At 43.2% G+C, this 72,089-nt stretch overlaps 2 protein-coding genes across 3 annotated transcripts; both read right to left on the bottom strand.

Moving 5' to 3' along the window:
* Positions 1 to 6,713: 6,713 nt before the first annotated feature.
* Positions 6,714 to 11,416, bottom strand: LOC142495608 (gastrokine-1-like). Its single transcript, XM_075601301.1, has 6 exons — positions 11,308 to 11,416; positions 9,962 to 10,015; positions 9,270 to 9,407; positions 8,113 to 8,223; positions 7,820 to 7,949; positions 6,714 to 6,939 (listed from the first exon to the last, which is right to left on the bottom strand). Exons 1-6 carry the CDS (start codon positions 11,371 to 11,373, stop codon positions 6,866 to 6,868), a joined length of 573 nt encoding a protein of 190 aa, XP_075457416.1. The 5' UTR covers positions 11,374 to 11,416; the 3' UTR covers positions 6,714 to 6,865.
* A 43,136-nt stretch (positions 11,417 to 54,552) lies between these two features.
* LOC142495607 (gastrokine-1-like) lies at positions 54,553 to 61,569 on the bottom strand. 2 transcript variants are annotated; one of them, XM_075601300.1, is made up of 6 exons: positions 61,462 to 61,569; positions 60,132 to 60,173; positions 59,714 to 59,851; positions 59,195 to 59,305; positions 57,871 to 58,006; positions 54,553 to 54,783 (listed from the first exon to the last, which is right to left on the bottom strand). In XM_075601300.1, exons 1-6 carry the CDS (start codon positions 61,471 to 61,473, stop codon positions 54,695 to 54,697), a joined length of 528 nt encoding a protein of 175 aa, XP_075457415.1. In that variant the 5' UTR covers positions 61,474 to 61,569; the 3' UTR covers positions 54,553 to 54,694. The 2 variants fall into 2 exon arrangements, with proteins under 2 accessions (XP_075457415.1, XP_075457414.1); XM_075601299.1 differs by lacking the exon at positions 54,553 to 54,783 and adding an exon at positions 56,274 to 56,552.
* Between the last annotated feature and the right edge of the window lie 10,520 nt (positions 61,570 to 72,089).

The raw sequence follows: 72,089 nt of genomic DNA, 5'->3' as shown, positions 1-72,089 counted from the left end.
CAATGCTCTGCCTGACCTCCTAGGAGAATCTAGACAGGGGGCACAATAGAGCAGGTTGAGATACGGTCACTGCTTAGTGCACAGAAGAGAGTGCAGGCAAAGGCTATGTTAGAGCAGCATAGGGTCCTGTTCACGGATAAGCCGGGCAGGAAACATATCACTGACCATCCAGTGTACACTGGTGATCAGACACCTCTGCATAAGCATGCCTATCGGGTATCAGCAGAGGTGAAGGGCAGTATAGAGAGGGAAGTGGAAGAGATGCTGGCCTTAGGGGTAATAGTGCCGTCTCAGAGCCCTTTGGGTTTGTCCGGTAGTCCTCATGCCCAAGAAGGACTGAACCACTCGGTTCTGTGTGGACTACCAGAAGTTCAATGCTCAGACGGTGTCAGATGCTTATCTCATGCCCCACATGGATGAGCTCTTAGATGAGCTTGTGGGTGCAAAGTATCTGATCACTATGGATTTGTCCAAAGAGTATTGGCAAATCCCTCTGAACCAGGAGGCTATGGAGAAGTCAGCTTTCATCAATCCAAGTGGCCGATATGACTTTTTAATTATGCCATTTGGGATGAAGAATGCCCCGCCTACCTTCCAACACCTGGTCAATAGGTTGCTGGAAGGGATGCAAAGCTTTGCAAGGTCCTATCTGGATTACATAGCTGTGTTTAGTAATTCCTGGGAAAGTCTTTTAGTGCATGTAGCAACAGTGCTGAAAAGGATCAGGGAAGCAGGACTGACAATGAAACCTACAAAGTGTCAAGTGGGTATGGCAGAAGAATGGGTCGAGGGCATTTCAAGTCAGAACCAGCTCAAGTAGAAGCTATAGTTCAGTGGCCAATTCCTAGAACAAGAAACAGGGTATGGCTTTTTTAGGCACCGCTGGCTTCTACAACCAATCAGATTGGGGATATACAGTAGTTCCCACAATCTGATTGGCTGAAGTACCATGTGACGGCAGCCATGTTGCTTTTGATGATGTCATGTTAAAGGGAAAGGAAGCACAGCCATTCTGATTCTGAGCTTGCGGTGTACCCAGGAATCGGAGGGTGAAGACATCTAAAGGTATGTAAAAAAATTGAATGTGTGTTATTTTTCTTTTACGGGTTAATGAATTTGATTTTTTACTGTGATTGAATTTTTGTTGGATGCCCATTCTTTGCCACTGTATTTATGTATGTATATCTATGGACATACATACAGGGGACAAGCAATGGTTGTTTTTGCAAATGCTTGATTTTATGTACAGTATTTTAAATGTATTTTGCTTCTTTGTTTAGAAATTTTTAGGCAATTAAAATGTTATTTTTATTTAGTAAGATGTCATTTTTATTTCATTTGGGGTGCTTGCTTTTTTATAGTGGCTTCATTTTGGTAGTTAGATTTTGTCAGATGGTGTTTACTTTGAGCTTTCAATAGTTTCATAATGGTTTTGGTGTTTTCATTGTGAATTGTGGTCTTTATTTAGGATTGGATTAATTAATTGGTGGTAATTTAGTTTTGTTTACTTCTTGATTTGTTTTTATTCTCTGATTGTTTGGATGGCATTGGATCGTGTTTGTGATTGTGATTGTTTATTTTAGTTTGACCATTGACTGGCATAGTGTTAAAAGACTAGTGCAAACAGATGGTTAAAGAGTGACGCTTAAATCTAATTTCCAGTGACTTAATAAGTGCACATCGGTGATAGTATAAAATATACAAAAGTGAATTAAGTGAAAAATCAGTGATGTAAGAAATAAATGCTGCTTCAACCCTTCGTGTAGATTTGTTTTTCTTCAATCCAAACAGATTACTGGTGGCCTGATACTGGGGAGCGCAGATATATATAGGAGAGAACAAACACAAGCAAAATAGTGCAAGTACTGTATGTCTATTCAAGAGGTGGATGATTCAGGTTAATATTTCCCAATGAGATTTGTACTTACAAATTTCTCAGAGGGTGCGTGTACATAAAGGTTTCTTTGTTATCTTGTGATCCAATTCACACATAAATGTGTATAGTGGGACCTTAGCAGGGAGAGACAAGAACACTGGACATAGCGCAGACTGTTCAAAAATGTATGTATAAAACCAATAAAAAGGCACTCACAATTTACAAGTGTAATCAAGCAGTTTGGGATAGTATCCCCGCCAGGTGTATCTCTGCCTCAGCGACTAGGACGGTGTCAGACAACCGTCTTGGAGTGGTAGCGAATGGGTCTTTCTGTGTGGTAGGAAAAGGTGCAGTCGGTCAGCTGATGACGCTCCGTGCGTTCTCCCCACGTCACTCTGGGCCCTTGTGCTTCGCGTTGCTCATCACTCGTCTATACCGGCTCTGTCGCAGCTCATAGAGGCAGGAAATCGGGTGGGCTGGAATCTTCCAGAGTTTCCCTCTGCTGGCTGAATAGTGGTTACTGGAAGAGGATGGGTTAACCCCTTAATTATTTTCACGGTTATTAACCGCTGTCAAGATAATGTCATGAGATATTGGGTATTTTTAATCCCTCTGGTGTTTAAGGGGTTAATGAGCTACACTTTTAACAAGAATACAAAATGCTGAGTCTGAAACAGGTCAGAACTGTTTCTTTTAACTGCTCTGAATTTCAAAGGGATTTACTTGAGGAGGGGTGTCCACGTGGATGGCCCACTCAAGGTGTCAATTGAATTAATCAAGGTCTACAGACAGGGTTGGGGGAGAACAGTTTCAAGGTATGTTGTAGAAGGGGTGGGCTCATAAAGGTGCCCTAAGAGAGAATTGTACTTAAGTCTGGGCCAGGTTGTAAAACAGCAGATCTGACCAGGGGCATGCTTGGATAGTGTGAAAATGTGAAAAAATAAAGTGCGCTACTACAATCAATAAAAGTGAGGTGATATAGTGATGTACAAAAAAGGGGTGACCTTTAAACACGTAGAGTATATGGAGCGTCTGCAGCTGTGGCACCAGGGATGGCTCAAATACCCCCTAATAGCAAACAGAAATACAAAAAACACAGCGCACAACGCTCATAGTGCATTAAAAATTATATTAGTAACCACAAAATAAAGGTGAGTATTAAGCGTACATTTAGATAGAAAAAACAATCATTTCAGGGTTAATGCTACCCAAGCACCAACGGACGCCAAATGAGATGTCGTGGCTCTCTTCTTCTCAAGGCTGAGGGATTGAGAAGGAGAGAGCCACGACATCTCATTTGGCGTCCGTTAGTGCTTGGGTAACATTAACCCTGAAATGATTGTTTTTTCTATCTAAATGTACGCTTAATACTCACCTTTATTTTGTGGTTACTAATATAATTTTTAATGCACTATGAGCGTTGTGCGCTGTGTTTTTTGTATTTCTGCATGCTTGGATAGCATGGCAGACCTCATCTTCTGAACCAGTGCCTCTCTGGGAAAATCCATAGCATGTGGTAATGTACTGTATAGGATTTTCTGTTTTACCCCTTTTATTTTAAGAAGCTGTTCTGCCTTATATTGTAATTGTATGTTTATTTTGTAATACCTTTTCTGTAATTCAAGCATTGTATTTTTATATATATTAAACCTTTTAATAAGTAATGCTTTGGGCTCTGAATGAACTTTGTGCACGCTGGAGAGAATAACTTGCTAAATTCAGGCACATGTTACTACAACTGATTTTGTGTTAAAGTGCATAGTTTTTCCTATAATAAACAGGGACCTGAGGCCCTGGCGGATATTTTAATCTAAGATCTTTTATCATATCTGCATAACCTGATGCGCAATTGAGTAGGGGTTAATACTAACTCGCTGGTTCCTTGCAGAGGAGAAAGGGGGGTTGGCTAGAGTAGTCATGTGTATTAACCCTGGTTGCATATCTAAAGTTACGTGCTCACTTGTGTGCTGTTCGTGGCGGTGGTATATGGGGACGGCTTGAGGAGAGATACAACTCATTTGAGGGACCCCTGAGTGGGTGGAGAGTGGGGCAGTTTGCGGGCTGTGTATAGATCCTTGATCCTGTAAGAGGGGATATTGTCCATTTGACGGACCTTTGCGGAGGTGAAGAGTGGGTGCGCTCGCGAGCGTCGGTATTAACCCTTGTCCCGTATGCATGTCGCGTGCTAGCAGGGGGTCGTACGTGACAACCACTAAGGGGATTAAGGGGTTAGGGGACATTAGATTGTATTTTGCTATTTATTCTTTCTGGCAACGGAGGGCATGGCCCAGTAGTAAGCTGACGAGGATGCCCTTCACATTGCCAGGGGTAAGTAGAACGGTTTTTATTTACTTTATTTATGCTTCATGGCTAATTTTGTGTTTAATAATGGGCAAATAATCTATTATCCAATTGTCCCCAATAAACATGCTATTGTGCCTTAACCCCTTCATTGCCTTAGCGGATAGCCGGTAAGGTAATTAAGTTGCTTTAATGTCTTTTTTTTTAATAGTGTGCGGGATCAGCGGGTCTCCAGAGCTAAACCGCTTTGATTTCTGGCTCAGGGACCCCCTGCTTCCCGAGTTACACGCCCCGGTATGGGGCATCGGATTCCAGTGTCGCCGCCATTTTTAAAGCGTCCATGTCGCGTGACGTGTGACATGTAAATAATGGAGGAGATACCGGCACCCCATATCTGGACCTGTAACTCGGGAAGCAGTGGGTCCCCGAGGCTGAAATCAATGCGGTTCAGCTCAGGAGACCCCCTGCTCCCGCACAATATTACTAAAAATTATATTAAAGCAGCTTCATTACCTTAGCGGATAAACGCTACGGTAATTAATTATTTTTTCTTGTGGTGTGTTTTTATACTAGTGTAGATGAGCAGGGGGTCTCCTGAGCTGAACTGCATTGGTTTCAGCCTCGGGGACGCCCTACTTCATGAGATACAGGCCCCGTTTTGTAACGGCCGAGCAAAAATGTTCCAATCGGGCACAAAAACGCGCTGCTTAGTGCATAGCCCCCAAACTCTGCTAGCCTTGGGACATTGTCCCTTACATTAACCTCTTTCCAACATTCCATATTTTCAAACATTAAGGTTAAGGGCTCTTTAATTGTAGTTACCCCAATAACTTCTTGTATATACTGCAGCACTTTTCCCCCCAAATCAGAAATTACCAGACAATCCCACAAACAGTGTTTTAAATCCGCTCTTTCCTGAGAACACTTATTTTTAGAGTTCTCTATCCCCTTATAATTGATATCAAACGCATAGTAGGCTCTATGCAGTATCTTATATTGCATCTCTCTCACTCCTCAAAAATGATAATTTTCCTAACCCGAGTTAACCCTTCGAGTAACAGACCAATTCCTTCAATTCCTGGGAAATCTTTTTCCCATCTACACTAGTGAACATTTTTCTTAGAACCTTCCAATAGCCCTTGTCCCTAATCCAATTATATACATCTGATAGAATAGTTGGGGGTAGTTGTATTTTAATGTTTATTGGGGGTAGAGGGGGTGGGTGAATGGGGGGTACTTGGCCCAGGGTGGGTGGTTAGGCCTATCGAGTGTGTAGCGGGAAGGGTTAACCCCTTCATTACCATAGTGGTTAGTGGGTAACTCCTCCCACAACCTTCAAGGGAAATGGGAATACCACAGAGGTCCTCAGGAAAGAGGGCTCCCGGGTGTGGGCAGATTGGCTCTAACCGGGGATTCGTATTAATATTCCTCTCACTGTATGAAATTGGCAGTTCCCAAACAGGCCAAAAGTATTGTGGTCACTTGCAAAGGACCAACCAGGATTCCCGAATGGGACTAGTGTAACCAGGGTAATACCGATAATGATCCTGAAGCAACAAAGGGGGGCTAGGTTAAGAGTGGGCACTAATGGAAGCCCCGTATTTATGTACGTCTCTTATAAAACCAGTACAGCCTTGTCAGGTGCGTGGGAACAGCCTCTGTGCCTGGGGACACGAATAAAAGACTGTTGTACTACAAAAGTTCCTGGCGACCATTACTTTCTATCCTTGCTGCCTCATCGCCCAGCCATCTGAATCCAGCACCCTGAGTCAAGGTAACCCATACGGGGAGCCAAACACTGTACACCGATGTAATCTCCTTTGAAGCCGGGAGGGTTACATTTAATACATTTAAAGATGAATGAATACTGCTGAGTATACTTATGGAAGCGAGAGATATCACAGCAGATGTGTTCAGTTTATTAAGAAAAGCTGCTGGTTAATTATAAATATGAGAGCTAATTTAAATAAGACATTAAAATGCATTTTTCATTTGCAAAACATTCAATAATTGCAAAGCAGTATATAATCCATTTGAGGCTTTTTGTTTTCCACGCTGGGAAATGGGAAAAAGTGTGAATGTAAATCAGTAGTTGGAAGTAGGTTTTTCTACAGTAAAAATAAGCAGTTACTAAATACGCCCTGTATTACATATTACCAAACTCTTCATACCCAGCTTTGCATGTCATTGCAGGCCCCTGCGAGTGCTAAGGGGTTAATATTTTGGTTGATATGAGTGATCCTTAAGGATAAGTGTAATGCTTTGGCGTGAACACAATTTGACTTTTTACTGTACCTGCCAATCTACACCAGATCTACGTGTGAGTGTGAATTTGAGGATGGACTTTTTTAAGTCACAGTTGCAAATGGGACTGGATATCTCACACACACCAGATTCTGGAGTAAGCTGGTAGGCACGGTTGACACTCCTTGCAAATATCAGCAGCCAATCCATGCCAGCGCATCCTCGTAGAACACAGGGTGTCTCGTCACAATTAGTTTTCACATTTGCCAATAAGAATGAGATACAACAGAGATTTTACAGAAATGTTTTATTTGCAATGTCACACAACAGGAAATTAGGTGAGAGTAAGTGATCTTCAGTGATATACTTTGAAACTCTTGTCGCTGCAGGGGTTTAACTGAGTACTGCAGAAGAAGATTTAGCGGGGGCAGCTGAAACGCAGGTTTAATAGCAGAAGCTGATGCCGCCGATGGTGATGATGCTCCCAGTGTGACAGATATCTGGGAAAAAATCTGTATCTGTAGGGGGGGAGGGGCTAAGATTAGTCAGCGTTCATGACAACAAGCAAGCTAAATATGGCAGTGCACACTGTACAATAAGGGCTGGAATGCTGCATAATAGTAAATAAAAAAATTGCAAACCTCCTGGTGAGGGAAAAAGATACTCCAACGCGGTTCGCGCCTCTCCTGGCGCTTTGCAAAGAGTTCATGATACGCTGCATTTCACATCATTTAAAACTATCCTACATTTTCTCACGTGCTCTTACACCAGTTTTATCAAACTCAGTCACAGATTAAGGCACCCGAGTGGGCATTAACCCATAATGGAGCTTGATGAATCTGGGGGATAATAGTCTTTTGACACTATCTGATTTTGATTGATTGAACTTGTATAGTATAGATGTGCTACAAGCTATGATACCTTTTAGGCTCCTATTGAATATGCAGTGAACTTGCTTTCCAGTGCTGGAGAATAAATCAGCTTTGTTCATATTAATAGGACTTCAATCTTCTCCAGCATGGGGAAAGCAGCGTAACAGCATACTTAATAAGTGTCTTCATGGACTAATGTTAGAGAATAATGTACAGAGCTTTTCAACCCTCACAGTTCTCTTCTTCATGTGTACAGAGGTTTCCAAACCTCATTATGTCAATTTACAAACTACCACCTCTGTTCATACATGGCTACATTGACCATCTGGCTCCATACTACAAAGGATAGGGTTGTCCTGGCTTTGCTGCACTCATTTGCTATACATTTCCCCATTGGACATTCAACTAGAATGTTAATCTGGGCCCAGCAGGTAACCAAATGTTCATTTGAATAATAATGCTCCTTAAATAGCATGGGTTGGGTAACCTGATAACAGACCTGAGATGCGTTGGCTTTACAACTCACCTTGCACCTCCTCAACGGTATAGGACGGGATGCCTTTGCACAGAGCCTCGATATGTACACCGTACACTCCAATATTGGCGATGGGAACCTGGTTCGGGGAATACTTGAACAAGCGCGGAGTGGTAGAAGGCTAAAGAAAAGCAAAATGAATAGAGTATGTGTGTTGCACCAACAGCCGCCATTCCAGATGAGTATCTGGAGTGTTCCCCATGAAGATAAATTGTGGGAGCTATTTACCAACGCATGCCATGGTGATGCATTGTAGTGTGTCACACATTATGATGACCCCTCACCTGCTCCTGCTGTGTCACTTTGCTGAGTTCCGCCAGGCTAGGGAACACAGCTTTGTTCATCTTTGACACCACACAGATCTTCTTCCCAAACAGTCTGGTTGCAAAAAGGCCCTCAAGTAGGAAAGATTTTTTTTTAAATAGTTTAATTTGACATTTAAAAACAAAACGACAAAAACTTTGCTCCCGTACAGTACATTTTTACTGATTCCAAAACGTAGCAGATTTGCCCTGCACACATTTCATTATTTCTGTAGGAGTGCTGTGCGGATTTGACATTATCTGCAAATCAGACTAAATCACAGTACCATTTAATCCCCTTTTTTTCTTTAATGTTACATAAAAGGCTGCATGCTTTTATAGAAACATAGACGTTGACGGCAGATAAGAATCACTTAGCCCACGCAGTCTGCCCATTATCCTGTCCGTTGTGAAACCTCAGACAGTTATATCCTTTGGTTTCTTTCATATTTCAGAATTATGCCGCATTAAATACATTAAAAAGATCTAGTTAGTTAAAGACTGTGCTTTACTAGAAAACAAACGTTACGTTTTTTTTCTTCACTTTTTTGCATTGTAATAGCATTGTGTAGGCTCTCTCCCGTACCGTGCCAAATCTCTCAATATACACAGCGCTGTACACTCTTTTATACTGTAGGCATAATAGGAGTTCATTTTTAAAACCTCAGTTGCAAAACATGGATCAAAACCAGCGCAAAATCGTTGCATGAAACTAATCAAAGGAAAAAAATCCATTGTATTAGTAAACAGACCCCAGTGCCTGACCCCAAGAGCTTACGGTCTAAATGCAGTGCCTGACTGGAAGATGACGTGACTTTTCCATGGTCAAATTATTCTATGGCTTAGATTGCAAATAGAAATATCACTTGCGAGCACATTCACATCTCAGACAGGTCAGCAACTCCCCATTATCTCTCAGCAAACAGCTTCCACTGCAGCAAGGGATTATGGGAAATGACATGCAAATGAGCACATAGTGTAACATTTTAATTAATGTCCATTTTAACATGGACATTGGCTTGGATTCAAACCAGGTTATTGTAAATCTAGTTTGGCACAAGACTGAGCCATTGGCACAGTATCACTGCGTCTCTTGTGCTGTATTACATCAGAGCGGAATAATTCTTCCCAACACTCACTCTGCCATAGTCGCAGACGGAATCCCAGGAGTCCCAACCATTGAGGTTATTTACGTTGGCCACATTATTTTGGTTGTTGATGTTCACAGTCTGGTGGACGTTGCTCCCTATGTTTCCCTTATTGCCAATATTGACATTCTGTGGAGGAACATGGCAAGGTTAGAAGTGATTTAGTGCAGTGTAGAAGCTGTATTGAGGCAGAAGTGTTATTATTTTTTTCCGTTTGTCATAGGTTTGAATGGGCTGATAGATATAATAATGTGTACAGAGCATCAGAACCTCACAGGTCTCTTCTTCAAGGGCACTGAAGGGTCATATGAGTTTTGAAAGCTCAGAATACTGGAAAATATTCTCTTTCGTTTATTAAAGGTGTGACATCCTACAGTGAAGGCTCTAACAGGGAATGCTTTCTGTGGATTACACAGACGGACAACTGCACATTTTAAATAATGGAATAGGAGATTCAGTGTTATTCCATTACCCATAGATGTTAGGAAACATCACGTTCTCTGAGCAGCATCTCTCACTAAGGCAGGTATTTTCCATTACTTTGATTATATATCACTATTGTTCATTTCACTCGTGTGACACATATATATGCACTTTATTTGAATCAAACAACTATTTGCACTGATATTTTATTACTTATTCACATTTTAAATTATAATAGCATAAATAAACTTGACTCTTACGTCATCAGCGAGAGATTGAGTCAGCAGAACTCCGAGGAGAGAAGCGATGATAATCTGAAATGGAAAGAGACGCAAACCGAACAATCATCAGATAATCTGGTAAATAGAATAGAAAGGGTCCCGAGGGAAAAGCAGGAGCACAGCTACTCAAACACTGGCGTAGGCAGGGTACAAAATAATTAAAGTTTATTGGCTAAAAAACAAATAGATGGGTAGTCCTGGCAGATACTCTGACGCGTTTCACGCACAGGGCGCTTTGTCAAAGAGCACCCTGTGCGTGAAACGCGTCAGAGTATCTGCCAGGACTACCCATGTACTTGGTTTTTAGCTAATAAACTTTTTTTATTTTGTATCCTGCCTACGCCAGTGTTTGAGTAGCTGTGCTCCTGCTTTTCCCTCGGGACCCTTTCTATTCTATTGCGCATGTGCATGGAAGCACGCTGTGTTGAAGAGCTATACACAGTATTCATGGGCTGCGCCGCTTAGATGGCGCGGTGTTATTACATCAGTGAAGCCGGGCAGTGTCAGCTGTTTGTGGGTGTTCCAGTCGCCATCGCATCGCACACATAGTGCTAGAGTGACGCAGACGGAGCCCAGATCGGAGGGACTAACAGCCATCAGCGGAGTTCATAGGAGACATCTATATGCTATACCACCTCCTCCTCTCCTCAAACGCTGCACTTACTGTTTGGAGCTGCGGATTCTCCAGGACTTCACCTTCCTTCTCCTACTCTCTCAGGACTCCAAAGGTCAACTGTGAGTACCTTACAGGCTAACTACTGGTGCTATTCGTGATAGCCAGTTGCCTTTTGCTCTTTTTAATTTAATAGTAGAGAGAGAAGGAAGTGCGTATATATATATACCTTTGATCATATGGTTATACACAATTGACATTACTATAAGCTCTTCAATGCTCAAAGTTTACAACTACATGTTGTCATCGAGCTCCGATATATTTCTCCAGGACGGACATCAGTCCTGGATATATACTCTAATCAGGTAAATAGAAATGTAGAGCTCATGAGGAGATGTTTGCAAATTTGGGGGGGGGGGTACTCAAAAAAATGAGATACTGCCGTTCAGGACATTATCATACGGAAAAACTCCCATTGACTTCAAACCCCTCTTCCGAAATCTTTTTATATCTTTTCTGAATTCCTTTATTGCATTCACATCTATAAAATCTACTGGGAGGCTGTACCATGCAATCACTGCCCTTTTACAGTAACAAATGGAACCTCATGTTGGAGAACACTTACCAAGCAATGGGGTTACCTAGGCCCAGTATATAGAAAATGACATATACTCACATTTTATTCATGTGGCAGCAGTAATACAGTACTTACCAGAGTTTTCATTTTGTATGCCTCTCCACGGAAAAAGCAAAGAATTAAATGGCAGGTACAGACCATTTTACCGCCTGCTTTATATACACGGGAGACATGTGGTTGAATAAACATGCAAACTTTCACATTTTATTTTGGAACTAATCCATATCTTGAAGAAAGAGACATATTGTGGCTTTTATCTTTGTTGGCCAACAGATATGGCATTTCCTGTGCTGGAAGTGCATTCATTGTGGCACATTTAGTGTAAAACAGGTGTGCATTGTTCAGCCAAACAAATCATTGGGCCTACGTAGAAAGGCAATTTTGATTTTAAATTCACGTTAAAAGAGGCATTTTTTTTATGGGGCATGTAGTAGTAGCTGCAAATTGGGCATATACGTGTGCGGAAAGAGCCCTTTCTGATTGGATATGTACTGTAGGTTTTAATATTCTGTAAACCATTCTCGCATGTCCAAACCACGCTGGAAATGCTTTTATGGAAGCATTTTCATTCCGGCTGTACAAATTTGTGTGGGTTGACCAAAAAAGGCTCAAACGCACATTTTTTACCAACTAGCTGAATTCCAAGTAGCTTTGTTAACTGTAAAAGGCAAAAAAGCGTCTATTAACTTGCATCTTTTTCTGACTCCCCCTCCCTCAAGGGCAGTGAGATAGCCTCAATAGATGCGGATTTGCATCCTTTAAAGCTACACAAACTATTTCAGCACTGCAGAACATGACTTGACTTACTTTATATGTGTTATTAAGTATTCTCTTTGATTTTTTTGCCATTCTACACTACAGTGGAACTGATGATGTACAGTATATTGTAGAAATCATTTGGACCTGTATAGAAATATCAATACACAACAAAACATTACATAGAAATAGGGGAGTAGCAAGACATTGCCGGGTCCCTGAGCAAAATTGTCTTATTGCGGTGGCCACGCATGCGCAAATGGCACTTGCCAACTGCACAAGTAGAGCTTACAATGTTTTTGAGGGGGAGTTTGGGGGAGGGGGCTGATAAAGTTACTGTCCAAGGTCACAAGGAGGTGCAACCAGGATCTGAACCAGGCTTACCTTTGGTGTAATTGTTTTTAGAGTTAGGGTTACTCATTGAGCCACTCCAATGTGCCATAGAATGATGATATCCCCCGTGGACTCATTAAAGGGTTCATTGCGTAAACTAAACCCTGCATGTATGTGCCAACATGGAACACTAATGTACAACTGACATGAGACTTTTGACCTTCTGTAGATGTTCATTAACACCCAACCAAAGCGGAAAAATATTATGGTTAAATATCTGTGCATACATGAATATTGATGTTTGCTATACTGCATGTTGCAGGAAGAAGATTTTTCAGACCACATCCTTCTACATACATTGGACGCTCTAATTATATGTAAGGGCAAAAAATGTTGCTTGTTCATTTTTTAGGTTTTAAAAGGAAAATGTGTACATTTTGCTTAATGCTACTCATTTAGGACAATATACAGACAGATTTCTCCACAATGGTAGGGGACAAATTCATCTTAAACATGTCATGGTGATGGTTGTCATCTACAGTACATGTTACTCACATATTTTTGTACACATTGTGGGAGTGACTTGTTATGTTGAGGAACTAAGAATAATGTATGTGGATAAACATTCAAACACCAAATGTTGCCTTAAACGTTTATTATGATCTGCTTACTGAGCCTGCTGTTTTTGCTGCTACAACTGGAGGTTCAAAACTTAGAACTTTTTTTTTTTGAGGAGAGGAAAAAGTCAAGAGTCAGGCTTGATTAGGCTGGCTCCAGAGGGCTCGCGGTACTCATGCGGGCCCAGAAAGTTAGGCTGCTTCCCCCTCTCGAGCGGTTCAGGCTTCTTCTGTTGGGCTCTCATGGAGCCCGCGATCTCCCAGGTCGGGCGCGTACATCTGGGTGGGGTCACTTCCTCCGCTGTGGCTCCTGGTTCCAGACCTAGGCCCTCCAGGAACACAGCCCCCCCCCCCGCTGGGTCTCTCAGCATGTGAGCTATGCCTCTCTTGATCACCAGGAGGTGAAAAGGGAAGGCCCATCTATATCTGAGCCCCCGATCCCTCAGCACCGCCGTCACGGTCTCAGGGCTTTTCTCCTTGCGAGGGTGGTCGGGGACAGGTCCTGATTGTCACACTGTGCAGCCCGCAGACCAGACCAGTCCCCTGTACTGAGGTGGGATGTAGAGTATACGCACCGACAGCAGAGGGGGCATGTCCGGGATGTGGCGTAGTAGCGTGGCCAGGCCTAGAAGTAGATAAAGAATGGTCAAGTACTTGCAGAGTCCGAGAAGATAGAAAGTTCCGTAGTCAAAATCCGTAGCAGAGTCCGAGGGTCTTAGAGGTTAGAGTAGTCAGTAGGAAAGCTGAGTTCAGGAGCCAGAGGATGTATTCAGACGAGCCAGGTCAATAGCTGTAGGGAATAAACACAAAGAGAGCACGACACAGGTTCCAGGCAACACAGGTAGCAAGGAGCTATGCAGAGCAAGGAAGTGAAGGCAAAGCAGGATATTTAAAGCGACAGTGACCAATCCGGACGAGGGGCATGGCGGAGGCGTGTCGAGGAGCTGCTCGTGAGTGGATGAGAGACCAGGAAGTAGTAGAGCACAGCTGAGAGTCTGTAACACCAGTGCCAGAATCGAAGATGGCGGCGGCAGAGTTCAAGTTATGCGCTGGGCGGCAGCATGGGTAGCGACGGGGGGCAGCAGCAGCTGCAGTACTGGTAGTGGGTAAGGAGGGGTCATGCCACAAGGGACATGGTCCCCGATTCCTTTCACTGATAGACCCAAGTTGGATTCCCTCAAAGGTAAGGTTCCCGGTTCCTCTCACCGCTGAGTGGAAGGCTTTTTTACTTTGAAGAAGTGGAATCAAATGATGACATCTCGCGGAGGCTCTGATGGACCCGGGCGGGGACTGAGGGCCCGATGGCAGTGGTCGAGCAGTAGATCGGCTTCACTCCTCTCCGGCAGCATGGTCGTCAGTCATCTTGAGATGAATGCCTCTGGCTCCAGTTGCGACTTTTGTAGGCTCCTCACTCTTAGATTGTTCCGCAGCTCTCGGTTTTCCATGTCCTCGTGCTGGTATAACAGGTCATCCCCACGGTCTCTTAATTCTTCGGTCACTTTGACCCAGTCTTCTTGACTCCTGATCGTTTCGTCATGTTTCCTTTCTATCGTGTCAGTTCTCTCCCTCAGTGACGACACTTCCTTTTTCACTCAGGTTCCCGTAGAGTTCAAGGAAGTCTTGCTTGGGGATTTGGCTGTACAGTAGTTTGGGGGTTCCGGCATTCCCTGGACCACCTGTTCCTTGTTCGAGCTGCCGTCGGGGGTTAGCCCTGTGGCCCTCGCTGAGTGCGTGTCCCCCTGCTTCTTCAAGTAGGAGCCCTGGGCACTCGGGCAATTTTTTTTTTGAGGAGGCTGTTTTGGAGACACCCTAGGTGCTAAAGGTAAAGTTCAGAGTAGTTTGGTACAGCTTTGGTTGTGTGAATCTTGCTTAAAATCCACAAGTGATATTCTTTATTGGCTATATGCTAAAACGGTGGAGGTTTTTTGTCACCTTTTCCACCCACCGTAACTTAAAATGTGTGTATGTACTGAATGTATGTATATATATATATATATATATAAAATGTACACATCTTCCTTTTAAAACTTAAAAAGGGGAACAAGAAGTGGTGCCTACCTATATCTAACTCGCATGAGTGAGGTCAATTGATATGTAGTGGTATGGATGACTATGCTGTTCAGGACTAAAAGATAAATGTAATAAAAAATGAATAAAATAAACACACAAAAAATGTCCAGATATAAAAAGAAATACAATACAAATCAATGTCCAGTTCCACAACACTGTCCAACTGAGACTTGCAGCCTGAGAAAAGGGGAACACCACTCCCTCCAGGATATCTACAAGAAAAAAAAGGCGCACTCATTGCGTAGTATGATTACAAAATGTATGTGGAACTGGATAAGTAAAAATGCACATTCACAAACATAACAGGAAATAAAGCATGTATGAGTAATACTCAATCGCCAGCCGATGTACAGGATACCAGCATATCCTTATGATGACCGTCTGAAGTAGACTGGAAGCGGCAGCTCCTGCAGTGCACTCCATATACCGGATATGGTGGTGTGTGAAGAGCGTCTCTGCACTCCCAACCCTCCGTCGCTGTAATGAGTCTCTAGTGATGGTATCACGAGACACTGGTGATGACACTGGGTTCTCCGGATAAGCTATAGGCAGCCCCTACAGGGACTTACTGCTTACGGCTGCACTCAATGAATAATATATGGCTGGCTATCGTGCCCGTAAGTGGGATAGCGTGTATAAATAATAAAACTGGACAAGTACAAGTCCACGAAACACACCCTACACATTTCGTCTTCAAAAGACTTATTTTGAAGACGAAACATATATATATGTGTGTAGCCCCTGCTGTAAATATATGTACACTGTGTAGAATACAGAATTCATCTGCTCCACCTATCACATGGTAAGATTAGGAATAAGCAACACTGACCCTAATCTACTTGGCAATACATTGATAGAAATGTCCCAGAACTGCTCCAAGAAATAACTGATGCTACCAAAATTGCGCACATATAAAGCCTACAGTAAATTCAAAAAATGTCAATGGATAAATGATTCCATAAATGCACTCCTGTTCAGCGTCCCACTGCTAGAAACATAAAGTGGTGTGAAAGCACTAGTACTGTGTGCTTGTGACTATCCCACGGGACGGGGCTAGAATGTGGTAGGGAGGATATAGAACCTCGGTGCAGCCGTGTCCCCTGTAAGGAAACTATAAGCGGCTTTTAAATCACCGCAATCCTCCGCCACTGCCCTCACATACCCGGTGTCACACACAGCAATATACCCCAATGAGGGTCCAGACTCCACGCCGAGTCCAGACTCCAACGCTGATGTCAGGCTCCCCTGATCCGGAAGTGCAGTGACGCGTGCTCCAGCCAAGGTAAGGTAAACAAGAATAGGGTAATCAGGCACTGCTGCCGTCGGGGAATAAAAATGGAAATCCCACGCAATCAGTTAAAAAGGCTGTTTACACCAAAAAATGTACTGCTACAGAGAAAACTCTGACGTGTTTCGTCCGCAGGTAGGGACTTTGTTGCCTTGTTCTAGTTCTGCTTACCCATGTACCGACTCTGCCTGCCTTTTGAACCCTCGCTCTCTGAAACCCCGACCTTGGCTTGAACTTTGACCATCCGTATCTCTCCTGCCCTGACTCTTGGCTCTGGACTCCGACCATCTGCTCTTCTCCAGTTCTGACCTTGGCAATAGTACCTCACATACTCTGGACCACCCTCGCATCGGACCCGGCAAGTATACGTTTATTCTGATTTCTCCTGTCCTAGACTGGGCCAGCAAGACTACTCTACATTCCGAACGGGGTCCCTGTTTCTGTGACTGGTTGCTATCTATCCCCATCTCAGCACAGGGGTCTCGTCTAGTTTGTGGCGAGCACAGTGTAACATTATGATCAGCCAAACATTATGCTCAGCTCCACAAATATAGACCCCGCTGGGGTGGGTGATATGGTGGCATCTCATGCCGCTATGTTCTCCAAGCTTGAGAAGTATTTAGAACAGTCTGACCTTCATATGGACGCACCACAGAAAGACCTCTAGACCCTCTCTGTCCAAGTACAGCAGGCTAATCCTCACACCTTTCTTCCACCTTCGCTTACTCCTCCGGTTAAACCCTGCTCTTCTTACCCGCGACTTCCTGCACCCAATCGGTACTCCGGAGATCCTTTAGAATGTCGTGGGTTCCTCAATCAGTGCTTCATACAATTTGAGTTGACGCCTTCCCGGTTCCCTTCATCCAGGACCAAGGTAGCCTACATTGTCTCGCTGCTTACAAGTGACGCGTTGGCCTGGGCATCTCCCATCTAGGAGCAGAGAAGCGACCTCACACAAGACATTGGGCGATTCACAAAGTAGTTCCGGCGCGTCTTCAATACCCCGGGTCGGAAGATCACCGCAGCTTCGTCTCTTCTCTACATCTCGCAAGGAGACCGTCCAGTGGCTAGGTATGCCCTGGAGTTTCGAACAGTTGCTGCTGAGACAGTGTGGAACGACGAGGCCCTCTCTTCTGTTTACTGGCAGGGTCTTTCCGAACAGCTGAAGGACGAACTCGCTGCACATGAACGCCCAAGTGACCTAGAGGGACTCATTGCGATCTGTATTCGAGTGGACCAACGACTACAAGAGAAGAAGTCCGAGCGTTCTCTTCACTGTCAGGTAAAGCCCAGGACATCTCTTATTAATTCCTCCTTTCCAGAGGTTCCTGCGACTGACGCTCAGGAGCCTATGCAACTTGGTGGTAACAGGCTGTCCCCTTCTGAAAAACAGCGTTGCCGATCTTCTGGACTCTGCTTATACTGTGGTAATCCGGGTCATTTCGTTCCACAATGCCCCCTCAAGCCTGCACCCAAGTCGGGAAACGCCAGCTCCCATTGAGATCCAGAGGATTCTCCATGGGAACGCTCGCTAAATCCTCTACCATCAAGGAACAACTACCTAGCAGAATTTTGATCCCAGTCTCACTTTCGGTCCCTGGCCTCTCAGTCGCTGCATCTGCCTTCATCTATTCCGGTTCCGGAGGGAACTTTATTGATTACGAGTTCGCTAGGAAGAATAATATTCCGCTTGAGAGGAAGAGGATTCCGGTAGGACTTGAGGCCAAAGACGGACGCCCCCTGCAGCCGGTATTCATCGTCCTACAGACCGTCGAACTGTCTCTCCTGGTCGAGCAGATCCACAGTGAGAAGATATCCCTAGATGTTATCCATTCTCCATCGGCCGAGATCATTTTGGGTCTTCCATGGCTTCAACGCCATAATCCACACATTGACTGGGTCAAACCCAAATCCATATCCTGGGATCAGCAGTGCTCCACGACCTGCGGCACCCCATGGCAGTCTATTTGTAGTGTGAAGAATTCCGAGGAAGTAAAGTGTTCCTTACCCAACTGTTATTCATCCTTCAGAGACGTCTTTGACCCAGTCAAATCTGAGGTCCTTCCCCCCCACCAACACTTTGACTGTCCTATAGACCTCTTGCCTGGGTCCGTCCTTCCTAGAGGGCGATCATACCCCCTCTCCCTCCCAGAGACTAAAGCTATGTCGGATTACATCCGAGAGAATCTCCAGAAGGGGTTTATCAGAAAATCTTCCTCCCCCGCTGGGGTGGGCTTCTTCTTTGTCAAGAAAAAGGACGGTACCCTTCGTCCATGCATTGATTACTGTGGGTTAAACAAGATTACCATCAAAAACCGGTATCCCCTGCCTTTGATTTCCGAATTGTTCGATCGTCTCCAAGGGGCAACTATCTTCTCCAAATTGGAACTATGCGGTGCATACAACCTGGTAAGGATTCGACAAGGCGACGAATGGAAGACGCCTTTAATACCAGAGATGGGCACTACGAGTACCTAGTTATGCCGTTCTGCTTATGCAATGCCCCTGCGGTCTTCCAAGATTTCGTAAATGAAATATTCATGGATCTTCTCAATGTTTTTCTCATAGTGTATCTCGACGATATTCTGATCTTCTCAAAGAGTCTTCCCGAACACATTGCACAAGTCAAACAGGTACTACTACGCCTTCGTCAGAACCACCTCTACGCCAAGTTGGAGATGTGTCACTTTCACCAATCTTCTAGCACCTTCCTGGGGTACATCATCTCGGATTCCGGATTCGTGATGGATCCTTCAAAACTGAGATCCGTCTTGGACTGGCCGCTGCCCACCTCTCTCAAAGGCATTCAAAGGTTTCTCGGTTTTGCGAACTATTACAGATGATTTATTCGTAATTTCTCGTCCATTGTCACGCCCATCTCTGCCCTCACTAGGAAAGGAGCCGATGTCTCTTATTGGCCTCCCGCTGCTGTTCAAGCCTTTGACTTTCTGAAGAAATCTTTCGTCTCAGCACCGGTCCTGATCCATCCCAGTCCAAAACTTCCATTTACGCTGGAAGTGGACCCATCGGATGTTGGAGCCTGCACCATCCTTTCTCAAAGAAAGTCACCTTCTTCCGATTTATATCCCTGTGCATTTTTTTTTCAAAAAAAAATTCTCCAGCACAACAGAATTACACTGGCGACACACTTTATTCGAGCTCGGCTAGTCCCACGAATTCGGGTATACCCGGGTGTATTGAGGTTTGTGACTGTTTTCTGCCCGAGTGCATTGGGTTATTTTCCAAGCAGGTATTGAAGCATTTTATTCCCGCTGGCTGCAATACTGCACAGTATATATATATATACTGCATTACAATTCATGAATTTATGCCATCTGGTAGACACGCGAAGCATTGCAGCCTATTAAATCCTAATCATTATCATTTAACAGATCAGCCGCCCGTCAGCCAGGCATGAACCCAGGCTGGGAAGGCAAACACAACGGGGCTTGTCAGAGGTGAGGAGCGGCGCATTCCAGGTATCTGCCAGGTACATACTGGGTATTTGCTCGAATAAAGTGTGTCGGTGCAGTAGGACGTGGGCAACAGGGAGTTATTAGCCATTAAACTCGCATTGGAGGAATGGAGGCATCTCTTGGAGGGCACGGAGAGTCCAATAACCATTCTAATGGACCACAAAAACCTCATGTATTTGGAGAGCGCTCACCGGCTGGGAGCTTGTCAGGCCCGTTGGTCTATTTTCTTTTCCCGTTTTAATTATATCATTTCTTTCATTCCTGGGTCCAAAAATCAAAAGGCAGACACACTCTCTCGTCAATTCCTAAGCGAGGACAAAGCTGAGGCCAGAGCAGAGACCATACTTCCGTTCAAGTACATCATATCTGCCAACACTTTTGACGTATTGGATAAAATTCTCGTGGATCAGTCCAAGGTTCCGGAGGGTCTGGAGGTCCCAGACGGTTGTCTCTTCGCATCCCCCAAATAATGTAGGAAGATTCTGGAATGAGGCCACTCGTCGAAAACTGCGGGACATCCTGGCACCAAAAGAACTACGGACCTTATAGAACGGACCTTGTGGTGGCCCAACATGTGGAGGGACATCTGCGACTTCGTTAAGGCTTGCACCATTTGCGCTCGGAACAAGGTTCCCCGCTGTAGACCCCAAGGACTCTTACATTCACTACCCATCCCTGACCGCCCCTTGAACCATTTATCGATGGACTTTATTGTAGAGCTTCCTGTTTCCAAGGGCATGAATACTATATTGGTCATTATTGACTGCTTCTCCAAGCAGGCACATTTTGTTCCGCTCAGTGGTCTCCCAGATTCTCCTACCCTCGCGGACATCTTCACCAGGGAGATCTTCCGTCTTTAAGGAGTCCCATTGACCATCATCTCCGACAGAGGCTCCCAGTTCGTCTCCAGATTCTGGCGGGCCTTCTCAAGGAGACTGGGCATATCCTTGCACTTCTCTTCTCGATACCACCCCCAGACGAATGGGCAAACGGAGAGGACCAACCAGTCCCTAGAGCAGTATCTGTGCTGCTTTGTTTCAGAGACGATTGGGTGGATCTTCTCCCCTGGGCAGAATTCGCTCACAATTCTCTGCGGAATGAGTCTACGCAACTCTCTCCTTTCTTCGCAAACTACGGGTTCCATCTGGCATGTCTGCCCATCACTCGCTCTTGTTCGGGGGTTCTGGCAGCAGATAACCGGGTCCAGACCTTGCAGTCCTCTTGGACCAAAATTCAGGACAATTTAAAGAGAGCTGCAGCCAGGCTGAAGGCTCAAGCAGATCGCCACCGCCGGGAGATTTCGGAGTTCAATCCAGGAGACAAGGTGTGGCTCTCCTCCAAAAACATTCGCTTGAAAACTCCTACTCCCAAGCTTGCACCAAGATTTTTGGGTCCCTTCCAAATCCTGGAGAGAATAAACCCGGTGGCATATTGTCTAAAACTCCCAGCATCTATGAGAATACCGTCTGTATTTCACGTTTTCTTGTTGAAACCTGCCTACCACAGCTCCCGGTTTCCGGATCGTGTTCCCACACCACCTCCTCATCATCGTCTTGTACAGGGACAACAGGAGTACGAGATCCAGGCCATCATTGATTCCCGAATTTCCAGAAGGACCACTCAGTACCTCATCCATAGGAAGGGATATGCCCAGAGGAGCGTTCTTGGGTCTCGCACTACCAGATCCATGCTCCTGAACTCATCAAGAAGTTCCACCAGAGATACCCTCTGAAACCTCACTGGAATTGCCCGGAGGTCTCTCTTGAAGAGGGGGGTACTGTCAGGACTCGCGGATCCTCGCGCACGCACTTACCTCCGTTCCATCCTGACACCTGCTGGCAACCATCCGTGCTGTCCTCCTTCCTCACGCGCCTCTCCCCGCACGCGCAGAGCGCTCCCCACGGGAGCATCAGTCCCCGTTGACGCACTGCGCAGGCGCAGACCCCGCATCGCGAGATTGGAGGGAAAGGGTGAGACGCGTCACCGGCGTGTGACGCACACGCGCGATGCACGCGCAACACCCCCGAGCGATGAGTCAAGAGGAACTCCTTAGTTCCAGTACTGCCAGCTGTCTCTTACCTTCCAGCCTATCCCTGGTCTCCGCAAGGGTTACGTCTCCGCTCCACCCCCTGGGGTGATTGGTCATTGCCTGCTACTTATGCTCAGCTGTGCCACTGGCACTTCGGCTGAGCATAGACTCACGTTACCCTGTGTTTGCCTCTGCATCTCTTGCCTTGTTGCCTTGTTCTAGCTCTGCTTACCCGTGTACCGACTCTGCCTGCCTTTGGACCCCTCGCTCTCTGGAACCCCGACCTTGGTTTGAACTTTGACCCTCCGTATCTCTCCTGCCCTGACCCTTGGCTCTGGACTCCGACCATCCGCTCTTCTCCAGTTCTGACCTTGTCAATAGTACCTCACACACTCTGGACCCGGCAAGTATAGTTTGTGGCGAGCACAGCGTAACAGATTGGAGTTTTATTTTAAAATACCATATGTTGGGTTTGTAACAGCTCAGGACTTTTTCAGGGTTTGCGCTTGTCTACAAAGAGAGCTTAATTGGGGGGTTCTATCCGGTATGGCCCACATAAAAGGGCCAGAGGGTTTGTATATTACTGATAGAGTCTCGAGATAAGGGCAGTTGTCTTGCCAGACATGGGAATACAATATGGCCCTTGTGACAAGTTTCTAAACATCAGTCTTTTAGAGCTAGCTTCAAAGGCATTCTCTGACGGGGTTTATGGATGGCCAGGGGGCGTGGCTAAGAAAGTATTCAACCTAAGAGTGTGTTTATTAAAAATGAGAATATCATGTGACGTCATCTCCTCTACATAAAAGGAGTTACAAATCTGTAATCGTGTCATAGAGTGGGATGTTGTGACATAACACACCACAAGTTTAACAGATCCTGGGTGACTGATATTCCTTTGTCGCTCAGGTTTAGTGGTTAGATGGTAATCTTTAGTCTCGTAGCATCCGCCATGAGCGCCTGAATGTGACTCACGTGTGTGTAAGTATTAGTTAAGGAAAGTTATGAGTACATTTAGATATTGAAGAGGAGTTAAACGTCGTTTGTAAAAGGTTTTTTGTTTTACACTGTCATAAAACTGTTAATCTAACAGAAGATTTACTACGGGAGTGGGTTTATGCTGTTTCCATGAGGAAAGAATGTATTTAAGTAATAGCAATTTTAGAAAAATCAGAATTCACCAGAGGTGTATTTAGGACCAAATACGTGATATCTCATCTTCCTGCGCATTGACCTCTCTGGGAAAAAAACCTATGACATTTGGGTAATGTACTGTATAGGGATTTCTATTTAATGTTGTATCCTGGTTATTTTGAGAAACTGTTCTGCATTTATTGTAACTGTATGTTCTTGTTATCCTTTTTTCTGTGACCTAAGCACTGTTTTTGTATATATTAAAACAATTCATAAGTAATGCTTTGGACTCTGAATGAACTTTTGCACACTCTGGAGAGAGTATTTATGTTTTCGGACACATTTTGCTAGAATGGATTTTTTTGTGTGTTAAAGTGCATAGTTTTTTCTATAATACACAGGGACCTGGGACCCTGGCAAATATAAATTTCACATCTTATCCTTGATTTGCATAACTATCCCAGGTGGTGGTAGTGTATAGATATGATTGCAATTGACTAAGGGGTTAATATTAACTCATTAGAGGTACCTTTGTGATGGAGAAAGGTGAGTTGGCTAGAGTAGCCATGTGTATTAACCCTAATTGCTAATATCTAAGTCACATGCTATCTTGTGTGCTGTTCGTGACAGGTGCTATATTGGAACTGATTTAGGGGAGATGTTAACTCATTTGAGGGATCATTGTGAAGGTGAAGAGTGGGGAAGCTTGTGAGCTGTGTATTAACCCTTGTCCTGTAGAGGAGAAATTGTCCATTTAAAGAACCATTTTCGGAGGTGAAAAAGGTGACAAAGACACAGAGAAAGTCCAACTGTCGGTCTGAGACCAGACCTGAGAGAGTGAGTGCCAGTCTGAGATGCACACAGAGGGCCTCATTCAGAATGCCTCGATAAGGCCCTTATCGAGCACTTATCGACCAAAATGGCTACTTGTTTTCAGTAAGCCTCGATAAGTGCTCGATAACGGCCTGTGTCGATGCAAAATCTTATGATCAAAAGAAAATCGCCAATTGAGCGGCGATCAGCCGCTTATCGACCATTTTCGGAAGGATCATAAACTCGCGCAATTCTAGTACCCGCGAGTCAGCTGTCACCGCCTATCGCAGCCCTAAAATTCGATCTTCTCCCCAAATCCAATTCACCTCCAAATTTAGGTAAATTGGTGAGGAGATGCCTCGATGAGCTGCGATGTGTCGGGACTTAGAAAAAATCAGGCACTTTTCCTGCCTCGGATTGATGCCGGGGGTCTCCGGAGCTGATAGCCATTAATACCAGCACCGGAGCCCCCCGGCATGCATCCGATACAGGAAAAATGCATTTACAGCAACTTCATTACCTTAGCGGCTAACCGCTAAGGCAGTGAAGGGGTTAAACACCCATGCCAGGCTTACTGTGGCTAGCGAGGGTGGGTGAAGGGGGAATTTGGCCCTTAGTGGCTGTTTAGGCCTTGCGGGGGGGTTGCGGGGGGACTTAACCCCTTCATTACCTTAGCGGTTAATACCGCTAAGGTAATAAAGGGGTTAACCCAACCGCTACCTACCTGCAAGGTCTAGACACCCATCCTTAGGGCTAATACCCCCTTCACCCATCCGTGAGGCCTAAGCACCCACCCCGAACTGACTATACCCACCCTGTACCCATTGAGTAGTACAGTGGTACATCATACCCATATAATAATAATATGGGCATGATAAGCCTCTATAGCACTCAATGGGCACCCTAATTACAATACATTAATACACAAGACACACAATAATAAAACATAACTAAACTACAAAAAACCTCACTTCACTAAATAAAAACAGTAGCCAGCTAATCCAATCAATACAAGCAATAACAACATCAACAATTAATTAATTAAACCATTAACCAATCAAAACAATTAATTCCTAAACCAACTCAAAATGAATAGTAACACTAACCAATCAAACCAATTAATTACTACAACATTAATGAATTTAAACATTAAAATACAAAGAAATAAATTCAAACAATATCTGAAATAACCATAAAACGCATTAGCTAACATAATACAACATTAACTAAAAACGAACACCAATCGCAAACATTTTATTAGCATTAAGCAGGAAAAAAACAAACAATGATATCCACATAAGAAACTGAAATTACAAAAACCAATAGCAATACCAAGCCAGAAATGCCCCCCAAATATTGTCATAATAATGTATTAATCTGTACTCTAAAGTGGTACAGATTAATATATTATCAGTCAATGTGCCTCCCCCAAAAATTCAAAAAACACATCCAATGAATAAACCTGTAAAAAGAGACATTTACAAACATTCAATATATTACTTACCATTAGAAGCGGTGGCCCTCCGACTTCCGTGGAAACAGGAAGCTCACGTACCTTGAAGGCCTCCAACTGCATCCGATGCCATCAGCCATGAAGATCCGGATCAGGTATCCAAATCTTCTTTTTTCTTTCTTTAATCACCTTCTTCTATCTTCATCTGTCACTATTTCTTGATCTTCTTTATCTTCTATCTTCATCTGTCAATCCAAAAAGCCACATGGTAAATCCCAACCGTTGTTGTCTCGTCGTCTTCTTGGGCTGAAATGAGGCGTCACGGCCTTAAATGGGTCTTGTGACGTCACATTTAGCCTCAAAATGGTTAACAGCCACCTGATTGGCTGTTAAAACCATGTTCCGACTTTAATTTTTTTTTTAAATGACCTCACTTAAAGGGAATGATGGCAGCCAATCATAATGGCTGTGCTTCATTTGCCTTTAAGATGACGTCACTAAATCCAAGATGGCCGGCGTCACATGGTATTTCAGCCAGAGTGTGGAATTGGTTGCCACGATCTGATTGGCTGAAATACCATGTGACGCCGGCTTCGTCACGTCATCTTAAAGGCAAATGAAGCACAGCCATTCTGATTGGCTGGCATCATTCCCTTTAAGTGACGTCATTTAAAAAAAAATTACAGTCGGAACATGGTTTGAACAGCCAATCAGCCTTTTCCTGCAACCTAATTATCCTTTAAAAGTTACACACGCACTTCACAAATGTTTAACACTTAACAGGCCTGCAAAGCAACTGCACACCAATATGTGGGATAAGAGCTCCCATGTAGTGCTGGCAATAATATTAACCAAGTGGCATCCACATCAGACACTAGGACTAATATAATTGGAAAAATATAATTGGACATTTGCGCACTGTCCTTGTTTATATTGTGTATTGTACCTGTATATATGTGTTATGGGATATTATTTTCATAGAAAGTGAGGTTGTCCACGGGGCTTAAAGTGCCAGTAAATACAGTGTATACACGTCTCATCTGGTTTAATTCAAGCGGTCTAATATGGTGTACAGTACAAAGGGAGGAAGGACTCAGGCCCTGCCACAGCACATAGAGACTGTGGAAATAGAGGGGATATATATATATATATGTATATATACTGTATATATATATATGCACCTTAACCCTGGCTGTGCTCAAAGCTGTGACCATGCAGCAAGCTTAAGCCTATAGGGAACCATGTTAAAAATGGTTTTTGAAGCAAAAAGTGGCACAGAGTGCTCATTTGCATGTCATTTCCCAGAATCCCTTGCTGCAGTGGAAGTGCTGTATGCTGGGTGATAATGGGGAAAGGCGGGGTTGCAGACCTGCCTAAGACATGCAGATGAGCATACAGTTGTATTTGTATATATATATATATATACATATATATATATATATATATATATATATATATATATATATATATATATATATATATATATATATATATATACAGTTAGGTCTATATAGGCATGTAATAATTGGACACTGACACAATTTTCATAATTTTGGCTCTGTGCGCCACCACAATGGATTTGAAATGAAACAAACAAGATGCAATAGAAGTGAAAACTTTCAGCTTTAATTCAAGGGGTTGAACAAAAATATCGTATGAAACGTTTAGGAATTGCAACCATTTTCATACACAGTGCCCTTATTTCAGGGGCTCAAATGTAATTGGACAAATGAACACAATCATAAATAAAATGTTAATTTTTAATACTTTGTCGAGAATCCTTTGCAGGCAATGACTGCTTGAAGTCTGGAACGCATGGACATCACCAAACGCTGGGTTTCCTCCTTTGAGATGCTTTGCCAGGCCTTTACTGCAGCTGAAACAAACAGATATTGCGCTCATTAGTGGAATATAAGGATTAAGTGATATTGTGATCAAGATAAATACAACCTTGGTATAGGCAGGTTTTGTGCTGCTGCTCTTAGGGGATGGCTCAGCTATCCAGCTAATACAGAAAAAAGAAAAAGAAAACAGCGCAAAAAAACCTCATAGTGTAGTATTAAAGTATATTTTATAAAGTAAAAGGGTGATTATTGCACGTACATCAATAAAAGCATATATCAGCAAGACGTTTTGGACATGTTACCACTCGCGGGAACAGCTATGTGCAGGCTGGTGTGTATCTGGATCGTCCTCCGATCCTCAGTATACAGCTCAGCAAGGGGTTGCACGTCTCTTTGGAAATCCTCCCCGTATGATGTTCTCCGGTCTCCGGCGGGCCGCTTGGCAGGAAGTTCAAACCTCCTTTAGGGATCTCCCTGCAGCAGCCGTCAGCTCAGACGCTGCGTTCTCTCAGGCAGTTCCGGATAGATCGCAATAGCTCTGACGTCATCAGACGGCGCCCGTCTGTCACTCGCGTCTCTCCGCATATAGTGTTAGATAGAGTGGAAGTCCCATAGACCGTATTCAGGATATATGCAATATGATAAGGCCGCAATGGGGTTCAGATAAGGAAGGTATTGGAACGCGCCCTCTCCTACGCGTTTCGTAATGAAGAAGTATTCATTACGAAACGCGTAGCAGAGGGCGCGTTCCAATACCTTCCTTATCTGAACCCCATTGCGGCCTTATCATATTGCATATATCCTGAATACGGTCTATGGGACTTCCACTCTATCTAACACTATATGCGGAGAGACGCGAGTGACAGACGGGCGCCGTCTGATGACGTCAGAGCTATTGCGATCTATCTGGAACTGCCTGAGAGAACGCTGCGTCTGAGCTGACGGCTGCTGCAGGGAGATCCCTAAAGGAGGTTTGAACTTCCCGCCAAGCAGCCCGCCGGAGACCGGAGAACATCAAACGGGGAGGATTTCCAAAGAGACGTGCAACCCCTTGCTGAGCTGTATACTGAGGACCGGAGGACGATCCAGATACACACCAGCCTGCACATAGGTGTTCCCGTGAGTGGTAACATGTCCAAAACATGTCTTGCTGATATATGCTTTTATTGATGTACGTGCAATAATCACCCTTTTACTTTATAAAATATACTTTAATACTACACTATGAGGTTTTTTTGCGCTGTTTTCTTTTTCTTTTTTCTTTACTGCAGCTGTCTTCAGTTGTTGTTTGTTCGTGGGTCTTTCTGCCTTAAGTTTTGTCATCAACAAGTGAAATGCATGCTCGATCGGGTTGAGATCAGGTGATTGACTCGGTCATTGCAGAATATTCCACTTCTTTGCCTTAAAAAACTCCTAGGTTGCTTTCGCAGTATGTTTTGGGTCATTGTCCATCTGTAAAGTGAAGCGCCATCCAATCAACTTCGCTGAATTTGGCTGAATCTGAGCAGACAATATATCCCTATACACTTCAGAATTCATCCGGCTGCTTCTGTCTTCTGTCACATCATCAATAAACACTAGTGACCCAGTGCCATTGTAAGCCATGCATGCCATGCCGTCACACTGCTCCACTGTGTTTTACAGATGATGTGGTATGCTTCTGATCATGAGCCGTTCCAAGCCTTCTCCAGACTTTTTCTTCCCATCATTCTGGTACAGGTTGATCTTAGTTTCATCTGTCCAAAGAATGCTGTTCCAGAACTGGGCTGGCTTTTTTAGATATTGTTTGGCAAAGTCTAATCTGGCCTTTCTATTCTTGAGGCTTATGAATGGTTTACACCTTGTGGTGAACCCTCTGTATTTGCTCAAATGAAGTCTTCTCTTTATGGTAGACTTGGGTAATGATATGCCTACCTCCTGGAGAGTGTTCTTCACTTTGCTGGATGTTGTGAAGGGGTTTTTCTTTACCATGGAAAGGATCCTACGATCATCCACCCTTTTTCAGTTGTATTGAGAGCTCCTTTGACCGCATGTTGTGGCTTCACAGCAACAGCTTCCAAATGCGCATGCCACACCTGGAATCAACTCCATACCTTTTACCTGTAACGGATCAGGGGACACGTGCTTCTCAGCGGGTCCCCGTCACCTCTAGCCTCACGGCAGCCTCCTGCCCTGCTTCTCCGCTCCCTCAGCAGCTTACCTCCTCCACGCCGAGCCGTTTCTCCGTGGCGCACACCGCATCTGCATGCACGCAATCGGGGCGTGCGCACGGCAGCCTTACAGAAGGCGCGCGCACCCGATCCTCTTACCTGCCCTCCCGTGCTGCTCGCGCTGCCCCTCATCTGCTGCAGGCCATTACTAGCTATCACACCCCTGCCTCCCTCCTGGACCTATCCCTGCGTTCACTCAGACAGTCCTCTGCTCTTCCCCTTGCCACCATTGGTTCTCCCTCCTTTATTACCTCAGTCTGTCCTCTCCGTCGTCGCTCAGCATAGCTTCTCTGTGGCTCCTGTGTGCAGTAACTTGTGCTTAGCTCTCTGTTCCAGCTTCTTGTTCCTGACCCTGCCTCTGTTTGGATTTCCCTGGTTTGATCTCGGCTTGGCTTACCTCTCTACCCCTGGACTCTGCTTTGGCCATCACTACGCTGCTCTCTCCTGCCCCTGCCCCTGCCCCTTGGCTCTTGGACATTAACCTTCCGACTTCTGGCATCCCAGACTCTGCAAGTACAGTATATGGTTAACCTTTTTCTCACCAGGCCCGGCAACGCAACTTACCACACTCCGGGCATGCCCTCACTGCTGTGGGTGCGTGTTATACCCTTACCCACCTCAGTACTGGGGACTGGCTAGGTCTGCGGGTATACAGGCGTTACATTACCTGCTTAATTGATGATGAAATAACGAAGAAATAGCCCACACCTATCCATGAAACAGCTTTTGAGTCAATTGTCCAATTACTTTTGGTCACTTGAAAAAGAGGGGGCTACATTTTAAAGAGATGTAATTCCTAAACCCTTCCTCCAATTTGGATGTGAATACCCTCAAATTAAAGCTGATAGGATGCACTTTAAGCCCATATTCATTATTTAACTTTAACTTGAATTTATTTTGGCACACAGCCAAAATAACAAAACTTGTATCAGTGTCCAATTATTTCCTGACCTGTATATGTATATATAGGGAAAAGGTATAAGGTGCGCATATGGTATAAACAAACAATGTAACTGATATGCAATGGATGCTGCCACAATGTGTAGGATGCACACAACACCAATTAGTATGAAAGAAAAGAAAAAACAAAGGGCACAGACCAATGCAAACAAATGTTTAAACTAAAAACACCTGTAGGGACTAGGTACAATGAAAGTTCAATAAGTGAAATCCGGGACTGGAGATGACCTAGAAACGAGAGAGATAGCCAATATGGTGAAGTAAGTATATTAAGTTCCACACAGCACAAGCACAGATATTAGTTACGATGTGGCTGATAAAAATGTGCATTTAAGGATAAAATCCTAGTCTTTAGCTTCAAAAATGGAAACGATAGCCACCAGGATCTGTCGCACGGTCACAAAGACACCGTCTGCTCTCCAACACTTGTGCTCAAGACCCCCTCCTCCTCGATCTCCAAGTCTCGCAATAATTGCGCGATGACGCTAGATCGCAACGTCTATACCCGTAAGTGTCTCCGTTAGTTCGGTCAGCAAGAGGAATTCGGTTTAAAGTCCCAATTGCCTTGAATAAGGCATGCAGCAAGAAATGGCTAATACGCGCCTACGCGTTTCGTCTTAAAAGACTTTGTCAAGGGATATGTAGTCACACATATGTAGTCACACCTGCATGAACCTCTTAAGTATGTGGAACTCTAATGTGATTGGTCACGATCTGAACCACCTATACCAACCACATAAGAGCTTAATGTAAGTGACAGGTTCAGACAACATAACATTAAGAACCCATGTATTACATATAATAATGATACAAAATAACAATTTAATAAATAAATCAATAAACTTCTAAAAATGAATTAATAACATTAAAAAATACTAGAACAACATAATAGAATACAGGAAGAAATTAGATATGTAATCTATATACGAATTTAAAGGAGTGTAAATTAATGAGAGGATCAAAACAGAAATTTTATGAACAGATATGTTGTAGACACTAAGAAAGAAATGCACACAAATCTATGTCCATATTAATACCTAGTGGTACAAGCATTTTTACAGTATGTATCCACTTGGTCTCTAATTTGGAAATAGCATTTAAAGTGTCCCCTCCTCTCCAGTTATTAGGTAATTTATCTATTCCTATACATAGAATACCTGTGGGATTGCAATTGTTAAATTCAGAAAAATTACAAATTATGTTGTAGAAATCCTTTCTGTATATTTGTAATATGTTCTACAAAACGTAGTTTTAATTTCCTTGTAGTGCGTCCTATATACTGCTTATTGCAGGGGCACTGAAAAAGGTACATGATATTTGTTGAATCACAATTAATGAAATGATCAAATTTATGATTGGTTACGATATGAGGAGATGTAAAACACTTTACATTTCTTGACCCATGTAAATCTAATTTGCCATTGTACATTAAAGGCATTTATAAAAACCTTTGGTGTCTAAAATTATATTAGTGGAGGCTTTTTGGTATGTCGGCTTTAGACAACTGGGTGATAATTTAGGAAGATGTGGTTGAAGAATTGTATCCTTTAACACCAAATGCCAATGCTTGTTAATGACTTTTTAAATTTTTGTAGTTAAGGTATTAAATTTGTGAATAAAAGGGAATGCTTATTTTGTTATCAATATCACTGGTGGTTGTGACTTTATTAGAATTGTATTTCAGAAGGTCTTTTCTATCTGTGTTTTGAATTTTTGAATAGGCTTGTTCCAATGTGGCTTTTTTTAAATAATTATTTGATTCAAATTTTGTCAACATAGTTTTTACTTGTTATTCATAGATTGTCTTATTTGAGCAGGTTCTTTTTACTCTTCTTAGCTCACCCTGTGGAATGTTTTCAAGCTAGGGTTTATGGGGATTACTATCAGCCTCTATGTAGTTAAGGTAACTAACTGGTTTATAATGAGTTTTGGTACAAATTTGACCTTCATCAATATATATATTAATAAGTCAAGAAACTGAAGACCAGTAGTGCTATAATTATAACTGAATTTAGGATTATAACTATTGTGATTTAAATAATAAAAAAATAATAAAGTGTTGTGATCACCATTCCAAATAAAAAATATGTCGTCTACATACCTGGTCCACAGCACCAGGTTTCCATCGAATTCATGCTGGGACCAGATGGTTTGGTCTTCCCACATCCCCATAAAGGGATTAGCATAACTCAGTGCAAACCTGGTGCCCATCGCCATGCCTTTAATCTGTAAAAACAATTCTTCATTGAACAAAGAAAAGTTATGTGTTAAAGTGAATTTAATTAGTGTGATAATAAACTCAATATGTGTTTTGGTATATGTGCCTTATAATTCGAAAAAATAATGTGCAGCTGTGCAACCGTGGTCATGCTCAATAACAGTGTAAAGTGAAGTTACGTCAAACGTGACTAAATAATAATGATTGGTCCAAACTATATCATTAAGTACATTTAGAGTGTGTGTTGTGTCTTGTAAATATGATCTGATGTTTTGACCGATTTCTGTAAGAAAAAATCAATAAATGCTAAAAGATTTGATGTGATAGAATCAACACCAGAAATAATAGGTCTGACGGGAGGATGTATGGGGTCTTTATTTAATTTTGGTAAATAATAAAAAATTGGCAAATTTGGGTTCTTAATCAAAATAAATTCAAATTCTTCTTTACACACAAATTGTTTTTTTAAACCTATTGTTAAAATGTTTTCCAACTCATACAGTGAATCCTCTGTAGGATTCTTTGATAGTCTAGAATAGGTTACTGTAGCAGTCTAAGGGACTCAGCAATGTAGCTTTCCTTATCCAGGATCACGACACCCCCTCCCTTATCCACTGATTTAATTACGATTTAACTATCATCTATCAACTCATTAATTGCGTCATATTGTTTTTGTTCAAGTTTTGCTTAATATATTTATTTTGTTTTGCTAATTCGTCCAAATCATCTTGTACATAATTACATAGTTACATAGTAGATGAGGTTGAAAAAAGACATTCGTCCATCAAGTTCAACCTATGCAAAATTTAGACAACAGATACTTTATCCTTGTAAGGAATCCACTCCTGGCTTTGATTATAGCTTTTGCAGACTTCTGCAGTTGCAAAAGCTTCCTCTGGCAATCATTGGCACATGTGCTGCTTCTCATTGCAGCTTCTGCCCTGTGCTCCATCATTGGTGGAATGCTAACACACCCTCCTCCTGTGATTGGATCCCCGTCCTTTATACCCTGGGCGTTGGCACTGAAACAGTGCCGAGCATAATTTCCTACCCTGGACGTTACTGTGTCTGCCACTAGCCACCCTGGCTTGTATCCTGTGTATTATCCTTTCTGGTTCTTGTCCCTGTTTCCTGAGGCCGCCTGCTAGTACCATGCAGGGGCCCGTTCCTGACTTCTCTGCTGAAGCGTTGTTTCCTGAGGTCGCCTGCTAGTTCCATGCAGGGGTCCATTCCTGAATTCACTGCTGAAGCGTTGTTTCCTGTGGCCGCCTGCTAGTTCCATGCGGGGGCCCGTTCCTGATTTCTGTGCTGAAGCGTTGGTTTCCCGACGCTGCCCTGTGGTGTACTTCGGCCAGCCTGCTGTCTCTTCCTGCTGAGACCAGCGTCATGGGCCGAGGCCGCTCCTCACGAAGAGGCCACTCCCGCGCTCACGCTCCTAAGCTGAAGCGGGGATCTCCTGACTACCTGTTGCCGAACTCCTGCTTGAATAACGACGATGCTGCCTTCTCCAATACTGACCCTGCTACGTACGACTACGAAATGCGCACTCCGGATCAGTCTGCGCGGACTAAGGTCGGTGATTCTATAACCCCACCTCAGCCCCGCGGTCCGGTCCCGGTTTGTGGCGAGCACAATCGTAACAATCCTATATCTATACTTCCTCATTGATCCAGAGGAAGGCAAACAAAAAAACCCAGTGACATATCCTCCAATTATATCTCATAAGGGGAAAATTAAATTCCTTCCTGACTCCAAGAATTGGCAATCGGATTATTCCCTGAATCAACATTCTTCCCATATTTACAAATTTGGTATATACCTGTATACCTTTCCTTTCTAAAAAGATGTCCAATCTTTTTTTTGAACAAATCTATTGTATCTGCCATCACAGTCACCATGGGTAATTAATTCCACATTTTAACTACCCTTAATGTAAAGAACCCTTTCCTTTTTTGTTGGTGAAATTTCCTTTTCTCCAACCTTAAGGGATGCCCCCCCAGTCCTTTGTACTGCCCGTGGGATGAATAGTTCTTTTGAAAGCTCCCTGTACTGTCCACGAATATATTTGTATATAGTTATCATATCCCCTCTTAGACGCCTCTTTTCTAATGTAAATAAATCTGATTTAGCTAGCCTCTCCTCATAAGTTAGATTGTCCACCCCCTTTATTAATTTGGTGGCTCTTCTCTGCACTCTCCCTAGTTCCATAATGTATTTTCTAAGGAGTTGTGCCCAAAATTGTACGCCATATTCATGGTGTGGTCTTTCTAATGCTTTGTAAAGGGGCATAATTATGTTTACTTACCTTCCATCCATTGCCTGTTTAATGCAAAATAAGATCATGTTTGCCTTTGCAGCTACTGCATGACTTTGGGCACTATTGCTAAGCCTGCTGTCTACAAGCACTTCTACATCCTTCTCCATCAAGGATTCCCCCAATTTATCCCCATTTAATTTATGTCGCCTGCTTATTCTTGCTTCCCAAATGCATAACCTTACATTTATCTGTATTTAACCACATCTGCCATTTACCTGCCCAAGTTTCCAGTCTCTCCAAGTCCTTTTGGACAACCGCCCTTCAAATAACTTGGATAGAACTGTGATTTATTTTTGAACGGAGCGTGGTGCATGTCACTAGTTATAGTGAGGGGTGTGGCATTTATGTCCACTGAAGTATGTAATTTTTGTTTAATAAATTATTTTCAATGAAAGATTGCATACAAATGTGCCAACGTCAATATAAGTGTTAAAAACACTCATTTTGTTTGACGGGGCAAATGAGAGACCTTTATTTAAAACTTGTACTTGCTCATCAGTTAAGACTTATTTTACTCAAGTTAAAGATCCCTTCTTATTTAGTAACTATAGTTATCTTTCTTGATTTTAGTTTTTTTGTCCCCCTCTTCTTCCTCGTTTAGTGATTTTTTTCTTTTCCTCGCTAGCGACTCCTTTGTGTTCTCCTTCTCTTTTATGTATTCTTTCCCTTTGGGTATCTTTTTGGTAACCTCTAAAAAAGGAGATGAACACTCCAGTGGCGTAAATTTGTTGGTCGAATTAAATCCGGACCACTCATTACGCTCTGGTGATTTATCTTCTTTTTTTTACCTCCTCTATCATTAGTTGATTCTTTACCTTTAATTCCATCTCCATATGTTTTAACATCTTAATTGTCATAATCATTTTTATGTTGTACCTTAAAATCTTTTGGTTTATATATATATATATATATATATATATATATATATATATATATATATATATATATATATATATATATATATTACAGTATATATAAAATTCTAAGGCAAGTATGAGATCCTAAGCCTGTGTGTGCATTTTTTCTCCTTTTGGTTTTCAAAAACTCTGCCAGCTCACCCTCCCTATGTGACAATCTTTACTTTAGATAGTTGGTAAAGGCAGCCCATTGAAAGAAAACTAAATATCTTAATCAGTTAAGAGTTTCTTGAAGCAGAAGATATGCAGAGCACACACAAAGTATTTTGGAATATATCCATGTCAGAGTTTGACGTCTGAGTCGAGAGATAATTTTTATCGTGTTCTGTTCAGCAAACATATTGACAGATTGCGTTTGAATCGGAGATACGATCTGATTCATTGAAAACTATTTGGTAATGAACGTGACTAAATCTGGACTGTTAACCCCCACCTGAATCCACTTAAAAACTATTTAGTAATGAAAGTGGACTGTATTAGACACAGCTACTGACAATTGAAGTTTCCTATAGTAAAAATTAATGTTACCTCTTTCAAGATCCTTATCTGATCTCTTTTCCCAATGTTGCTTTGCTCCTATTTTGATATAAGCCTGCTAACACCTCTAAGGCCGCGCTTATGGTGACGGTGACAGCGATGGCGACGCTGACATCACGCTGCGGTCGCTGGAAAAATCAAATTGAAGTAACTTCCAGCGATCGCGACCAATACATTTGTTTTGCCGCAACGTCGTGTCGCTCCCGCAATCGCCGGCACTATAAGCGCGGCCTTAGGCCAAGTCCATAGTGCAAGCGACGGCGCGTGCACGCAAACCAAATGCAGTACCTCTATCAGACCGGCCGTAGTGCGCGCGACGAAGCACGATGGCGCGGCAGAATTTTGAAGAGACAAAAATGTTGTCTTTTCGCACGATGGCCGCTTCATGTGAAGGGTTGAGCTAATCAGCGCGAACCAGCCTGGTGAAGTCACGGCCATGCCTCCGCCACGCCTCCCCGTCACGAGCGAATCTGAGTGCACAGATCGCTCAGACGATAGGCACACGCGACTCCATGCGCTCCATTGCGCTCCATCGCGCGCGCCGTCACTATATCCAAGGCCTTAATTGCTTGTAAGCTATTTGTTACCGTAAATTTTACTGACCAAACTAGCACTGATTAATAGCATGTTATATGCTGTCTAAGTAGTATACATTCAAGCATACATTGGGGCAAAGCTGTGCTAAAGGGAAGCCGTGTGTTAATAGGAATATTACATAAGTGCATAGTTTACGTGTAATATAGTATGTGTTAAGCAGGAGATTGTAAGGTGATTGGTCCTTATATTCTTGATTCAACAATTTATCATCAACAGAGCAACACTACTGGCAGCCTTGTAACCCTGTATTTCAACACTTTCAACTCTACTAGAGTAAGGTACGCAGCCTTGTCTTTTTTAACTACCTTTCTGATAATGAACCTGTGACTTACATCTATCTGTGTATCAAATGTAAATATTACTCTCTCTAAACACTAAAAACCTCTCCCTCTTGGCCCACTCCCAATGTAATCATACACCCCGGACTACTCAAAAGTCTTGGTTATTTCCAAACAGAGTTATTACAACTCTGTGTTATCCATGCCCATGATCATAGAAAATAAACATATACAGTAAAGCTTCTGGATTATCTTCCTCAGACAGACTTTCTTGTTTCTTTTTCTGTCCGGCTTGCCATTCAAAATATACATGTTTCTTAGATATCCGTATTGATCCTTTCTCTTTCCAGTATAAAATGAAATATTATGCAGACAGATTTCTTATGTTTCCAATATTTATTTGAGGCAAAATAACAATAAGTGTCTTCGTCTGCAGGTACTAAATATAGGCATACTAATGGAGAATGTATAGCATGCAGGGCCGGTGCAACCACTATGCGGCTTAGGCTGTGGCGGGAACAGAGGAGGACAACAACGGGCAGTGGAGGAGGACAATGGTGGGAACGGAGCAGGGTGGCGGAAATAGAGGAGGAGCACGGCCGAGGAGGACATGTCATATGGTGACTCCAGTGCACGTCCTTCCCTGCTCCACCTCAAGACCACAGCCTCACAGGTAGATATTTTTAATTGAGTGGGGGAGTGAGAGGATGAGGAGGGGAAGGTGTGTGAGGATGAGCAGGGGGAAGTGGGAGGATGAGGAGCGGTCAGTGAGAGGATCATGAGGGGGGAGTTAGAGAATGAGGAGGGGAGAGAGAGAGGATGAAGAGGGGGGAGTGAGAGGATGAAGAGGGGGAGGAGTGCCAGGAGTGAGCAAGGGGGGTAAAAGGATGAGGAGAGGCTAGTAAGAGGATGGGGTGTTGTGAGAGGGGGAGGAGGAGGAAGTGAGAGGATGAGGAGGGGAGAGAGAATGAGGAGGGGATGAGAATGAGATGGAGGAGGGGGTGTGAGACAATGAGAAGAGGGGAGGAGGAGGGGGGTGAGAGAATGAGGAGGAGAGGGGAGTGATGAATGAGGAGGGGGAGTGAGAGGATGGGAGGAAGGGATAGAGAGAATGGGTGGGAGTGAGAGGACTGTGATAGAGAGAAAGGGGAGAAGACAGAGAATGGGGAAGAGTGGTGGGAGAGAGAATTGGGTGAGGGTGGAGAGAGAGAATGGCGGGGTGGAAAATAGAGTGGGGTATAACGGTTTAAAATAATCAGAAAATGCAGTGGGGAGGGGACACAAGGCTCAGGATTTATCGAGGGAACCGAATACCCTTGAACCAGCCCTGATAGCACATCTCGCATTGTAATGGATGAATCTCGTTCTGACAAAATAGTTCTTGGCAAAAACTAATAAAGACATTTCCTGATTAGCAGCCAAACTCTACGTAGTTTATAAATGTTAGAAATTAAGCAATAATGAAAGATAATAATATAAACACATTTCTTGAAAGGTACTTATTAGAAGTCTGGGCGCACAGGCTATATCTTGGCATGTAAATTTAAGTTATTTGTAGGTATAACTAGAGATGGGCGAATTGTTTGGGCGGATTTGGATCGGCCACGGATCGGTCAGTTCCTTTATTCCACAGATTACCGTGGATTTATGTCAAAAAGGGTGATTCGCCTTTCCGAATATTTTTTTCTCATTTCCAAGCCGCAGATTCCAAAATCTGCGGGTGGATTTTAAGAATCCAATTATAAGATTGTGGAATCCGCCGATTGGATTGGTAAAATTCACCAGAGGCTTGTATCCAATGGTGGTTGTTAATTAATCTGCACAGATTGAAACTGGAACAATCGGCGAATGGATTTTACACCGCGGAACGGGTTTTGAATGGAAATCTCGGGATATTCCGTGAAATGGATTTTGACTGTTTCGCCCATCTCTAGGTTTAACCAAAAGTCTATGTCCCCAAAAAATCTTCTATTTTAACTCTGCTAAAGCATGCCTTAGGTACTGAGAGGGGATTTGTAGATAGATTTCTGTAATCCAGAATCCATTTTGACTTGTCAGACGTGATTCCGAATCCATTTTGTAAGTAAATTGTGCAATCTGTTGACTGTTGACAAGGCCAATATATACTGTAGGTTTTGTGTCCAGACTTCTGAAAAGTAATTTTCATGGTTGGAAACATGTTTTCATCTTATTTCCTTTAATTATTGCTTAATTTCCAACACTAACAAACTACATAGAGTTTGGCTGCTAACCAGGAGATTTCTCTATTACAATAGGTTTTACCTAGAAACATTTTGTCAATACAATTTACATCAATTTATATCGTGCACCAAGGAAGTTCAGTTTTTCATTTGTATGCCTTTTTAGTCTGTATACCTGTACCTGAAGCTTGTTATTTTGCTTTAAATAAATATATGAACTGCCAAGAGATCTGTCTTCGAATATTTCCTTTGATATTAGACAGAAAAAGGGTTGAAAAGAATATAAGAAACACACGTTTATTTTCAGTCATATTATCTTGTTAAACAAACTTTAGTGCTCTGGAATAGGGGAACATGCTTTATACTGGTTTCACTCATACTTATAAGGTAGATCCCAATTTCTGCCTATCTCGGACTCTAACTCCAACCCTGTGGATGTCACCTGTGGGGTCCTGCAAGGCTCTGTTCTCAGTCTTCGTTAATGATCTACCTTGTAGAGGCAGCTTCAATGCACATTTAGGCGGATGACACAATCTGATGTAACCCCTGTGTCTGCCCAACAGCAGCAGAACACTGATCCTAGTAGGTTTAACTCCAGGGAAGTGTCACTATTCTAAGCCAGTAACAGGGCTGGTGAAGGAGGAGGGTCTATGAGAGGGAGTAAACCTTAAGGACTGGGGGGAAGTCATTACAGATCAGAGCTGCATGGAGCTTAGACAGTGAGGTTGTATGTCGAACCCCTTCACATAGAGACCTGCATGTGCCTCAAAGAGAGCTGGAGAGCTGATGAGTGAGGTGAGCCCAGCTGTAGAGAAACAGAGCAGGTGAGCTGAGGAATGGTGAGCCCAGCTGCAAAGACGGGAGGAGCAGTTGACAGACAGCTAAAGGAGGGGATCCTCAACAGAGAAAGTAAAGTGGTATCACATTATAATTATCTTTATGAAGTACAGGCCTGCAAATGACATCACACTTCATGAGCTCCAACTAGACACTACTGTAGTGTTTAACAGCAAGGCCTGATCTCCCAGGAGATTGAAGGCCTTATACTGTGACTCTAATTCACACACATACATGTGCAGCGCTGAGTTATGCTGGGATGTTAGCAATTGCGTTGGGTATTGTATGTAGTGATCCTACTTAGAAGGGATCACGTGGTTACTGAAACTCTGTGTATGCTACCCATTTCTTTTGTTCATAAAACTGTTAGATATATCCTGCTGTGGTGTCCCCTTATTACTGGCCACCCTGCACAAGCAAGGGTTCATATCGTTGCATGGGCTCAGGCCCCCACCTCCTAGACTGAGGTAAAAGAAAGACTGGTTACGCTTATATACACATAGCCCTAGCCTCCTGATCTTGGACACATACTTCAATTTAAATTTTCAAGACTTGAATACTGGATTTCTCAAAACTGTTTTAAACACTGACAAAACTGTAATGATCATATTTGGGACTAAGACTACATTTCTAAAGCTACCAACAAAAGAGCTACAGATCAGAATGATCTTTAACTGTAAGGAATCGGGGAACACGCCTTTGCGACATGTTTCCTCCTTTCCTGTCTCATCTCAGACCTCCGCTCTGGCACCAGCGCGTGCACGCACCCACGCTCTGCTTACAGAGCGCGCGCATGTGCAGCTCTTCTTGTGTGCCACTGAGCTTAGCTCCACCCCCTCAGACGCGCCGCGCTTCTCTCAAGCGCGACGCGCACACGTGACGACGTGCACCACTCCCCAGCTGTGTGGCAAGTATTCATTAGCCTACTTGTCTCCTGCAGCCAATCTTTGCCTCCGCAGAGGCCACGCCTCTGCTCTGCCTCCCTTGCTACTGGTTCCTGTTTCCCATAAGTATCCTGCTCTCACTCCCAGTCATTGCTGAGCATAACCTCTTGTAGCCTAGAGCTCCTACATCCATTGTGCCCTGCTCCTTGTCTTGTGTTTACTTTACAGTTTAACCCTTCGTGTTAATCCCGGCATGACCTTGGAATCTCTCTGGATACTGACCCCGGCTTACCCTCGATCTTGTGGATATCTCCAACCCAGACCACGGCTATACAGACCTCACAATTCTAACCTCTCCAACCCCAGACCACAGCTATACGGACTTCCACGATTCTGATCTCTCCACTCCAAGACCTCAGCAAGTATCGATTAACCCACTCTCTCCAACCCCGACCCGGCTACGTTTGACAATCCGCCTGCCAGGCACGCTCCCGCTGCTGTGGGTACGTGGTTTTCTACTTCCCCACCTCAGTACCAGGGTCCTGTCTTGCTCATGGGCAGCGCAAGCGTTACACTAACACCATTCTAGCCCGTCACTAGTTTTAAATATCTGAGCATACAACTTGACTCCCATTTAACATTTGGGTTGCATATTCACACAATGACATCCAAAACTATGCCAATTTAGGTTCACTTTAATGGAACAAATCCTCCCTAAGCTGTCTAGTCGGAAAGCGTATTGCACAACAGATGCTAATACCAATAATAGACTATAGGGACATATATGGTACAGCAACCTAAACTCACCTTAGCAAACTAGACATCCTCTACAACTCAATATGCCACTTTGTCCTACAATGTAACTACAACACACATCACTGCAAAATGCTCCAAGAACTAGATTGTCTATCCCTTGTCCAGACTCAAAGTACATTTTTCCTGTCTTGCCTTCAAATACTTTTTGGGCAAGCTACCCACCTATCTGAACAAACTCCTCACCCCTACCACACGCAACACTTACCTGAGATATGACTCCAAAAGACTTTGCTCCTCCTTCTCTTACCGTGCACCTCGCAACTGGAACAAACTAACAGATACTCCCAAAATTGCCTCCAGTTTATGTAATTTCAAGACTTCAGCTGTCTCGCATTTTAATTTTGTCTGTACGAGAAAAAACATAACCCATAAGTTCCCAAGTCAGTGCTCTAGAGTGCACAAAGTAATAGTCTATAATAATTTATATATGTATATGAAATAAGTATTCATCATAGATTGACATATGTCATAAATAGGTGAGTGGAACCTCTGATGTGTTTCGCGCATGCGTGCGCTTTGTCAAAGAGCACGCATGCTGAAAACCTGAAACCTCTGCCTTGGAACGCCGGTCCTAATCTTCTCTAACTGTTACATACGCTCAAAATAATATATTATCTCTAAATGTCCTTAAATGTCTGTAAATTTAATGTATAACCTCTGTTCAGTTAATGTAACCAGGTATGGTCTTCATAACACTGTGCCTCGGACATACTTGAAAATGAGAGTTAACTTTCAATGCATTATTTCCTGGAAAAAACATTTAATAAATAAATTAATTATTGTGTTTCCACATACACTCAAATTGTTCAATGGGCTAGAAAAGTTAATCCGATGTCCACAGCAAACTGAAGTAGCTAGGTAGAAATAAATGCAGGAAATAGCTGGTGGTGGCTTTCTTTTAACCCTTTGGCTGCAAGAGAGGTTTATCACTAGTGTAAAATGTATTCTGGATCCAGGGTCATGTCTGGGGTATGAATGAACCGAGCTAGCTGCAACTCAGCCCTCTTTCCAAAGCACAAGTCCTGTATATTTTCTTCATTTTATTTAGGAAGGCAGCAATAAAAAAAGGCACTTATGGATAAGATGTTTGTGTGGGAAAGGTGTATCTCTGTGGGTGCTTTTTAGTAAGGGCAGGTGAAAAGAATTGGCCTTGCCATAGGTGTGTAACATGAATGTACTCACTCTGCCAATGTCAGGAAGTAAAAGACAGTGGGTACTGCTTGTGACACAGGGATAAGGGTCAGGCCATACTAACTGTCACCAGAGACAGGGGGAATGGGAAAGCCCATTAACTTGGAGGACTGGAGATGTTGCCAGGGCAACCAGGGGTGTGACAGACTGGAAGGAAAAAAGGCAACATAATGTATCCATTCCATTTGCACTGGGAGTGAAACTGCAAGGAAAGTAACATCCAAATACAGCTAGCAGGCAGAACTGCCAAGGAAAGGGGGGGGGGTGAAACAGAGAAGGCAGACATGGGTATTTCTGTTCCATGACAAAATGTGTATCACCTACAGAAGCCCAAATATTCATTATTAGAGATGTGTAAATTTCATTCAAAATGCAATTTTGCATTTAAAAACATTACGGTTTGCCCCACAAACATTTCCAATGTCAAATGACTAAAATGTGCGAGGTCACATGGCCAATGTGAAGGTCCTATGGTCCTTTATATGCTGCCATTTAATCAAGATTCATCGACAAGTGCTAAATGTTGGCATATTTTTAAGCAATTCAAGCTACTGTGACAATTTTACAAACATGCAAAATTTGAAAAACACTTGCAAAAAAAATAAGAAATTACATTTGCAAACATTTGCACATCTATGTTTAATTCTTTTTTTCTAGAACAAACCTATACTGTATATATATACAGTATGATCCAATTGCTGAGTTTCTTTATTGATTAATTTCATAAAGGTCTTAACAAACTGGTTAGAGATTAAAGTCTCTCTAGCCAATAAGAATTCCACACGAAACAAACCCAAAGAATCACCCTTAAGTTCTGTATGCAAGATGGACAAAGCCCCCAGCTCTAACACAAATGCACCCATAAGCTTATTAACCATTCTTCGTGATCTCTCAATTTCCCTATGGCCCCTAGCCCACCAACAAATAAATCTAGGGCATGTAGGAAGATAAGGAGTGAAAGAGGTAACATTTCCTCACTGTTCCAGGTCCAGGAGACCACAACCTAGTTTCCAGAACTGCTAGAGGGCAAGGATGGTTCCAATCAACTCCTGATTGGGACTGGAAGTTAAAAGGAAGGAAGCGGACTCCCTGAACTCAGTCTTTTAACAACTTGTTGTGACGGTAACTTTGTGACAGGCTAGTAATAATACACACCAAAAATATAACTGGGTTGAACTGAACGAGGCTTAGATATGATAAAATATAATTTATTCCTTGAAAAAGGTGAACACACGAGATTATACAAATAACAGACAAAATATATAGGCACTTACTTAAAGGTTAGGACAAGAAAGCCATCAGGATACAGGATGGGCCATTTCTTCCATAATTCAGGTTCAGATGTGGACATCACGACAATACATGAAGACCATGAAGACACTTGAGTAAGGGGTGACTCTGACTTATATACCATTTCAACCCTTTACTCTTAACCCTAGGTGCCGAGTTGGCTTGAAAAATCTCTTTGAAGTAGATTTTGGCTTCCCCTGTAAGTGTGAAGTACCACACTTAAAAACACTCCGCTCCTTTGTTCCTGACCCTAGTATAAACAATCAGGGCAGTTAACGTTTGATCACTGGACTATGCTAAATCCTCAGGATGCTCTTCCTTCCCTATTAGCATAGCAGATGGAGTCTGCATTTTCAGGGCAGATCCAAAATCCCATATATACTTTAATATCTTCACATATTAATAAGTTCCGTTCTGGTGGGTTCAGTGGGTCGAAATCTGACAGTTATTAAAGCCTACAGTGACCCTACATATTGGCCAAATTTCAACTCTCTGCGACCTCCAGAACCAGAGATACAGAAATGCACTTTAATAAAACTTTTAAAATACAGGATTCGTCCCTTTAAAAATGAATCTCTGCTTTTCACTCTTTCCCCATTGAAATCAACGGGGTCCGCCACCATAGCATTGAATGGCGGGCTCCGCCGTTGCCATCAATGGGGTTTCCCGCCATAGGCTTTCAATGGAGAAACGCCACCATTGAAGTCTATGGGAAAAACCAACAAACTTTTCATTCGCCCACACTCCGTCTGGTTGGTCAGAGAGGGCTGAGAAGGGTCATGCATAAAAGCGGGAACCTTGGCTACATGCCACCAAAATCCCATCCCTCTGGTCATTTCAGAACCGGAGATATGGACTTACATTTTTCATCATTTCACACTTAGTCGTTTTTACGCCACGCGGCTTTTCCCCATTGGAATCAATGGCCGGCGCCGCCATAGACAATGCATGGAGCACGCCACCATTAGATTCAATGGGACCTCCGCTCCGCCATTGAAGTCAATGGCACGACCCTCCTTCTCCACTCGACCCCTTACAGGTGTCTCTCATTCCTAGACCCGGTGTGGATCGTGTGTGGGGGTTCCTAGGAGCTAGGGGCAAGAAGAACTTTATTCCCAGGGGCCCTAGAACCTAAGATTCCCACGCCAATTGTTTTTGAACTTGACCGAAGTGATAAAACTCTTTTCAAAGACATTGTATCCGCTTTTGCGGTCTGCGGTTTGGATGGCTGCCAACCTGTTCCTCGAGGCCGGCGTTGAGGAATCTCCATTGAAGTCAATGAGCCCATTGACTTACAATGGGAAACTGCCGCTCCTCCTCTCGGATGCCACCTGCTGGTCGTCGCTGGAAAACAGGTCCAAAACCGCTACTTCTGCCATTAGAACGCATGGAGGCTCAATGGCGACCTATGGACGGCTGCAAAATGGAGCCTGAAAACACGGGAAAAGGGAACAAAGGGCTATAATCACTAAATTAACATTAACCCCTTCCCTCCCGCATCAACCCTAGTGTATGTGTGAGTGCAAACACCAGGATGAGACCTTACATTTATGCAGGGGAATAAACATTTGGATACCGAAGCAAGGTAAAAAACACATTGCTGGACCTCAGTCCTAACCCCTTGCTTCCCAGTTGAGAGTAGAGGGTGGCCAAATGGGGTGTAACCCCTTTAATCCCGGGCCCAATCCTCTCTCTCATGACACCTGTGAAGGAACAAATTCCCAGAGGGTTTGTCTAGGGAAAAGCGCAGACTTCCACCCTTCACCAAACTGAACAAAGCTTTGTTTGTATGGTTGAGCTGTGCTCTTCTTTTTTTGTAGTTTGGAAACTGTCTAAGAGTACTGCAACCTGGATTTCCCAATTCATGAAATAAAGCCCTTTTCTTTGAAATAAGTTGGTGTGAACTCCTTAATGACTCAAACTAGAAAACCACATTGTCTCACCTTGGCTAACCTGAACGGGCAGATCAGACTCCCCTTCTGTCCCTCCAGTGATACCCACTTACACTTACCCTTTTGGTTCATTTGAGATCACTTCATCAAGAACTTTAGCTGTCCCCACCAGGATATCCTCCCCTCTCAAACTATTTGCCCCCAGCTTAGGCCTCGGGCATAGTCAGCGCTTATGCGCTGACCCGTGCTGAGGCGCGCTGCTGCTCGGCACTGAGCCCCTGCAGCCACAATTTGAGCGGCTTTAGCAGGGGCTCGCGCACGCTTCCGCACGCTTGCGGAAGCGTGTGTCTCACCGAGTCTTCAGATTTTCCTGCTTGCTTATATAGTGAATAAGGTGAAAAACCCCTGGCGCTTTCTTGGGAACCACCAGCTGTCAAGACATGCTGAGATTCTCCAATGGAGGAAACACTACTGGGCCTGCCATCCTAGCAAATTCTTCCACTTTAGACAAATTGGCTATATCAATGCTAACGTGCACATCCACCAACAAAGTGGCACCTCAACATCCCTAAAAGGAATTCAAAACACATTCACAAAGCTTGACCTAAGCAGCTCTGTCATGCTTCTATTGTGGTAACGATCAGGCCACGGGACCATTCTAATGACGCTCACCGGCGTCCTTGCTCTTCAAAGTATTTTTTCTCGCTGCGCCCTCACAGAGGCAGTGTTTTTCTCTCCTAAAGCATTTATTCAGTGGGTGACTCCACCGCAGACATTGTAGACTGGCTAGGTTTTAAATTTAATACCTATCACCAGAACACCCGACATAGTAATCTGACCTCTGATGAAATTAAGGCCTTAAAAAACTTAAAACCAAAAAATTGTTGGTAATTAAGAATGCTGACAAGGGTGGGGCGGTGGTGGTACAGCATAGGGATGACTATCTCAGAGAGGCTTTACGCCAACTCGTGATGTTTCTTCCTATGCTGTGCTACCATCTGACCCCACCCAAAAATATCAAAGCGAACTTAGGCACTTATTGGATGTGGGTTCTATGCTGGGAGTTCTTAATGACAACGACATTGATTTCCTATACAAGCCCCTACCCACCACTGCAGTGTTTCACCATTTCCCAAAGATTCACAAAAGATTGGTCTCCCCCCCCCCCCCCTGGATGGCCAATTCTTTCTAGCATTGATTCTTTGGGAGATGGTGTCTCGCGCTATATGGATTATTTTCTTCAACCTTTAGTGCAACAACTGCCGTCTTATATTTGAGATAGTGGCGATTTACTCACTACTCTCGATGGCTTTGAATGGAAACAAAACATGATGTGGGTGGCACTTGATGTCACATCTTTCTACACTGTCATATCCCATGAGCATGGCTTGACAGCTGCTGGCTATTTTCTTGATCGGTCTGATTTATCACTCGCACAAATCACTTTTATTTTGGATTCTATACACTTTCTTTTCACGCACAATTTTTTTCTGTTTAATGGGGTTCACTATCTCCAAACACGTGGAACGGCAATGGGCACTAGTTTTGCCCCATCATACGCCAACCTCTTTATGGGGTGGTGGGAGTCGTTCCACGTGTTTGGAGAATTGAACAAATACAGAGAGCACATTTTATTTTACAAGCGGTATATTGACGACCTCTTACTCATTTGGGAAGGTGATATTACCATACTGCATGAATTTATTTCTGCACTTAACACTTATGACTTTAATCTTTTCTTCACTCACTCTTATCACGTACAACATATAAATTATTTAGACTTATGTTTATATATTGATATAACACTTAATATTCAGACCACTCTTTATCGAAAACCGAACTCTCGTAACACATTCTTAAGGGCCAGCAGCTGTCATCCTCAAGCCATGTTCAGAGGGATAACTAAAAGTCAGTTTATGAGAGCATGTCGCAATTGTTCAAATGATGATGATTATGAACTTCAATCTAATGATTTATATACTGTAGACGCTTTCTGCAGAGGGGCTATAGTAGGAGAGACTTAGATATATCTATCCAAGAGGTCTCAACTATGGATAGAAATTCCTTGTTGGGACATAAACCTAAAAAAACTAGATTTAATGATAGTCCCTCCTTTATTACCCCATTCAGCAGACAGGCAGAATCTATTATATTTATTCTAAGAAAACATTGGAATGTATTATCATTAGATCCTGTTATAAAGCCTCATATTGCGGCAGGTCCAAATGTTATTTTTAAATGTGCCAAAACATTGTCCAATTCATTATCGCTGAGTCTTTTTGGATCAACAAATGCGGAAGCATCCTTGCTGCCCAAGGGGTCATATACCTGCACTCATTGCAAGGTATGTTCTAAAATGAATCAAAGTAAAACATTTCATTCATCTGTTACAAGAATGACTTATAATATAAAGACTATTATTAATTGTAATTCCACCTTTATTATTTATCTGTTAAGATGTGGATGTGGCCAACAGTATGTCGGCAGGACCACCAGATGTTTAAAAGTCAGAATACTGGAGCATTTAAGACTTATCAACATCAAAGATCAAAATCACCCAGTATCAAAACATTTTTTCAGTTGTCCCAATGGCAGTAAGGATAGTTTCACATTCCAGGGTATCGAACACATTCCGATGCCCCCAAGAGGTGGAGACAGAACTAAACTGTTGGAAAAACACGAAGCATACTGGATTTTCACACTGAGAACTAGAGCACCTTTAGGCATGAACATTGATTGGGATTTGAGTCATTTTTTGTCATTTTAAATAAATATATGATTTCAATTTATATATTATACTTTATGAATTTAGGATTTATTAATGTCATATTAAGGATTTAATTATATCTAATTGTATCATTGTTTTTTGTTATTATGTTATTGATTACATTAATTATAATAGTGACCTTATGTCATATTTATTTATCTAATTATTAATTAATTATTTATTATATGTAAGTTTGTCATGCTTTCCCAATCACTGCTCATGTTTATTCCTATTTGTGCTTATCATAGGGTCTCTATCAATCTTCTTACATTACTGTGTTAATATGTGTGGAGTTATTTACTTATGTATTACAATCATAGCTGAACTGGTATAGTTAGTCCCCTTATATTAGGGGTTACTTAACCACAATGGTCTTATCTTGATTGTATACTTCCACACATAGTGACATATGTCCTCCTTGAACTACAAGGTTTTTAATTCATGACCTGATATATACATTTTGTTAAGTAGTTTAGATATATAAATAATACATATACGATGTTATTTGATATTATCATCATTCAAATGTTATGATTCTTTTCATTGTTGATTATATGTGACTAAATATGCTTATATCACTATTATTTCAGGGTTGTTGCTTCTCAAATATTTAGATTTTTGTGTTTTTAAATAACGTTATTTTTGTGTGGTATTGTCTTGTGAATAATAAAGTTTGTTTTAAGAAAAAACAGCATACCACCTGACCTGCCCGGCCTATGGGGATGCACGTTACGTCAGCGCGACCACGTCTGCGGACGTGCGCTGATGACGTTATCCTGATGGTGCGACGGACAGCTATGGTGAGTATAAAGAAGCAGCTTTTGCATTACCTTGTACACCTTGATAAAGTGCTGTTTCATGAAACGCGTAGGTGCGTTCATGTAGTCCGTTTTTTATTGTTTTTCAAGCATGCAATAAATTTGATCACTAATCTTAGTTTGGAGTTGCCTGGCTGTTTTTTCTTCTTCTGGATACCAGAAGCAGGATTTCCCTGGCTGTGCTCTATCTACATCTACAACAACATGGAATCATTTGAGCTTTGTCTGCCTCAACCTGCACTAAATCCCAACCATTGGGACTTTTTATGCTTCCGCCTGCACCTTGAATGCACATGTGCGAGATATCACATGTCCGCCCCACTGAGCTTAACCAAACCGGTAGCCCACCACCTCCTGCCTCATGTCTAAACCACCTTAACCCACATTGCATCCGGCACTGTCTGCGCACAACCTATTCTAAAATCTCTGTTGACGTCCCAGGGCCGCACATGAGTGCACTACCCTGAAAACCAGGAAACGCTCCCTCAGCAACACCTCTGCTCCCTGAGCTGACAGACCCGTCTGCTGATCTGTCACTCCACCACACCCTCTGTAACTGCACTGCTCTCTACACCACTCTCTAAGGCTGCTTCCATGCTGCCGCTGACCGCGCTTGGTGCTTGGCATGGTCAGCACAATCAATTTAAGTCTGTCCAGCCATGCTCATGCGGCACGCGCGCACCCGTGAGCGTGCACGTACGCTCGCGGTTGCTGGGTGCTTGCCGAGACAAATTAAATTGACTTTGAGGCAAGCTGAGGGGCACATGACCTCCTCCGCCAACCAGCGCCAGTCACTGTTTAGGCTACGCCCCCCGCTCTCGCTTACAGGAAAAGTTGCAGGACAGTCCAATGCTCATGCTTGGAGAGTTGGTGACATCACCACTCGCAAGCATAAGCGCGTCCACGGCACGGGGGATGCAGGGTAACCTGGCAGACCTGCTCCATGGGTCCGTCACTGCTACATGTCCCCCATTGGTACCACTGACCATGGTGCTCAATCCAGCCCTGCTCCGTCATCAGGATCCTCTCAAGCAGCTTGCAACACTGCACCTACTGTATTCCCCCATCTCCACAAGCCATCTATCTGGATCCATCTCCGCTCCGGCAACTGCCTGACTCTGACTGACCCATCTGGAAGCTAACACGTGTGTGAGCTTCTTTTTCCTCACCAATTCCGAGGAAAAAGAGGCCTGACCCCAAGTACCCCATTCCTTATATACTTCCCCTAATCCTATTCATACCATGTCAGTTCCGCATGACCAGAGGGAACCTCTGGCATGTAGTGATGCCACCCCTCACTTAGTCAGCTTGGGGCTTTCTTTCTCTTGATAAATAGGATGCTGTTTATTGCATTGATTTTGTCTAGTTACTATTACATTTTTACATTTACCATGTACTCAGAATGAGAGTTTTTATGCATGTCATTGTAAATTCCTGGTTTTCTATTATTTAAATTGCAATGCGGAATCTTCCCATTACAATACACTATTTCTTTTCTACAGGTAATATACAGATTAACCACAAGAACTTAAGGAAGCATATGTATCAAGGAAAAACTGGTTAATTAACAAAGTGTTTAATGAACTAAATACTATTTACATACTTTTACCGGCTACTAATTAAAATAAGCATGATAAAGATTCCATCAAAGAGGCTACTGCACCACTTTAGAGCTATAATTATTAAACACTTATGAACTAATGTTCTCTAACATATTTATTATTAAGTACATTTGTTATATTAATGAAAATTCATGTTTTACTAGGTACAGTACATCAATTCTATTGATGATCTTATTTCCACACACTAACCACAAGATGTCACCAGATTCCCAAATTTGAAGAATATTTTGCACATCCCCTTAACGAAGGATATTTTCGTTTGGTAACTCTTGGGGACTGAGTTCTGACAGCTTTTTCTAGGGATCAACAAGACACTCCATATATTCCAAAATTGGAATACTCACTGGGATGGAGTTAAATGAATTTTCTGACACTCTTACTTATTGAAATGATTGATGGTCCACCCCTGCATTCAGGCGGGGGTCTATTGGCTAGCAACACGTTACACAAAGGGGGGGGGGAGATGACATTCAGGGGAGGGGAGTAAATAGGGGCTATGAGGATGCGGGTGGGGCCTCTACCAAAGCTGGCCCTCCGGAGCATCAAGAGGCCCGCCCTCCCTGTTTGCATTTAGTGTATGCATTAATATGTTGCTGGGTTTTTTTTTAAATTCAAATATATATATGAAAGGGGTGTAATATTATATATGTTAATTGTTATTATAGTTATTGTTACAGCTGTCAGTGGGGGTTGCCCTGCCAGGCTGGGAGGTGCAAGGAAATACCAGGGATGATAGCGCCCTCATAAGGGCTGGTGGAATGATTCTGCTATCACCAGGGGTAGAACTGGATGTAGAAAGGAGGGAAAAAGCAGAGCACTACCCATACGAGATATAATGAGAGGTGCGTAACCAAAGTAATTAAACATGTTGAGGCTTTATTGGATCATAGTATGACAAGCCCACACCAACATATGAAAAAAATACCAGTTACCAGGTACCATGCATAGAGTATACTACTGTAAGTGCTAAGTTCTCTGAGCATCGCACAATTTGTTGATTTCTATCCCCAGGGGTAGCAGCGGGAGTCACGAGCCACTGCTAGGCCGCTGGGTTCTGAACTACAATCCCTGTCATGTCTGGCAGGGGGTCGTAAAAAGGTTGCAAATGTAAGATTGAAAATAAAGCCATGGCCTTGTTGTTCCCCACATGGAGAGTCATTATTTGGGTTCGGAAATAGTGGGCTCTTAGCACACCAGATATTTTAGATACAAATTCTGCTGCCTAAGATTCTTACACGTTTTCCCCCCCCTACAAAACCACCATTGCCTATAATGAAAGAAAAGTCAGTTATGTTTCCTAGTTTGGTAATTAGTGTAAGGATCATCAATTAGATGAGGTCAATTCTTAGTGCATCGCCCTCAGGTTTCAAGTGTCATTAATGAAATAAGTGGTATTTTTATGTACTGTACACGGTGGAGGTTTTCGTCCCTTTTTTTACCCACCAAACATTTTTAATGTCTGGTTATACTCACGTACCAGCTTCCTGTTGCATAGCCAGCAACCAGATGAGACCCTAAAGGTCGACATAGCTGTGTGTGAGTAGGTTACTTGGCTATGCACTTCTTAAACTCAGGCTGTGCTGAAAAGCTGTGTAATGCGGCAGGCATAAGATCATAGGGTTCCATGTTAAAATGGATGAGAAGTAAAGTGTGACACTATGTGCTCATTTGCATGTCATTACCCAGACCATCATTATCACAAACCCTCAAACTGCAGTGGAGAAATAAATTCCCAGATGAGTCTCATTTTAGATTATAGATTGTTGTGCAGTACCTTTTTAAATACACATCCTTTAACGTTATAAGTTGTAAAAAGGCAGACAGCCTGTTTCTTCTGTGTGGTTATGAACGCACTGTTTATAATATAACATAGCTGGACCAGATTGCCTCTCTGCCTCCTGTCATGTAAGTCCTGATAGCTACAGGCTGTGGCAGGCAATCCTGTGGGCTTCGACCCCCCTTATTCTGACTCCCTGAGTGACCAAAGTGGTGGTGATATAGGAATCTGTGTGCAGCCTATCATGGTGCAGATCCTGTGCCCCCCCTTCTGAGCCTCAGGGATGAAGTGCAAATTTGTAGGGAGTCCAGTTCTACCCCTCCTAAGGAGTGGACGTGTGTTCCATCTCCTCCCAGGTGGGAAGGAGATAGGCAAGTCAGTCCCTCATGGGCTGGCTGGCCGAGGAAGCTCTGAGGCCTCCATTAGAAGAGAGTCAGCACCATCCAGAGGCCTGGAATTCTCTGTAAGGCTTTGGTCCCGCTGCGACCGGCGGCGCGCGCTTCTTACCATCTGATGGTATCCTCCCGAGCAGGTCCCAGTCCCTCCTCCCTGCATGGCTCACTACACGCTGTGACGCGTCAGCCGCCAGGGGATGTAAGAGAATTGTAATCCCAAGCGGCGACGCGTCACCTGGTGTGGCTGTGAGCCAATGAGGAGAGGAGGAGGGGAGACTTCGGGGAGGACTTCGGGAGGATACAGGGAGCGGGGAGGAGAGGGGGGGGAAAAGCAGCTGCAGCCCCCCTACTCCCTCCCACAGACTCTCTCCTCAAAGTCTGTGTCTGCAGATGCATGGGGGGGGGATGCGGGGGAGGGAACCCCCTGACACACAGTGTGATGGCCCCGCCCCCTGACATCATTGCCGCGCCCACCCGACCCTTTTTGGCCACGCCCCCAGCTCCCGCTCCCTACAGACCGCAGATAGCGGTCAAGTGCCGCTCCACGCGCCGCCTTTCTGCAGTGCGGGCGCGTGGTCTGAGGCAGCGGGGCCTTAGCCTTAACCCTGCATCCACTGTGAGAACATCTGCAGTGACTGCTTAAATAAAGCCCTTTTGTTTTTTATACCTCTGTCTGAGCTCTCAGTCTATCGGGCAGGGGGGAAAGAAGTCTGTTCCAGTGGGCGACTGTCTCTGAAAAAGGAACAGCAAGATCATCAAAAGCCTGTCCTGTTCTCCCACTACATCCGCAGACACTCAGCTCTCCTGGACCCTCACAGGTATGCCAACACCACAACAGTAGTAGCCACAGCAGTATCTTCCAGAGGAGGGGGGGGGGGAGGTGTTCATGTGTTACAATTATATTTTGCAAAGTGATTTTCGCAAAGCTTATTGGTTTGATGCAATGTTATCCCAATCCACTAAATTAAAACTCTTTCAAACAGGAACAGAATTCACAAAGCTACTTTATTACAGTCTCTGCCATGTAGCACCTCGAGTGATATATTCAGAAGAAATCAAAGTAATGAAGACGATTACAAGCAAAAGCTGCCAGGACATAAGCATTAAGACATTCATAGGCAGCCCATCTCAGCAGCTAAGGGGTCCCCCGCAGAAGGTGATCCCCAAAATGTTTAGGATTGAATGTACTGAGCATCCAGATCCAAACAGACTTGTACCTAAAAGAGAGAAAAAAGAACAGTAGGGTTTAGAAATTGGGGGTATCAGCATAAACAGATGTGGAAGCAAGAAAATCAATCAAGTGCATTACATACGATGGGATTAGAACCCTGTATTCAGCCAACATTTAGAAACGTTCATGTTTAGTAAGTGGTACTAAGACATAAGAGACACCTTCCAGTGTTGGAAGGCACCTTGTGCCGTTAGGTGTCTTCTGGTATCGATAGGTATTTATGGCATAGTATCACTTAGTAAATGTGGCCCAACATGTTGTTATAAAATACAATTTTCCAGCTCCCTACAGGTTACTTTTCAGTTGAACAAAGATGGTGCTCAATGGATTCGAAGGGATATTAAAAGACCAAGATGACGACCTAAAGTACTGTATGATGAGGGAATGAATTCAGAAAATTTGTTGGAGCAACGTGGAGAAGAGAGGCTTGCAGCTGCAGTACTTGAAAGTTCCTTGGGGAGGCCTTCATCCAGCATTGGATCGACAAAGGCTGAAGATGATGATATACAGTACAGTATATATATTGTATCACTGTGTGTATATATAATATATATATGTATATATATATATATATACATACACACACATAGAAACACCCACAACGGGCCATATTTACTAAGTAGTGCTATTCCATGAGAGTAGACATCTTCCACCACTGGAAGAAGTCTTATGGCATTACACAGCTTAGTAAAATTGGGTCAGAATGTCTTCTGCATCAGGAAGCATTAACTGGGGAAGATCCGGTGGAAAACATGCGCTCACCCAGTCAGACAATAAAAAAGGAGACCGGCTTGCATCAGTTGTGAGGTTCCCTTTGCTTATTGGGTCACCAGCCAGCAGCCATTTTTGATTCCCGACATACTGGAGCTTCACCAGTGAATGCCTCATATGTTATTGGAAGCAATAGTTGGAGTCCAACTCCAACTGGATAAAGTCATTCTCGTTTTGCAAGGAATTGGGGGAGATTTTCTGCTGTAAGATTCAACCTGAATGATGGCTTCAGCAGCACATTCCTTGATAGTCATCTAATATTCATTATAATTTAATGTTCTCTGTCTATTAATGTCTGCTGATGCATGTGTCTTACAGTGAGGGATCAAAAGAAATAGACCGGTCATAAAGTATGCTACAGGCTAAAATAAAGCTGGAAAATTCACTTGTGTTAACGTTTCAATATACACTGTATACCCAGGCCTTTTTATATCCAAAATCTAAAGAGCCCACCCCCCAAAAAAAGTAGATGCTTTACAAACCCAAACATATACAAGCTTTCCTTGACATACATCAGAGTCTCTGCATTCTTAACCCTTTCGCTGCCAGAGAGGCCTGCAAAGCATTGCAGTGCCATGCATTGCTGACTCCTCTAACATCAAAGGGGTTAAATTCTGTGTTGCTTTACTGTGTTAACAAACTTAATCTACCCTTGCGCAGTTTATCTTTGCAGCAGATAGAACGAGCGATGAGAAACACAGACAGTTTTGTTCATGAAAGCTTCTTTATTACAAATACCATGCAAATCCATCACTTTTTTTTTTTTTTTTAGAAACTCAGAAATCGAACCAGTGGATGCAGCGAAAGCGGAGTGAAAACGCGAAAAAGATCAGAGGGGAAATAAAAATCACTCCAGCCCGGCACGTTCATTCAGATTATCAGGATGGAAGGCTTAACATCCGATATTCCCACACAGGGAGATGCCCAGAAATCTGAGTATCCCGAGATCGGTGCAGCCATGCAAATTCATGAACAGACTGGCACCTAAGGAAGACCAAGAGGAGTTTTAGGATAACGCTTGCTGATAATCAGATTATTGTATGTTAAGGTAATGGCCCATATTTCCTAAGCGGTGCTATTCCATAAAACGCCTTCCGGCATCAGAAGCTATTCAGTAGACTGAGCTTTACTATAGGCTACCATCCACAAAACTGGGACAGAACCAACACAAAAGAGCAGTACCGGATTTATCAAGGAAAAACTACTGACTGCTTTCAGTAGGATTGCTTATCTTTGATAACGGTTGGGGGGGGGGGGTTGCACTCATTTTGCCCCAGTTTTGCAGCTGGGGGACTTTAGTAAGTAGATCTGTGTGATTTGTAAGCGGACAGTAAACAAGCATAAGAGGAGGAGAGAGGAAGAGACATTACATGTCATGATACTGCCTCTGCTAAAGCTTTCCAGACCTGCTGCGTAAAACAGCCACTATTAACTCTTTCACCCCCAGGAAGCAAGCAAATAAGGCTGGGTAGCCGTGTTGATCCTTTCTTTCATGTACTGTAGTAACTAAAGGAGGGAGAGGGAGCAGGTTGTATGATACCTTTTATTGGACCAACAAGTAATTGATATGTTACAAGCTTTCGTAACCTACTGTATCAACTACTTGTTGGTCCACTAAAAGGTATAATACCAGCTACTCTCTCTCCCTCCTCTGCCTTGCAATGCATTGCAGGCGTCTCTGTCAGCAAAGGTGTTAAAATGCTTCCCTACTTTACTTACAATGCAGAAATTGCATATTGACAGCGAAAGTATTAAATGACTAGAGATGGGGGAATAATATATCCCAAACTCTACTACAACTTGTTTATTCTTGGGAGTTTTAGACTATTTCCAAGCTGCTCCTATAGAGTATCTAGCTGCTATAAGAATATCATTCACTGTCTTTTTCATGTGATGAGATTTTCCAGGTACAGGTTTACCCAGAACTAAAGTCCATGGATCAAAAGGTAGTTTCGTACCCGTAATTTTATCATTTTTTCCAAAATGTTTGTATGTTAGGGCATGACCACCATATGCATCCCATAGTTCCAACCTGATTGCATTATCTCCCTCACTTATCTGATGAGTTGTATATATGTTTGGGTTTTGCTGGTGGAAGATACAATCTTAAGAATATTTTAGAGCTATTTTCTTTTATTGTGGAACACATACAGGATCCTTTAGCTCTTAATGACATGGTATTAACACTACACAGCAGGAGAGTGTGTGGATGGGTTTGCATTAAGTGAACAAGCCAAGTGAAGGGATTAATAAACTGACTGGTAAAATATTTTTAGGTTTGCTAAGGACAGGTGACACTCACCTTGCACCTCCTGGGCATAGAAAGTGGGGACCCCGTTGCACAGAGCGTCGATGTGCGTGCCAAACTGTGCCACATTCTTCACCCGTGTCTGGGACACTGTGTATGTCAGGGAGTGTGGAGGGGGTGCATTGGGATTCTAAACAGAGAAAGAGTTAGAAAGGGTTAGAAAGGTTACACTTACTGTAAAAGTTTCATTCTAAACAATTACTTATTATTAACCAGTACTGGGATTAGCCAATCAGAATGCTGCATTCAGTCAAGCACATAGATCTCATTAATTGCATTATGCTCAGAACTTGTAGGCACTGAGCACTCTGATTGGCTGAGGCTGATGTCAGGTTATAATGAGGTAATATATTCTGTGTGTACAATAGGAGCAGTTAAGGTGGAGTTACTTGATGCACAGATTATAATGAGATGTATTATATTCTGTGTGTACAATAGGAGGAGTTAGGGAGAAGTTACATGATGCACACATTATAATGAGATGTTTCATATTCTGCTTGTACAATGGGAGAAGTGTCAGTAGGAGAAGTTAAGAACAAATCAAGCAATGTGCACACTACAATGAGATGTATCAAATTTATTTTCTCTACATTATGTTTTTTCCATGTACTAGACAAAACCACTTCTCTTAGTTCTATAACAGTGTCAACCCCCAGAGCATCGTACATTGGAACAAATAACCTTAAAAAATAAGTATGCCTCATCATTATTTAGATTGTACTTTTTAAACAATATAATACTTGTATGCAATAACCTTAAAAAAAAATAAAGTTACTGTTCCTAATTTGAAGAAACTCTAAACATGTCATACATCGGAGCTAACTTCTGTGTTAAACTCATATTTTAAAAATCTATACAATATTTATACATTTATACTCTAAAATCTGATAGGGATAGTCCATTTGCAATATTATCCATATTATTTAAATAGAAAATTGAAATGTAAGTTTGCATATAATAAAAATAACTGTACTCTGGTTTGTGTAGGCACCCATTAACCCTAGCTATCATCACACCTGTACCTGTGCTCCTATGCAAATAAAAATATACATGCTGTACATGTATCAGTATTAGGGGCCAAATTTACTAAGCGGTGCTACTCCATAAGAAACCTTATAACACCAGAATACTCCTCATGGTCCTTAATGCTTTGTTCTTATGAGGGTTTCATTTTGCGCATGGAGTAAAGTTTCAGTTTGTCTTCAGATGACTCTGTACTAATACGGACGGTAGTTCACTTTAGTATAAGCAGCCTCCAGTACAGTTGTATCACTATTAGCAAAATATCCTCAAAGCACCATAGTGCACCGTCCATTACCTGCTTCTCCTGGGTTGCTTTGCTCAGCTGTTCCAAGCTGGGGACCACATTTCTGTTCATCTTGCTAACCACACAAGCTCTCTTAGACATGAGCCTGGCAGCAAAGAGACCCTGTTAGACAATAAGAGAGACAGCTCAGATGTCTAGTAAAATTCTTGTAACAAAGTAGAGGAAGCATACATAAAAATAAGGATCCTACATTTCTCTAAACTGCTGCAATTCTATCCTTGTTTTTACTCATATTTATGATCCCCCTTGTGTCTATCCCAAGCTTTGAATGTCTTTACTGTAACAAATAAAAATACCCCTTTTGAGCACATTCACTTCTCAGACAGGTCTGCAACCCTGCTTTTCACCATTATCTCTTAGCATACAATGCTTCCACTGCAGCCAGGGATTCTGGGTAATGACATGCAAATGAGCACAAAATTAGCACAATTAGGTTGCTGGGTTGCAAAACCTTTACCTCACTGCATTTATAGGCTGTAGGAGCTGTCACAGGAGTTGTACGATACTTACTCTGTTGTAGTCCCAGATGGAATTCCATGAGTGGAAGCCATTGATCTGGTTCACGTTGGCAATATTATTATGATTATCTATGTTGACTGTTTGCTGGACGTTCCCACCGGAGTTCCCCTGATTATTGACGTTGACCGTCTATGGAAGACAAATTCAGTTAGAATTTAGCATGTCTACACAAGTTATCTGCATGAGTCCATCCTGAGCCTTGGTAACTCATCAATGACAGAGCTGAGCCACTCACGATATATATCTTTTTGGGGCGAGTGCTCAACATTTCCATAAGAAATGTGACAGAAGAGAAATTAAAGGATATTAACTTAATCCCACATGGTGGGGAAGGGAAAACCAATGAAACGCTCAATCAATGAAGCATTTCTGTACATACAGTATAAGTGCTCAAAGAAAATCCACTTACGTCACTGGCAAATGACACGGAAAGGAGAGCAGCGATAAGAATCTGAAAAGAATATAAAAACACGGGGAAAAAATGAGGAAGATGCCAATGGAAAGACAACCCCCTGAGTGTGTAATACATATTTAGCAAGAGAAGACACCATACATCTTCATGCAAAATATAAGAACGGCAATAATAATCCTGTTTGCATGTTTAGTTTACAAAGTTTAATGGAGTAATTTGCCATTTTAATACACTGTGCATGCTTGTGATACAAGAGGAAGTTTTGCCATGTAAATAATGCTTTAGTAACATCCACATGGGTGATGGTTATCAGTTTGATTGTAAAGTTATTTATTTAAGCAAGGAAGGACTTTACAGGCAGTCCTCGGTTATCCGACACAATGCGTTACTCAAAATGGTGTTGTAAAGCGAAACGTTGTAAAGCGAAACACGTTTTCCCATAGGAACCCAGTTTAAATTAAAGGTTCCGTTCCTGAAGGCATTTTTAACACTAAAATACACCAAATATGTTATGCAGGCAATAAGATATGCAGCACACACATAAATTATATAGTGTATATACTGTATTATGTATAATATAACATAATAAATAATATATTATATAGTATAATATAATATTATATAGTATAATATTATATATATACGCTCTTACGACGCTTTGCAACGTTGTTTATGTGAATGTGTATATATATACACACATACACAACATTGCAAAGCGTCGTAAGAGCGTTGGATAAGCCATTTTTGCATTGTAAAAATGAATATAGGTATGCATTGCATAGCGTTGGATAAGCCATTCGTTGTAAAGCGAAGCGTTGTAAAACGAGGACTGCCTGTACTATTTTTTTATTGTACAAATTCAATCATTGAAACACATTTTGTCAAACTGTAGGATCTCATATTAACTTTGCAATGGACGTTGTCTATCTCCATAACCCATTGCCTCCTCCTAAAGCAGCGGGGTTAGGGTTATTCATTTTAAAACAAAATGCAAAAAATATAAACATTTTCTAAACAGTTGTGGGGTGTCATTTTTATTTCATATTATTATTATTTATGAAATAAAAATTAGAAAAACATAAAGATAACACGTGTGTGTATGTATATATATATATATATATATATATATATATATATATATATATGCATGTCCTGCGTGTCTGTATGTCTGTATATACTGTAATTGTGCATAATTAAATATATTTATGCATATGTGTAGGTGTGTTAATAAATGCTGTGCCTAGAAAATGTCACCACAGTTTTACATATGTAAAAAATGATATACATATACACGCATGTTTGTTATTTTTTTTAATATTATACTTACTAAGGTCTTCATTTTGCCTGGAGAGGAGGGACAAGAGTGCAGGAGAATCTCAGTCTTCTGTCGCTCATATATATATCCGTCTTTACACTGCTGTTAAATATGCAGAACAGAGGACGTTAACAGTTGGAAATGGCCCATATCAAAATGACTCATCAGACTGATAACGCTATCTTCCTCTCCCTAATAAAGCAAATTTATTTATTGGGATCAAACATAGCCAAATCCTATACAAATATAGATATGGTACGCAGCTTTTTTTTTTAAAGAATGTGAAATCCAAGGGTTCACAGTGAAATGTGAAACTGAAGGGTTCACAGGAAAGATGAAATGTGTTTCCTGTGTGCGCGTAACCCTCTTACTCTGCGGTTGTCTCCATCTTAATGTATCTTCCTCACCAAAATTCCCTCATGTGCCTTTAATTTGTTTCTTTTGTTAAGTGCTTTCCAACCTTTTGTACATTGTGCATCCCCTGCTAGAAACTATCTTATTGCCTAATCATCAGACTAACAAAACTACACTACTACAGCTAACAAAACTGTCTGACTGATCCTAGGCAGTATAGTGTCCTGAGCTTGTGGGGGGAACACACACTTAATAAGACCCCCAACAACACCTCAGTGTCTGCAGATCGCATGGATAGTATAGCTGTTAATCACTGTGGGAAAGTCCAAAGTCACACCCCAGAATGCCTTGCTGCTGTATTGCAAAGCATTGTGGAGAGCAACTTTGGAAGCTCCTGCCATAATTGATTGCTATACAACCCATATTAAGGGACAGCAGGAACACACTGCCTGGGATCCACCATTATATCTTTTTTTTGCCGAACATCTTGGAGACACCACATGAACCCGTAGGGTTTCTTGCAACCTCTGTTGGGACTCACTGCTATATTTAAAGCTACAACTTTGTGGAAATCTCAATAGGAACATGTTTACATGAGCCAGCGATGTAATAGAGATAGAGTATGGGTCTGCTCTAAATATGTAATTTGTAGCAAAATCTTCCCCAGGTCTAAAGGTACATAAAAACTCCCTGGATAATAATCTGCTTCAAATATAATTAACTTGGTTCACTTTCTTTTAGCATACGATGCAGCCACAGACAGAAATCGGTGCAGTGCGTTAGAACACACTTTTTTTCTTTTTATGCATTTATACGTAGGGGTTTATTCTATATCCACCAAAATTACAGATCGGAGGCATTTTGAACACAATTCCCCATAGAATGTGGAATTTCATCCCAAAATGCCCAAATCGGCTACTTCAGTAGATATAGAATTAGGTTCATAGACCCCAACATTGGGGCCTCTTCTAGTAGCTTCGATAAGTAATTAATCGAGCATATTGAGCACATCTCGAACAAGTTTGCTTAGGTAACTATTCAGAAAGCTTTCGATAACTTGCCAAACTCGCTCGAGAAGTGCTTCGCTTCTCTACCTTACCTCTAACGTACCTTTCTCATTACCTTACTACCACTAAGGTAATGAAGGTGTTAACCCCTCCCGCTACCCACCTAGTAGGCATAAACACCCACCATGGGCCAAATACCACCTTTTCTCACCCCTTCTACCCCAATAAACGTTAAAACACAATTCAAATACCAATACTACCCAATACGCCCATAGATTGCCAGTGTGATTACCTATGCCCTGTATGGGAGCAAAGTTAACCCCAATGGCAATGAATGAGCACCCTACTATCCACCCCCTCTACATCCAACAATCCCCCTCCCCCCATCCTCCCCCCCCCCCTCTAATACATAAGTGCAGTAATGGGCAAAATCCCTACTATCCAGATCTGGATAATAGCTCATTTGCCCATTCAAAATAAAACATTATCCAGCCAGTATAAATTAAAGTTCTACTTATCCCTGCCAGGATGAAGGTCCTCATGATTGTCCCCCACGCAATGCTCAACAGCCTGATGCACAGAAAGCCCTCTTGGATTATAAAGAAGAAAAGAAAGAAGGAAGAACTCAAGAACTTACCAGAGACGTCTCTTCGTTCAACAGAGGACCATGGACTTCTGCACATAAGGCTGCTGAGCATTGCCACAAGGATCAAGAGTTGGTGCCGGAGTAGGATTCATAGGGAGAATCTCGGCAAAGGTAAGAAACACCTTGATTGGCTTTTATTTGAGTATTTTTTTTAGGTTGCCCAATGACTTGCAATGTGCTTATCTATGCCCTTTTCTGGGTATAGATAAGCACAGTGACAATCAATGCTTTTTTTGTCAAATGCTTGTTTTTATTTAATTGTTATGTTTTGTATTTTTTGTTATATCTTTTTTTAGCTTGCCCATTCTTTGTCATTGTGGCAATCAATACCCATATTGAGGCCATGGTTTACCACCGTCACAAATAAATGGCTTTATTGGCCAATTGTTTTTATTTAAATGTAATGTGTTTTATTTTGTGGGTATATTTTTTTAGCTTGCCCATTTATTGCCATTGTGGCAATCCATGGCCATATGGGGGGCATGGTTTACCACAATAACAATCAATGGGTTTATTGGCAAATGAATGTATTATGCCAATGTTATAATGTTATGTTATTGTGTATTTCTTTTGTTTTACAAACAAATAGGCAAACGTGTTATTATCCATTTTTGGCTACTATTGCCTTTGCCCATTTGTATGTGTGGTGATGGGAGCTGAGGGGGTGGGGGTAGTTTCTATAGGGAAGGTGGTTAAGCCTCCTGGGTGGATAGTGGGGGAGGGGGTTAACATCTTAATTACAATAGTGGTTAATAACCGCTAAAGTGATTAAGAGGTTAGTGGCCAGTAGTTAGTTTTTTAATGTAATATTGCTGCCCACTGAGGACGAGGAGGATGCAGAGGAAGATGAGGATGGCCTTCGTCCCGGCAGTGGTAAGTAGAACTTTAATTTGCTTTATGCTGGCTGGATAATGTTTTATTTATTTTTATATATTTTTATTTTTTTTATTTTATTGGGTTTTCAAATTATAAATGGGGAGGGGGTACAGAAAACAAGAGAGGGGAAGGGGGGAAAGGGGGAAATCATTTCCATATGGCAGTTTATTGACAGACATACTCAATAACAAACAGCGTTAGAGTTCCAAAAATAGTATTTCATCAACTAAGTGCTATCATCCAGCTATTCAGTTTGATTTTGCTCCCAATATGTCACCCCGGGATCCCAAATTGTCAGGAATCTATTGTATCTTTCCTGAATTAAACTAGAGAGTTTTTCCATGATCATTATGTAGTTTACCTTGTGTGCAACTACTGTGATAGTCGCGGGCTCAGTTTGTTTCCAATATCTTGCAATCACTGCTTTGGCTGCCGACAAGAATCTGAGTTATCAAAAGATCTACATTTCTTTCCAAATCCTCCACCGGCCTCAGTATCAGCACTGTTTCTATGTTCCATGGCAGATCTAGTCCTGTAATGTTTTATTTTTAATGGCTAATGCGCTATTATAACAGGAATTTTGCCAATAATTGTTCTGTATGTGTTGGGGGGGGGGGGGGTGTTGGGAGTTGAGGGGGTGAGTAGTAGGGTTGTTGTATTTTAATGTTTCTTGCCTCTCGGGTGGGTAGTGGGAGGGATTAACCCCTTCATTACCAGAGCAGTTATGGTAGTGAAGGGGTTAATGCCTCCCACAATCTTTCCAGTAGGCCTAACCACCCACCCTGGGGTAACTACTCCCTTCACCCACCCCCTCTACTCCCAAGAAACCAGGTTCTCTGGCTTTACACCTTCATTACCTTAGTGGCTAGCCGCTAAGGTAATGAAGCTGTTTTTATTTTATTTTGATAACACAGTATTGAAGCAGGGGTTCTCCTGAGCTGAACCGCATTCATTTCAGCCTCTGGAAGTATGGGGTGCTGGTTTCTCCCTGCATGACCAGGAGATTTATACATTGCGGAGATACCGGAATGCCATACTAGCTCCTGTAACTCAGGAAGCAGGGGTTGCCGGGGTTGAAATGAATGTGATTCTACTCCGGAGACCTCCTGCTTGAAAACTGTGTTATTAAAATGTAAATTAAAACAGTGTGATCGGGGGAGCATGAGTGACATCATCTCGGATGCACATTTGCTAGCATTGCTTCGTGCACTCTGCCAATATAATTTAATATTACCCCCGATCGGCCCCTTCTCCTGAGCCACAGACCGCAGCAGCAGGTGGGGGAAGCAGCGGAGCCTGTCCCACAAGAAGGACGGGAAGCCGGTGACCCCGGATCTCTCCCGTTGTTGCCAGGTTAAGTCGGCGAATGCTGACAAGGGGAAAAAAACAAAGATGGCACCGATCTGAGCACACGGGAGTGTGCAGCACCAGCCCCAGAGAAGTAAGCTGCTGGATCAGAAGGAGAAGCCCTCGAGAGACGAGCAACTCTGAGAAACTCAGCAAACAGGGACCCTGCAGGGAAAGAACCAGAGTTGAGGGCTGCAGCTGCTGAGAGAGAGAGAGTCACCGCAGGGAGAGACACAGTGATAACAAAGCAGGATCTGCAGTGTATGCTTAGAGAAATGCACATGTCTTTCCAGTCAGCTCTGGACAGAGCTGTAACAGAATTTAAGGCAGAGGTTGCTTCACTGGCTAAAAGAACCACGGAGCTGGAAAATAAAATGGGTCGCATTACAAAACCAGGTAAATACGGATGATGAGGTCCTGCGTCTCAGCGAAGAGATGAGAGCTATGCGAGACGGTATGGATGATAATGAGAATAGGAATCGAAGGTAGAACCTACGAATTCGCCATATCCCTGAGTCAGTGTCTGTGGACTCCCTGCAGCCATATCTTAAAAGGCTCTTCCTGTCAATAGATCCTCAACTACAAGACAATGGTTATGATGGACAGAGCTCACAGAGTGTTGGGACCGAGATTTGACGATCCTAAAAGAAGCAGAGATGTGGCCCGAAGGCTCCATCCATATACTGTACAACCAAGGAAAAGATTATAAAGGGATGCAGAAATAGAGGCTCAATTGAATTCAAAAACGTCTCTACCCAGATTTTCCAGGACCTGTCCAGGCTGACAATAGATCGACGAAGAGTACTGCACCTGGAAACTGCGATACTATAGGAAAAAGGGATTCGGTATTGATGGGTGTTCCCATTCTATCTTTCAGTCAACCACAAGGGCAAACAGATCTTGGTCCGTTATCCTGAGGAATCTGCTCTTTTTATATCAGCTTTAAATCTGGCCCCCAAAGATAGATCAGACCAGCAACGAGGGGCTCATAGTGAGAATACAGAAGATGATCGATCGAAGGAGCAATGGCCCGGAGAAGAAAGAATTAAGACCGGCTGTGTCTCTGGAGAGGCTTCGTTGGGTTTCTCTGAGTTCGAGTCTGAAGCGTTTTCCTTTGCCGATGGTCAGGCAACACGTGACGATGCAAAGAAATCAGTTGGAATTCTAGCTGTCGTTCTCTTTGTTCTATTTCCCCTCTGTTTACCCCTTTTGTTTGTTTTTTATATTTTATTTTAGGGATGGTTCTATTTGTGACCTGGAGTCTGCCGCTCGCGGCCCAAGTCCTGATCTGTCACAGATGATATGTCGACAAGCTGGAGAATGAGGACTAGGGACCCAGGTGGTGGGTGAGTGGGCCTCGGCCCTAGGACTATGAAGTGACAGAGATAAATAAAGATAAAGAGACACAAATAAAAAAAAGATCTACAAGCCTGTAATTCTCATTGTATTTCCTGGATAGGGCGTATAACTGCAGTTAAGATGAATATTCTCCCTAGACTTTTGTACTATTTTCAGACATTACCGATATCTGTTCCGCACTCAAATATAAAAGAAGTTCAGAATAGAATTATGCAGTTTATTTGGAAACACAAACAACCGAGAATAGCTAGGTCAATTATGTTGGTGTAAGGAATCAGGGAGCACATCTCCCGCCGGCGTGCTCCCTCCTTACCTGTCGCTTCACAGCCTCCCGCACACCTTACAGAGCGTGCACACCCACGGAGAGTTTTCAAGATTCCTACGGAGCTTGGCTCTGCCCCCGCTTGCGACGCGTGGCCACCCCATGCGTCACGCACACGTGACATGCATGCACCGCTCCCCAGCTGCGTGTCAACATCCATCACCTCACCTTTCTCCTGCACCTCACAGCCTACCCCTGCCTCCGCAGAGGCTGCTCCTCCGCTCCACCCCCCTGTCTCATTGGACACACACACACACATATATGCTCCAGCTCTCTCACTCCTTTGGTTGAGCATAGTTCATTGTAGCCTTGCTCTTCCCACGTCCCTGTTCCTGTTGTTTTCCTTGCCTTGCTTGCCTCTGTGTTTGATCTCCTGTGTACCGACCCGGCTAGACTTTGGACCCTTCTCTGGATATTGACCCTGGCTTGCCTCTGACCTTCGGTACCTCTCCAACTCTTTGACCACGGCACCTGGCTAACGACTACTCTCCTGGCTCCAACCTCTGACCTCGGCAAGTATCAAGACCATTCTACTCTCTCCAACCCTGACCCGGCTTACCTTGACTATCCACTCTCCAGATGTGCCTCCGCTGCTGTGGGTAGCGTGTTCTATAATCTCCCACCCCAGTACCGGGGTCCTGCCTTGTTCGTGGTGAGCGCCTCCCATATGAAACAAATGTTTTACTGGCACTCCCCGAGAGGAGTAATTGCCTGGGTGGAACTGGAGAGCTCGCTAAAAAAACCCGGGTGGACTGTCTTCTTTATTATGGTCAAGTTCTGGGACGGGGCCCGGGAGACAATCGGAGCCAACAGCAATTGGATTTACTTTGAAAATTTGGATGGCAAAAAAGAAGTATAAGGTTATTTCGAATCCTTCTAGGCTCACTAACTTGTTCGGTAATCCGGGGTTTACCCCAGATTTTCAGGGTCAGGGTTTTGAAATTTGCAAACATAGAGGAATTCTGGAGGTGGGAGATTTATTAGAAAAGGACAAACTTATGTCTTTTGAGTAATTGATGAGAAAGTATGGTCTACCCCAAATTGAGCTATTTAGGTATATGCAGGTCCGACATTTTGTGTGTCAGGGCCTCCATGATGAGTAATTTCCTAGATATACATGATTTGAAGATTTATGTAAAACAAAAAAAATACCAAAGAGGTTTGATATCATCTCTGTACCAGAGGCTAACCCTTAAAAAAGATACCCGAAACCTGTAAAACGTCTATATGTACGGTAACAAAAGAGACTATATATAAGATTTTGTTACGTTGGTACTACACCCCCAAAAGATTAAAGCAGATGTTCCCGGAGACCTCAGATAGATGTTGGAGGGGTTGTGGACAAATAGGAGATTTGGCACATATTTGGTGGTTCTGCCCAGTAATACAGTGTTACGCTGTGCTCACCACGGACAAGGAGGGACCCCGAAACTGAGGTGAGAGATGTAACGACTGCACCCACAGCTACGGGGACATGCCTGGAAAGTGGAAAATAGGCATCTGGAACCATCTGAGAGTATAAGATAAGTAAGATACTCGCCAGACGAAAAGGGAGGTTCCAGAAGATAGTTGGTACCGAGAGCCTGGGGGTAAGTTGGAATCCGCAAGCTGAGGTGAAGGGTCAGAGAGTTCAGGAAGTCAGGGTACAGGCCAAGGGCCGAAGTGCAGAGCGGGTCCACAGCCAAGCCGGTTCGGTACACAAGGGATCACTAGAAAAGACAAAGAGACAAGGAACTGAGGCAGGCACGACCGTGGGTAACACAGGTCACACAAAGCTATGCTCAGCCAAAGAAGGAATGGCTGAGCAAGGTATACTGTAAATAGGAGGAAGGCCCAATAGGAAGAGGGGGAGTGACAAGGGAGCGGCCCCAGGGAAGATAGGAATTGGTGGGGAGATAATTACAACAGCTGCTCTTGATGCGAGGCTTGTGAGCGGTGCATGCGCATCAGGCATGTGCGCCGCGTGGGAGAGATACTCGCGGCCTGAGCTGGGGGCGGGAACTCCTCCTGAGGGAGGACGTAAAAGTCCTCGATCGTGCGCGCGCATGCGCGCGTTCAGTAGCCACCGCGGGAAGCGGAGCGGAAGGAAGATCCCGCCCGCGGTGGCGAGGGAGCAGAACCGGAGCGTGGGTAGGTAAAGTCGCGGGGGGAACCCCCTTAGGGAGGTGTGTTCCCCCAGACCTTACAGTACCCCCCCCTTGAGGAGCGGCCTGAGGACGACTCCAATATGGCTTTTGGAGAAATTTAGAGTGAAAGAGTCTCAGCAGCCTTGGAGCATGTATTTGATGGTGGGGTACCCAAGATCTCTCCGCTGGGCCAAAGCCCTTCCAGTGAACCAGGTACTGCACCGAACCCCTCGTCCTCCTGGAATCCAGAATAGACTGAATCTCAAACTCCTCCTGCCCCTGAACTATGACTGGCTTACGGTCAATCGGTGTCTTATGGAACCGCGGCCTCTGGGACACAGGTGTCAGCAGTGACACGTGGAACACAGAGGGTATCTTCATGGATGGAGGAAGTTCCAGACGATATGCCACAGGATTGATCCGTTCCACTACTGAGAATGGGCCCAAGTACCTGGGAGCCAGCTTGTGGCTCGGAGTCTTCAGTCTAATGTTCTTGGAGGAAAGCCAGACCTTATCCCCTGGCTTGAAGACTGGTGCCTGACGGCGGTGAAGATCTGCCTGTGCCTTTTGTCTATGGGTTGCCTTTCTTAAAGCCTCTTGGATCTTTTCCCAGGATTCCTGAAGATCCTTGATTCGGTCATCGGCCGCTGGAACCCCAGAAGGAACTGAAGTGATGGGCAGCTGACCCGGGTGAAAACCATAATTAATGAAAAAAGGGTATTTCAACGTGGGGCTGTTCTTTAAAGAATTATGGGAGAACTCTGCCCACGGAAGTAAATCTACCCAATTGTCCTGGCTGTCCGCGATGAAGCATCGGAGGTATTGCTCCAGAGTCTGGTTCGTTCTCTCGGTTTGCCCATTAGTTTGGGGATGATACCCGGAAGAAAAATGGAGGGTGATATCCATCCTGCGAGCGAAGGCCCGCCAAAATTTTGAGACAAATTGTGTACCTCGATCGGATACGATGGAAAGAGGAACTCCGTGAATGCGGAATATTTCCTTAACAAAAACGTCTGCCAGGGTGACGGAATTGGGTAGACCTTTAAGGGGGACGAAATGAGCCTGCTTGGAAAAACGGTCTACGACAACCAGAATGGTGTTCATCCCTTTAGAGGTTGGAAGTTCCACCACAAAGTCCATGGACAGATGACTCCATGGGCGTTCTGGTATAGGGAGGGGTGGTAGAAGGCCGTACGGCTTTCTACGAATGTTCTTAACCTGGGCGCAGATTGGACAGATCTTTACATATTCCGAAATGTCCTGCAACATGGTTGGCCACCAAAAGGTACGACCAATGAGGTCAGAAGTTCTGCTAATGCCTGGATGACCGGCTGACCTAGAAGAATGACCCCACTCAAGAATCTTCTTAAGGAAGCGTGGAGCTGCATACAGACGGCCGACCGGCACCTTAAGGCCCCTCGGGAGATTAGATTGTGCTGCCATGACCTGATCCAGGATATCAAAAGAGTTGGCCGAAATTATATATTTGGAGGGTAAGATTGTTTCGGAGATAACTTCGGAATTGTCCTCGAACAGGAATTGACGTGAAAGTGCGTCTGCCTTTTGATTTTTTGAGCCAGGAATGTAAGATTTTGAGCCAGGAATGTAAGATATGAGATAATTAAATCTCAAAAAAAAAAGAGACCATCGAGCCTGACGTGCCCCAAGGCGACGTGCACTCTCAATGTAAAGTAAATTTTTATGATCAGTAAAGATTGAAATGGGGGTCTCCGTTCCCTCCAGAAGATGTCCATTCCTGAAGAGCGAGTTTAATAGCCAGGAGCTCTCTGTTTCCGACATCATAGTTCCGTTCTGCCGAAGAATTTTTTTTTGAAAAGAACCCACAGGGATGAAGTTTGGCCTGTGGGGACTGTCTCTGAGAGAGAATGGCGCCAGCACCGACATCAGATGCATCTACCTCTAAGGTAAAGGGAAGCCCGGGGTCAGGATGACGCAAAATAGGAGCAGAAGCGAAAGATTTTTTGAAGGAGTCGAAAGCTTGGAGAGCTGCAGGAGACCAAACTGCTGTGTTAACTCCCTTTTTGGTAAGGGCAGTAATGGGAGCCACGATAGAAGAAAAATTCTTGATGAATTTATGATAGTAATTCGCAAATCCCAAGAATCGCTGTATGGCTTTCAGGGAAGTGGGTTGTGGCCATTCTAAAACAGCTTTGAGTTTGACTGGGTCCATAGAGAAGCCAGTGCTAGAAATGATGTAACCAAGAAAGGGAATGGAAGAAAGATGAAAAGAACATTTCTCTAACTTAGCGTAGAGATGATTCTCCCGAAGGCGGGACAGGACTAATTTGGTCTGCTGAATGTGGTCAGAGAGGGATTTAGAAAAAATAATGATATCGTCAAGATATACGATAACGAAGCTATCGAGGAGATCGCGGAAGATCTCGTTGACAAACTCCTGGAAGACCGCCGGGGCATTGCACAGGCCGAAAGGCATGACTAGGTATTCATAATGCCCATCCTGGGTGTTAAAGGCGGTTTTCCACTCATCGCCCTGACAGATGCGGACAAGGTTATAGGCTCCGCGGAGATCAAGTTTGGAAAAAAATCTTCCCCCTGTAGACGATCGAAGAGTTCGGAAATAA

The sequence above is a fragment of the Ascaphus truei genome, chromosome 5, assembly GCF_040206685.1.
Source record: "Ascaphus truei isolate aAscTru1 chromosome 5, aAscTru1.hap1, whole genome shotgun sequence".
Lineage (NCBI taxonomy): Eukaryota > Metazoa > Chordata > Amphibia > Anura > Ascaphidae > Ascaphus > Ascaphus truei.
The sequence above is the reverse complement of the archived record's forward strand: the minus strand, read 5'-3'. Positions and strand labels throughout refer to the sequence as shown.

Coding starts and splice junctions, on each gene's coding strand:
- LOC142495607 (XM_075601299.1), bottom strand. Junction 59,852..60,131: donor CCGTGTCATTTGCCAGTGAC/GTAAGTGGATTT, acceptor TGTCTTCCATAG/ACGGTCAACGTCAATAATCA. Junction 58,007..59,194: donor AAGCAACCCAGGAGAAGCAG/GTAATGGACGGT, acceptor TTCTCTGTTTAG/AATCCCAATGCACCCCCTCC.
- LOC142495608 (XM_075601301.1), bottom strand. CDS start 11,373: ATGGTCTGTACCTGCCATTTAATTCTTTGCTTTTTCCGTGGAGAGGCA. Junction 10,016..11,307: donor CATACAAAATGAAAACTCTG/GTAAGTACTGTA, acceptor TTTCCATTTCAG/ATTATCATCGCTTCTCTCCT. Junction 8,224..9,269: donor CCGTCTGCGACTATGGCAGA/GTGAGTGTTGGG, acceptor TTCCTACTTGAG/GGCCTTTTTGCAACCAGACT.